The following is a 72,089-nucleotide window of genomic DNA, read 5'->3' on the forward strand; positions in this document are numbered from 1 at the left end:
TACAGATTGAAAGTAAGAGGATGGAAAAAGATATTCCATGCAAATGGAAATCAAAAGAAAGCTGGAGTAGCAATTCTTATATCAGACAAAATAGACTTTAAAATAAAGACAATTAGAAGAGACAAAGAAGGACACTACATAATGATCAAGGGATCAATCCAAGAAGAAGATATAACAATTGTAAATATTTATGCACCCAACATAGGAGCACCTCAATACATAAGGCAAATACTAACAGCCATAAAAGGGGAAATCGACAGTAACACACTCATAGTAGGGGACTTCAACACCCACTTTCACCAATGGACAGATCATCCAAAATGAAAATAAATAAGGAAACACAAGCTTTAAATGATACATTAAACAAGATGGACTTAATTGACATTTATAGGACATTCCATCCAAAAACAACAGAATACACATTTTTCTCAAGTGCTCATGGAACATTTTCCAGGATAGATCATATCTTGGGTAACAAATCAAGCCTTGGTAAATTTAAGAAAATTGAAATTGTATCAAGTATCTTTTCCGACCACAATGCTATGAGACTAGACATCAATTACAGGAAAAGATCTGTAAAAAATACAAACACATGGAGGCTAAACAATACACTACTTAATAACGAAGTGATCACTGAAGAAATCAAAGAGGAAATTTAAAAATACCTAGAAACAAATGACAATGGAGACACGACAACCCAAAACCTATGGGACACAGCAAAAGCAGTTCTAAGGGGGAAGTTTATAGCAATACAATCCCACCTTAAGAAACAGAAAACATCTCGAGTAAACAACCTGACCCTGCACCTAAAGCAATTAGAGAAAGAAGAACAAGAAACCCCCAAAGTTAGCAGAAGGAAAGAAATCATAGAGATCAGATCAGAATAAATGAAAAAGAAATGAAGGAAACGATAGCAAAGATCAATAAAACTAAAAGCTGGTTCTTTGAGAAGATAAACAAAATTGATAAACCATTAGCCAGACTCATCAAGAAAAAAAGGGAGAAGACTCAAATCAATAGAAGTAGCAATGAAAAAGGAGAAGTAACAACTGACACTGCAGAAATACAAAAGATCATGAGAGATTACTACAAGCAACTCTATGCCAATAAAATGGACAACCTGGAAGAAATGGACAACTTCTTAGAAATGCACAACCTGCCAAGACTGAATCAGGAAGAAATAGAAAATATGAATAGACCAATCACAACACTGAAATTGAAACTGTGATAAAAAATCTTCCAACAAACAAAAGCCCAGGACCAGATGGCTTCACAGGCGAATTCTATCAAACATTTAGAGAAGAGCTAACACCTATCCTTCCCCATCTCTTCCAAAATATAGCAGAGAGAGGAACACTCCCAAACTCATTCTACGAGGCCACCATCACCTTGATACCAAAACCATGCAAGGATGTCACAAAGAAAGAAAACTACAGGGCAATATCACTGATGAACATAGATGCAAAAATCCTCAACAAAATACTAGCAAACAGAATCCAACAGCACATTAAAAGGATCATACACCATGACCAAGTGGGGTTTATTTCAGGAATGCAAGGATTCTTCAATATACGCAAATCAATCAAGGTGATACACCATATTAACAAATTGAAGGAGAAAAACCATACGATCATCTCAATAGATGCAGAGAAAGCTTTTGACAAAATTCAACACCCATTTATGATAAAAACCCTGCAGAAAGTAGGCATAGAGGGAACTTTCCTCAACATAATAAAGGCCATATATGACAAACCCACAGCCAACATTGTCCTCAGTGGTGAAAAACTGAAACCATTTCCACTAAGATCAGGAACAAGACAAGGCTGCCCACTCTCACCACTCTTATTCAACCTAGTTTTGGAAGTTTTAGCCACAACAATCAGAGAAGAAAAGGAAATAAAAGGAATCCAAGTTGGAAAAGAAGAAGTAAAGCTGTCACTGTTTGCAGATGACATGATACTATACATAGAGAATCCTAAAGATGCTACTGAAAAACTACTAGAGCTAATCAATGAATTTGGTAAAGTAGCAGGATACAAAATTAATGCACAGAAATCTCTGGCATTCCTGTACACTAATGATGAAAAATCTGAAAATGAAATCAAGAAAACACTCCCATTTACCATTGCAACAAAAAGAATAAAATATCTAGGAATAAACCTACCTAAGGAGACAAAAGACCTGTATGCAGAAAATTATAAGACACTGATGAAAGAAATTAAAGAGGATACAAAGAGATGGAGAGATATACCATGCTCCTGGATTGGAAGAATCAATATTGTGAAAATGACTCTACTACCCAAAGCAATCTACAGATTCAATGCAATCCCTATCAAACTACCACTGGCATTTTTCACAGAAGTAGAACAAAAAATTTCAAAATTTTTTGGAAAAACAAAAGACCCCGAATAGCCAAAGCAATCTTGAGAACGAAAAACGGAGCTGGAGGAATCAGGCTCCCTGACTTCAGACTATACTACAAAGCTACAGTAATCAAGACAGTGTGGTACTGGCAAAAAAAAAGAAAGATAGATCAATGGAACAGGATAGAAAGCCCAGAGATAAACCCACACACATATGGTCAACTTATCTTTGATAAAGGAGGCAGGAATGTACAGTGGAGAAAGGACAGCCTCTTCAATAAGTGGTGCTGGGAAAACTGGACAGGGACATGTAAAAGTATGAGATTAGATCATTCCCTAACACCATACACAAAAATAAGCTCAAAATGGATTAAAGACCTAAATGTAAGGCCAGAAACTATCAAACTCTTAGAGGAAAACATAGGCAGAACACTCTATGACATAAATCACAGCAAGATCCTTTTGGACCCACCTTTTAGAGAAATGGAAATAAAAACAAAAATAAACAAATGGGACCTAATGAAACTTCAAAGCTTTTGCACAGCAAAGGAAACCATAAACGAGAGCAAAAGAGAACCCTCAGAATGGGAGAAAATATTTGCAAATGAAGCAACTGACAAAGGATTAATCTCCAAAATTTATAAGCAGCTCATGCAGCTCAATAGCAAAAAAACAAACAACCCAATCCAAAAATGGGCAGAAGACTTAAATAGGCATTTCTCCAAAGAAGATATACAGACTGCCAACAAACACATGAAAGAATGCTCAACATCATTAATCATTAGAGAAATGCAAATCAAAACTACAATGAGATATCATCTCACACTGGTCAGAACGGCCATCATCAAAAAATCTAGAAACAATAAATGCTGGAGAGGGTGTGGAGAAAAGAGCACAGTCTTGCACTGCTGGTGGGAATGTGAATTGGTACAGCCACTATGGAGAACAGTATGGAGGTTCCTTAAAAAAACACAAATAGAACTACCATATGACCCAGCAATCCCACTACTAGGCATATACCCTGAGAAAAGCATAATTCAAAAAGAGACATGTACCAAAATGTTCATTGCAGCTCTATTCACAATAGCCCAGAGATGGAAACAACCTAAGTGTCCATCATTGGATGAATGGATAAAGAAGATGTGGCACATATATACAATGGAATATTACTCAGCCATAAAAAGAAGCGAAACTGAGCTATTTGTAATGAGGTGGATAGACCTAGAGTCTGTCATACAGAGTGAAGTAAGTCAGAAAGAGAAAGACAAATACTGTATGCTAACACATATATATGGAATTTAAGAAAAAAAAATGTCATGAAGAACCTAGGGGTAAAACAGGAATAAAGACACAGACCTACTTGAGAATGGACTTGAGGATATGGGGAGGGGGAAGGGTAAGCTGTGACAAAGCGAGAGGGAGGCATTGACATATATACAGTACCAAACGTAAGGTAGATAGATAGTGGGAAGCAGCCGCATAGCACAGGGAGATCAGCTCGGTGCTTTGTGACCGCCTGGAGGGGTGGGATAGGGAGGGTGGGAGGGAGGGAGACGCAAGAGGGAAGGGACGTGGGAACAGATGTATAGGTATGACTGATTCACTTTGTTATAAAGCAGAAACTAATAATAAAAAAATAAACTAAGTTCAGAACGTTGTGGGAAATGCAAAATATGGAAATGACCTCTTCCCACTCAAGGAAATTTTCCTAGTGCTACAGGAATCTCTTGCTAATGGCTTCCATGTAATTTACCACTAGCATTGTTTAGGAAATACAATAAGATAAAAAGAATGGATTCTTAAAGTCTACGATACAGTAAGAAAAACCTAGAACAGTCATCCACTACTTATTTAATTTTTTGGTACAAAATAAAAGAGTTCCTCTCCTGAATGATCTGTTTTAAACTTACGCAGCAGTTTCCTCAAGGAAGCTAAATAATTCTGTCATCAGGGTACAGAAGTTAGTGCATAGTCAAATTGTTGTTTATTTCTTCTAGTCTAAAAACTTAAGGACTGAAATGTTTCCTTATAATTTCTATTTATCTTTCCTAAGATTAAACTATAACTCTCCCCTGAATTTTTGTTTTCAATCACAATTTTTAAAGCTCTGAGTAAAATGCTTTTTTGTGCAAAAAAAAAAAAAAAAAAAAAAAAGAATGGATGGAAAAGGATGAAGATGGCTAGAGCTTTAAAACAATGAATCTTGATTCCGGGCTTAGGTCTTCATGCACATTGAATGTGAGTTCATTTTACATGCAGCGGACATTGATATGTGTGGACATCTCATAATTCTTGCTTCATAATTGACACCAAAAATAGTCTGTCAAATGTACAATCGCTAGGATGGACACTCATGGACAAAATATCAAGCCGACTGCATGAAGACTGTGGTTTCCGTTGCAGGACTGCTCCTCCAGAGCAGTGTTTCCCCAAACCATCCATCCAGCATCTCTGAGCTTCACTGCCTTATCTGAAAATGAGAATCATAACGTAAGGTGACCAGACCAGACATTTCCCTCTACCGGGGACCATCCTGGGTTTATCAAGGGAGATCCCTGGGAGACTGGTCAGCCAGGCCAGCCTGGGATGGGGGGGTCACCCTTCTCCAAGAGGTCTGACTGAGAGCAAAGCCAGGGCTGGTGAGCAGGTAGGGGTCCACAAACCCCAGAAAGGTGTTCCTCCAGCTATACCACGGTTACTGTGCGCCAAACCTTCCTGCTCTTCAATGTTTCCTCTCGACCACCTTGAAGGAAGTTACCAAAGAACATCATCTCCTTGCTGTGCTTCTCAAACATTCAATGAACTATAGAAAGAATAGTGCGTTTTTCCAAAGAGAAATGCATTCCATTTTACATGACAATCCTCTGCTGTAAGATTATAACCTTCCTCTTATCAGTGTAAAAGCTCCCTTCTTTTATGAAAAGGTGATGGGCAGTTTCTTTACTGTCTCTTACATGACAAAAGAAGGAGTGGCTACGTTCAGCTCTGAGCCCTGACTTCTTTTGGACATTTGACGGTCCCATGAGAACCAGAGGCTGAAGCCCTGCCCCGGGGACAGTCAGGCAGCTTGGAATTTGCACTGCCCACCTGCCAGCTCCCCGGGGCAGCCCAGCCAGCCCTTCAAAGCCCTAAATGGCTCAGGTTTGCTCCCTGTGGCTCCGGCCTGGGCTTTTGAAATTTCAGGAGGGTGAGGTCAAGTCACTTTCCATAAAAATACTTATTTCTTTGAAATTCTCTTTTCTTATGGGCCTAACAAGGGCGCCTTCGCTGGCATTCATCAGAAGCTTTCAGACCTGACCCTTTGTCTTTTGCCTTTATATTTGTTTTATTGTTGTTGTTGTTGTTGTTTTCAGGTGTGTTAGAAAAGTTTGTTAAGTTAATCAAAAAATATGTTAATTTTCTGCCTTTAAATAACTTTAAGGTTAACCTAAGGTAAGGAGAGCCCAGAATTCCTCGATGATTCTCTTGGGAAGACAAAGTCCTCCCTCTACAGCAACCTTCAAGGAAAGGAGAAAAGAAAAAGAAACCCCCCAAGCCCTTGAGTGCTGACCAGATGCCAGGATGAGCCATACCTTTTACACTGAATCTTTCCCTTGATCTTCAGGTTCAAAGTGCAAGCCAGGCATCTTTACTCTTATTGTCCAGACGGAGGTCAGGAAGTTTCAGTAATGTTCTCAAGGTCACACAGCTAGTAAATGGCTGAGATGAGAAACCAATAAAATAAAGCCCTACTCAAGCATGGGCCTCTCCTGTGACCCGAGACACGGCTTTACCTGATGGGCTTTCCTGTTCCCTGAGCATTTGGGTTTATTTCGGTTATTTGTTCGTCTCTCAAAGCGAATGGGATTGCCAAGCACTCCGAGGTAGCGAGGGATCAGAGAACACCTTTTCCATTTTAAAATGTTCTCTGGATTCTGATGTGTTCAAAATCCCTGGAGAAGGTATTTCACATCCAGCCAGTATTTAGGTAACACTCACCCTAGGCCTAGCATTCCACTGAGTGGAGTGGCATCTATAACAGCAGGGCTTTGAGGAGGTTTGGATAAGTCGTTTTTGTAGACAACATAGCCTGCTAACTCTAGAACACCATCCAAACTGTAGAAAATCTCATGGATTAAAAGCCCACCTGGGCAGGGTCCATCCCCAGTCTATAAAACATATTAGCCCAAACAGACCATAAAGAAGGAATGGAGTCTATGTTCTCTGCTTTTCCTTAACCCTCATGCTACCCCACCCCCTGTTACAATCTGGTTTCTGAGCCTGTCATGTCCCGGAAGCAGCTGTGTGTCACAGGTCACCTCCTGCCGACAAATACCATAGCTGTCATCCTACCAACCCACAGTGACCAGCGTTTGCCAAAGGCCCGCTCCATGCCCCATGCAGAGCGCTTTTCCCACTACCTCAAGAGAGCGCTGACCTGCATCACCCTCACTCTAGCCCTAAGAGGTAGGCACACATATGCAACACAGTTTACAGATCAGAAAACTGAGGCTCAGGAAGGTTTGTTAAAGTGCCCAGAGCTCACCGTGGGAAGTGCAGAGTGGCTTCCTCCCCAAAGCCCACTGCTCCATCCACAATCAGCCTCTGTTCGCCTACGTGGAGACCCTTCTTCCTCAGGTCCTCGGATGGCCACAGTCCTCCGAGTCAACACTTCCATCAGGTGTGAGCCCTGGACAGCCCCTGGGTCTCCTGGGTGCTGATGGGCTTCCCGCATCCCCCTCCTCCGGGCCGGTCCTCCATCCCCAGCTCCGGCCTCTGCACGACTCCCGCGTCTCTTTCCAACTCAAGCCCTCTTCAGGTTTCAGGGCCTCCCCACCCCCAGCGCCCCTGCAGCCTCCTCACCCCCGTTCACAGTGCTACTCTCTCTTGAAGCTTCTTCTTTGCTCCTGCTGCAGTGATGAGACATGGTAGAGAAACAAGGTTAGAGAAAGGGGCCCCAGTAAGAGATGGTTGCATCCCCATCGCAGGTCAGAGAGCAGGACAGGCAGCCTTGCCCGTCTGCACCAGAGAAATTTAAGGGCACTTGTAGGCTGGTTCCTACTGGGGTTGTAGTACAGGGACTGGACAGCAGCGTGGGATCTTGACGCCCTCCGGACCCCTCCCTGTCCTCACATCAGGGCCCTTGGGCCAAGAAGCTCCATCTTAATGAGCAGACCAGGTGAAGCTGGGGGCACAGCACACTTTCTGAAATACTCAGGCCCAGGTGCCCAAGAATCCTGCAAACAGCAAATCAGAATGACTGGACAGATGGACCGGGTACCCAGTGCAGGCGGGTTTTAGGCAGGCTGAGTGCGGGAGGGCTGCTTAGGGGGGAAAAAGTACCAGCAGGCTGTCTCAGGGGCCCGGGGCTGAGAGTCAGGTCCTGGAGCCCGGATTTTCTCATCCGTGCAGCCTATTCCATATCCCCTAAGAAAGTGAGTCATAAACATGAGAGAGCTTTGCAAACCCCCTTGCACCATACCTGCCATAAAGAAAGTCTTTTTAAAACCTTCATCAAAAGAATGAAGAAATATCTAGCACTCCATACATGGTACCCTTGTGAATCAGATTTAAAATGATTAATGAATTTTATCGTTAGTAATCGGAGGTGACATTCAAGTGTGTGTTTGGATTTGAGAAATAAAATAGGAAAGTCTGTTAGAGGAAAGAAAGAAAGCTTTGTGTTATAGTGACGATGAGAGAAACGAAAAAAGCAACATTTTGCCAAAATCTCGCACATGGGAGAAGCTGGGAAAAAGGCACAGATTCCTGTAAAGAATGGGCTTCTCTGGGCGTGTCCGCATACCAAGGGTCTAACTGCGAGAGGAGTTTTGTCCTGTCAGAGAAGAAGGAGAAAAATCCCTCCTCTCGTTTTGACTTGTGCAACCAGGCAGGGTTGGGATTTTGGAAAGAAAGTCTGTATTTATGTACGACCTTAACTTGATTTACTGTCACTGACAAGCCAGCCTGAAGCCAGGAGCTCTGTCTACCCAGGATCCACACCCCTCTCCTCCTGCTTCGCAGGGAATAGAAAGTGTCACCCGTCAGATGGATTCCAAACGCAATCTCAGGGCCTCTCACCCTCCCCTGGAGCAAGTGGGAACCTAGCCTGGTGGCTTCAGAACGTTTCCTGGATGCGGGCAAAAGAATGGGCTCCCGTGTCAGAGGAGGTGACACAAGGTGCAGCCAGATCAACCACAGACACAGGCTGCAGCTTGGGAGCTCGCTTCCGAGAAACTGTGCTTTCCAGGCACAGCCACATGAGTTACCCTCCATCTGGGGAAGATGTGAAACCGGGCAAAGGAACATCTCTGTCCCCTCCCACCCCTTCAGGCTCGCAGTACCAGAACCTGCCCTGGGATCTGTCTCTAAAACAGAGGTGGAATTTCAGATTTTTGCCTCTCCGTTTCCTGTCGTTTCAGCTGCCTTCATGGTCCTCTGGAAAAATGAGTCTTGTATTCACTTATTCATGCGTTTAAGCAGACGTGGGTTTGTTTGCACACACATCCGTTTAAGTCAACTGGGCCGGGTCTGTGCTGGGCGCAGAGAGCACATGGTGGTGAGGAGGAGTGGGTCTGCGTCTCCAGGCTCACCTTTTGCTACGGGCGTGGAGCTGCTGGACGAGCAGTGCACGTCAAGGTGACACGGGAACCCACAAAGGTAAGTGCGGGTGCCACCAAAAGCCAAAACCACAGTGGCCAGGCCAGCACGGGGACAGGACAGCCTGGGGTATTTCTGGACAGATAACATAAGACTTGGAGGACAAGTATGCATTGGGCATTAGCCAGACCGTAGACAAAGAAAAGAGTAAATTCTCATCTTCAACTTTTGCATAACTAAGAAGGTTCATCCTGGTGGGAGCAAGGCTGCCTTATCGACATAAAGCTGGAAAGGAGCCTCACTACCAGGATGCAGACTCATCAGTCTCAGGAGGGAGCTCGGACCCGGGGGAACGGAGGACCTGTGAGGGGTGACCAGCCGGCGAGTGGTCTGATGAGATGTGCATTGGACAGGTCGCTCTGCAGAGCGGGAGGAAAGCAGGGGCAGGATGGAGGGGGGTGGTTACAGTGCTGCAGGGGGCTGGGACCTGAATGAGGATAGGATGATGGTACAGAGAGAAAGAGGAGGAAGGGGGAGGGGAGAGGGAGCGGGGGCCCGGCTGACGGGGCTCTGCCATGTGTGGGAGGAGACAGCGGACGAGGGAGGCTTGCGGATGAAGAGTTTTCAACTGCAATGCGTTTCTTTTCTTTTTTTTTTTTTCCATTGGAGTATAGTTGCTTTACAATGTTGTATGAGTTTCTACTGTACAGCAAAGTGAATCAGCCACACTACATATATCCCCTCTTCTTGGATTTTCTAAGGAGCCTTAGCTAGGCTGATGGAGAGACCAGGAACACAGGTAGCCCCTTAGAGGAGCCCTGCCTGGGACCTGCACGCTGGGCACCACCAGGGAGAGCGTGGCCGGCACGAGCACCAGTGTGGACCCCAAGGCCTGGCAGCTGGGGTGACCGCTAAACACGTTCTGGGCAGAGGATGTTCTTCAAGGGAGACCCAAACAGTAAGCTTCCTTCCAAGGCCATCCTCATGACTCAGGTCCCTACCGTGAACATCGAGGGAAGAAAGGGTGGCATTTGGGAGGTCGGGAACAGTAAAGAAAAGGCAGGTTTTTCAAGGGACAGAGAACTTGGTGATGAGCTCAAAGTTGAGTATGATGGGCTTGGGGATGCCTTTGAGGAATCCAGGAGGAGAGGCCGTTAGAACCTCCCGGAACCCAGAGGACAGAGAAGTCCAGGCTGGGAAAAGATCTGGGGCGTGCTCAGCTCTGTGGGACAAGGGTGGTATCACATTCGGCGAAGGTGCAAAATGAGAAGAGAAGAGAGTCCTGTGGGGTGGGGAGGGCGGGAGGGAGGCTCAAGAGGGAGGGGACGTGGGGACTTCTGTGTGCATACGGCTGATGCGCTTCGCTGTACAACAGAAACTAAGACAGCATTGTGAAGCAGTTATATTCCAATAAAGATCTATTTAAAAAAAAAGTGAGCAGAAAACAGAGAAGCAATAAAGAGGGCTTGAGGAGAAAGTACTAGATAATAAAATATAACCACTAAAAGGCACTATCAAAGGAGGCAAAAGAAAGTCTAAACATTGAGAAATTGGTCCAATGTTCACAGCAGCCAAGAAAAATGAAGGTTTAAAACTCCCTGTTGGGTTTAGATACACAGAGCAACCTCCACCACTTTGGCAAGAACAGAGTCAGTGTGTGGACTGAAGGGAAACCCCGTGAGTAAGGACTGGTGCAGAAGCCAAAGCAGAGTGTAGGACACGGTGTAAGAATGCATCAACAGGGGATGAGAGAGACGGTGGTACCCAGATAGGGAAGGAGGTCGAGGGAGTTTTTGAGGTTTTTTTTTTTTTTTTTCCCCAAGTTTGAAGATGCTTGAGATATTTGTTTAAAAGCAGGAAGGAGCCAGTGTATGGGAAAAGTTGAAGATTTTGGAAAAGGGGCATCAGGTAGAGTAAGGCCACGGAGGCATCTGGAAGGGTAGGATGGAGACCCCAGATGGGAGAAGCCACCCCAGCTAGGAGGAGACAGGAAAGACGGGTACCTGCAGGGATCATACCTTTGCAGTTTTGGGGACAAGAGGTGGACAGATGTTTACTTTATGGTCCCCAAGTTCTGTGAAGTAAGTGAAGTGGTCTCTTGACAGTGTAGGTTACAGGTGGCCAGCTCTGCTAGTAGATGAAATTGGAGACATTTTTGCACAGTTCTGGGGGAGCACAGGAGTGGGGGCCATCCAGGCCAGCCTGGAGGATGGCAGACAGCTGTGGAAACTAGGTGGAAAGCAACCATGCCTCCATCTACACTGCAGGCAGGAACCATGCCTTTGACTGGATCTGGGTTCTGTGAGTGGATGTCTTTTAATACTCATGAAAACTTCAAAAATGCCCAACTCTGCAGGTTATCATAAAACCCAGTATTCAAGGTTGTTACCCTCTTTTCCCCTTAAAAGGAGAATGCCACCATGCCTGTGAACTTGTAGTATGAGTTGGTGTTGAAACTGGCTAAATTACCTCTCAGCTCTTTTAAGGAAATATCAATGAAGTTTTTGAGATCCTTTGATGATACACATTGAAAAGTTCTACCCCTGAATCATCCCAGCTCCCAAAGCACCCACTTGGTTGACTCCCTGTAAGCACCCTGCATGGCAAGTACACCACCACCATTCGTTTTGGTCAATCAGTCAACCTAACTCATGTGCATCACCTATAAGACAAGTCATGGCCTCTGGGCCCCAGAGGAAGGGAGCAGTGCTTAGAGAGGGTAACTTCCATGTGAGGAGGTGCTGTAGATTAAGGGATATTGCTTATAAGGATCAAGCCAAAAATTCTGTCTATTTTGTATTTCCATTTGTGAAGCATTCCATGTGATTTATCATGGATTCTGGACTCTCAGAATTGATTCTTTGTTCTGACTAATATATTCCTGAACACAAATCTTCTCCAAGTTTTTAAAAATGATACAAAGTCTTAATATTTCTCCTTAAATATTGAACCGTAGACTATGTTGGAATGTTACTCAAGAGGCCCTCAGTAGTAGAATTTTTTTCTAATGCAGTAAAAACAACATTCCAAAGGTAGCCAGTGCTCATATTTGGTGTTCTCCATTACAGAAGGAAAGCTGCCTGTTTTAGAAAGTAGTTGAGTCCAGTCTTGTCATTTTTTTAAATGACATTGCAACATTTGCCTTCTTTTCTTGGTCATTTTCTTGTCATCTCCTAAGACATTACAAGTGTGTAATCAGTGCAACGGGTGAGGTGAAGGGCACTTTTGTTTGTTTGTTTTTGTTTTTTCAAGACTCAGGAATTTATCAGAAAGATCAGAGAAAGGAATAGAAAGAAAAGGAAAGAAATATTGATTGATTCATGTAGAATGTTCCACAAAGAGTCAACAGCCACCCTTGGATACGTGCATGTGGTATAAATAGACTCCCGTGTGTCCACTCCCATTCCAGTCTGTGCCACAACTGTGGGAGCTGGGCCGCTCCCCGTTTACAGATGAGGAGACCAAGGTTTACCCAGCTCATAAGTATACAACCCAGATTCTGTCTGACACCACGGACCATGATTTTTCTGGAATATCTTGCTGTCTCCTGCTAGTTTTTTTTTTTTTTTTTTTTTTAGCTCATTTAATCCTCCAAACAGCCTTGCCGATTAGGAATGACTCTCCCCATATTTGCAGAAGTGGCCTGAATGCATTCCTTCTCGATCTTTGATATTCAGTTAAATCACAACCTTCTCTGGAAGCCTTCCTTGATTACCTCTGCCTTTCCAGGTTAGGTGGACTTTATCTTGTATATAATATACCTCTATTATTGCTTTATCCACATGGTGTTGAAATTACTTGGTTTATGTGTTAAGTCTGTTTTCTACTGCAGCCTGGGTGCATACTTAAAGATTGATGAATGAATGTATATATTTATTTTAAACATAAAATACACAAAATTCAGTAAGAGTAAGAATTTGATAAAATTTCTTTACAGATGAATTACTGGAGCCCACCCTGAGAATGGTTTGTCTAATTATGGTTGAAACACACCATGAGAATGACTCTTGGGGTGTCATTCATTCATAAATTCTTCCCCAAGCAAATTCCAAGTACTCTGTCATGTTTAGTAATAAGCCTAGTGCTTCTGATTGCCTTCAGCAGTTTACTTTAGGAGCCTGGCTGCTTTTATAAAGTGAAATTGAGTAAGAAGTGTACCTACTTCTCATCCCCGAATCATGCTGATAATTTTATTCAGATACAGCTTTCTCTTTTTCCTGGAAATCCGTATTATTTTCTGAATGTCAGCTAATTGTGCAATGCAGTCTTATGCTCTGAGAAAACTTGGGTCATCACCTTGAGTAAATCTTAAAAAACCCCAAATACGTCTATAGAAGGCAAAAAAATGACATGCTCGATTTTTAGGACAAAATTCAAAAGATGTCTCATCTTCCATTATCTCTCAAAATTAACCACCAGGACAATAAAATGCCCCATCTACCACATCTGTATTAAATTGATGACGTCACCTCAAGGGAAGGACCTGGTGAATTTTCCTCTGGTCTTGGTTTAGTGCATGTTACAGGCGCCTCATTGCCTCCCAGATCAAGCCATTCCTGAAGGTGCCCTCAGTTCTGGCTCATCTACTTCTCTTCTCCATGCCTCCTTCACTGGCCCTAGTTAAGTGCATGTTACAGGGATACAATATTGAGCCTTTAAAGGTCTGAGGAAAGGACTCTGGATTCTCGTGTGCAAGGTTCACAGGCCCTTGGGCTCTGATTTTTCTGTAGTTTATAATGTACATGTGCGAACACACCATAAAACGCTGTTGGTGTTTACCTACTCCTGGAAACAAATGTCCCTTTTACAGAACACTCTTAGTTTTAATGTCAAGCACCACAGTGATACCTACAAATGAGCAGTAATTGCTAGTCATCCTGACATGATAGCTCTTCAACAAAGATTGAAGGCTGGGGTTCCTCTCTCTCTGTCTCGGTCTGTCTATCTCTCTCTGTCTTTTTTTTTTTTTTTTTTTTTGCGGTACGCGGACCTCTCACTGTTGTGGCCTCTCCCGTTGTGAAGCGCAGGCTCCGGACGCGCAGGCTCAGCAGCCATGGCTCACGGGCCCAGCTGCTCCGCGGCATGTGGGATCTTCCCGGACCGGGGCACGAACCCGTGGCCCCTACATTGGCAGGCGGACTCTCAACCACTGCGCTACCAGGGATGCCCTCTCTCTGTCTTTTTAAACACGATGATGTTTCACAGTTTCCACAAGAAGCCAACAAGAAGCCTCTGTTTTTGCAAAGCAGTCACATTAACATGCACAGAAGAAAGGAAATAAATGGATTCACTTTACACCCCCTAGAAGTTTACCACCGAGATGGACATCAACACAGGTAAGAGAAATGGCTTTGTAAGTAGACTTGTTAAACACACACACACACACACACACACACACACAAGAAATAAAAAGTACTCATGCTCAGAGGTAGGCATTTTAATCTAAAATCTGCAGTAAAACATCACCACTCTGGTTGCCCTGGCAAAGGCTTTGGAGAATCCTGACTAAAATTCCTGAGGCTCAGTCCTGGATTTTCATGGAGAGAGTGGACGGCCTGCTGGGAGCCTCACCACACACAGGAAGACAGCAGTGAGCTTGGTAACAAGACTTTAGCTGCTCCAGTTTCCCAGGACAACAGCCCGAGTCTTCCAGTGGCTGCATCAATTTCCAAAGTATTCACCCCAGTTATGAAATCACTAGGACTCCATGAAAATGCACTGAGTCAAGTCAAACCTCTTATTTTATGATATTCCCCATTCACCAGTAGAGAAGAAATTTTTCAAAAGTGAATAAAAGAAAATAAAAATGACACAAGAAGGTGGATGGTGAACCCACTGCCTAAGACAACACCTCCTAGGTCCCCGGTCTAGGGCAACTGGACATTCCTCCACAGGGTCCCACTTTGTGGGATCACCAGGGAGCTTGGCACGTGTTCCATGGGTAGTGAGCACTCAGTTTCTCCCCCACCCTCTTGGAGCCCCCCTGCTCTCTGGGATTTGTGGTATTAGGGTTGTATTTACAACTGAGTCAAGTGACTACAATGAAGCAAATATAAAATACAGAGCTATTTGCACCTCTGTTAAAAACCAGGGCATCAGCATACATCAGCCTGCCCTTAATGAGGAAGAGCCGCACAGGGCAGCAAAGCCAAATAACCACACAGCAACTCTGAAGACGCCAGCCATAATAACTAGAAGAAGCGTAGACTCACGTCCAGGGTGCAGATTACTGCAAACTTGCTATACAATTGATTCCCAGTGTAACAGGGTCTGGGTCCCTTCCAGCAGACCCTCGGCTAACAGCTAGTCCCAGAGCCTGGGTCCCTGCTGCAGGTGCCAGGCCACACCGACCTTTGTAAAAGCCAGGATGAAGCAGAGCCGTCCCTCCTTCAGGGCTGGCAGGACGTGCAGACCTTGCTAGCCCCCCAAGCCCACAGCAGAGGATTGTGAAGCCCCAGGGGTCTCAGGCTGGGAGTGGGAGTGACAAGGTCAGTGGAAGAATAAGCCCCCTTGGGTCATTACAGAAGCAGTAACGTTCAGTCTTCTCATGAACCTGCCTGTTGTTTAGACTTCATCGCCCCTTCCCGGCCCCTACACCTGCCTCCCAGATCAAGCCATCCCTGAAGGTGCTTCAGTTCTGGCCCACCTTCCGGGCTCATTTGTTTCTCTCCTTCATGCCAGAGCCTCACTGAGCCTAAGACCTCTCACCTTGTCCACCTGCCCTTTCTACCAGCTGGGGGCACGGAGTGCCTTCTGCTGAGAGTTTTCTTTCCCCTTCATCCCCCTGGAAAATGCCCTCTGTTTCTAGATTGGATCCAATGTTCTCTATGTCAGTTTGCTGAGGCTGCAGAGGCAAAGCACCACAGCCTGGGAGGATTCAGCAACAGAAAAGTACCGTCTCATGGTTTTGAAGACTGAACGTTTGAGATCAGGCGTGGGCAGGTGGGTTCCTTCTGAGGCTGGGAAGGAGATTTGTCCCATATCCCTCTTCTGGCTTCTGTTGGTTTCCTGCCCATCTTTGATATCCCTTGACTTGTAGAAGCATCGTCCAAACTCTGCCTTCATCTTCACCTTCTCCCCACGTGTCTGGATCCAAAGTTCCCTCTTTTTATAAGGATGCAGCCATACTGGGTTGAGGCCCACCCTAGTGATCTCATTCTTACTTGATCATCTGTGAAGACCCAGCTTCCAAATAAAATCACAGTCGCAGGCACTGGGGGTGGGAGAGGAATTTAACACGTCTTTTGGGGACACGATCAACCCATAAATCCCCTCTTCACATTGCATGTCCCGCTCCCATCCCAGCCCGGCCCCCCTCGATGTGGCCCACAGACACCCATACGTATACCCCGGCTACACCTAGGCTCCCAGGAGATGGGCTATTTCACTTCCTGATTCCTGCCCCACTGCTCTGAGCTCCTTGAGGGCAGAAGCAGTGAAGACATCTTTAGGCTGGGTCCCGCCCACCATGGCCCCAGAGTAGGGACGGAAAAGAAAAATGGCTGTCAGCTTGACCAGTTGTTCCGAGTCCTCCTAGTCTTCAAATCGATGAGGGCTGTCTCTTCACTGAGACTGTAAATTCCTTTGGGGAGGTCTCCCTGTCGTCCCTTGCACCTTTCCCACAGAGGGTACTGGAGGAAGCCAGAAAGTACTGGATTTGTCCCATCAACATACCCATGAGGATGCTGGATCTCCCTGGGTGCTTGTCATGAGAAGTTTACAGAGGGAACAGGCTTGAGTGTTTCAGGACCACATCTGCATCTTTCACAGGAAGAGACAGAGAGGCCCGATTTCTCCCTAAATGCATCCACCCCTGAGAATAGAATTTTCATTTCTGGAACTTCTCATTAAGTGTTATTTGAGAGCACGCAGTTGGTATTTCTCTAAATATATTTGTGTTGCTAATCTCTTGACCCTTGAAGGGAATCTCTTAGTAAATATTTTTAGCATTCAAATAAAAGTAGCAAGTATCACTAACTAATTTTAGGCCAACCCTCAAGAATAAAACACATGCCTCTTTGGAGAAAAGTTTACTGACTGTCATGAACCAGTTGTTTCTTTTCAGCAACCTCTGGTTTCAAGTTTCAAGGTGTGCTTAAGAGTTCTACAGAGCAAACATCCTGTATTTTATCCTATGGCTGCACCTTCTAATTAACCTAGACATGACACAAAGGAAGCAGTAGCTCTCCTTATCGGCCGAGGGAGATGCAACAAATGTGCACTCCCTGCTGCGGCAGTTAATGTGGGTTAGGCATCTTCCCTCCTGGCCACAGAAGCCTCCGCTTTCCTATCCACTGTGCCTGCATCCTTCGTTGGATTGAACACGCCTGGGAGAAGACAAAACGGGCAGCTGGGGAAAAATGGTGGAGATTTCCTCTATTATGGTTGTTGTTTTTAAATAACAGCTTTACTGAGGTACAATTAACCTACCGTAACATTCTAAAATACACAAGTCAGTGGTTTTCACAGAGTTGTGCAAACACCACCACTGCCTAATTCCAGAACATAATTCATCACCCCCAAAAGAAATCCCATTCCCATTAGCAGTCACCCCCATCCCTGTCCCTGGCAACCACTAATCTACTTTCTGTTTCCCTGGATAAAGAGGAAGATTAGCTTCAGGGATCGGCTTGTATATTTAATGCTTTGCTCAGTAAACAAGGACAAAATACAAAGACTCAACAGTAAAATTCAGTTTAATTTTCTGGGGAACTCATTCTATTTTATTAAAAGAAAAACAGTGACTTTTCATTAGGACTGATGGATTTATTTAGTTCCTGTCCTTGCGGGACAGACGGGAGGGACCGAGGTGTCAGGAAGCTTGGACTCACCTGTCCTAGTCTCTCAGGGTGTGACCTGGCCTCGTGAAGCTGGGAGCTTGTAAACGTTGGGTGAGTCCATGACGGACCAGAAGCGGGCACTCAGGACAGCACGGCGGGGCTCATCCTCAGAGCGCCGTCAAGTTACGACAGACTGTGCAGGTGGGCGGCTCTGGGTCCACAGCCCCTCCATCAAGCCTGAGCCCCGGCTGATTCACAGCTTAGTGATAACAGAGCTTGAGTGGACCAGTCCCCTGAGGGGTGAGCTGGAGGCAAGGCTTGAAATTCTCGTTTCTTTGGGCATCCCTGCCCTGTTCTGGGCTGAACAAAGTTAGTAACTGAATAAATACTTTCTGATGATGGACTTGGCAGGTAAAAATCATAACTCAGAGAGCACAAACACTCACAGATCCATGTGTTTACTCAACAGACATTGACGACTGTCGTGGAAAGCACGCCCACACTGCTCTCTCGAGAACAGAAGACTAGCGTGGATCTGGACAGTGTCCTCAGGAGCTCACAGCCACTTTGGAACATGTGCAAAGGGGGAGAAAGAGAGGGCACACTTACCAACAGCCACGTTAGGAGTGAAAACTGACCAAGTCTAGGAACCAAGGCCGGGAGGAATGACAGGTTTGGAGTAGGAAGAAATTGCTTCTGCCAAGCTGGCGAGCCCTGTGACCATCTACCCCTCACTGTACGTGGGCGTGCAAGCTTACACACACGTGTGCACACACACACACAGACACCCGTAATGAGAAAACTCCCTGATCACTGAGCACTCACTCTTGGTCAGATGCACTGCTCATAGCTTTATGTGCGTAGTCTCCCTTTGCCTTTTAATAAGCCCCAAAGATAGAAATGCAGTTATCCCCTTCTGTCCTCAAGGAAATAGACATTTCAAATATCTTAGAGCTTGGACAACTGGAATCCAGGGCCGTCTGACGTTTAACTTGTGCTCTCATCCAGGAAGCCGAGTTGCCCCTCTGACTATTGAGGGAAAGGACACTGGAGCCAGCTCTCAGTACAGGCGGCAGTTGGACAGGTTACCGTGAGGAGGATGTCCAGCCACGTGGGAGAAACAGAGGGCGTGGAGCCAGGGGCATGGGGTTGGGACGCAGGAAGGGTAAGCAGAGTGTGGCAGGACAGGGACTCTGGCTCAGATCTGTCCACACAAAGGCCTCCAGGCTTACATCCCACAGCGCTTCCGCTAAGCTGTAGAAACTGTGTACAATTCTCATCTGTCAGAGGCCTTTATAGGATTTGGGTACATGAAAGGCTTTGAAAACCCAGCAACCCCCGGGCAAGGGACATGAACAGAGCTTCCCTGTGGTAGCCGGGAGCTAATCCTCCTGTGGAACGAGCGCATCCCAGGCCCACGCCCTGTGCAGCTCCGTGTCCAGGACCGCAGGGTGAAGGGGGAACCACGGGCTGGGCCAGAGACCTGGGGGGAAGGTGGGTCAGCCTGCAGAGCTCAGGTCGGAGGAAAGCGAAATGAGGGTCTTCAAGGAACAAAAGAGCACTTGTTGGGGGATTTCAGCCGGATCATGTAATTTCCAAAGAAGAATAAAAATTGGTAGATTGCAGGGGCTTACCTGGTGGCACAGTGGTTGAGGATCTGCCTGCCAATGCAGGGGACACGGGTTCGAGCCCTGGTCTGGAAGGATCCCACATGCCGCGGAGCAACTAGGCCTGTGAGCCACAACTACTGAGCCTGTGCGTCTGGAACCTGTGCTCCGCAACAAGAGAGGCTGCGATAGTGAGAGGCCCGCGCACCGCGATGAAGAGTGGCCCCCGCTCGCCGCAACTAGAGAAAGCCCTCACACAGAAACGAAGACCCAACACAGCCAAAAATATAAATAAATAAATAAATAAATAAATAAATAAATAAAAATTAAAAAAAGAAAAAATTGGTAGAGTGCAGCACTTTCAAATCACCCAACTTTGTAGCTTCAACCGGTATCCTTAGGTGTGGGCAACTAAAAGCATGTACTCTAGACCCAAAAGGATGGGTTTGAGTTTTCAAGCTGCTGCTCATGAGCTGTGTGACTTTAGAAAAGTTCATGAACTTCTCTGTGCTTCGGTTTTCTCATCTGTACAGCATGGCTAACATGACAGGCTCGTGAGGATTCAAAACCTTACACATGTGAAGTGAGGACAGTGGTCCCGGGGTCATAGAGAGCCCCAGCAGATACTAGTTTTCTTTCCATGGCCATGGTCGCTTCCCAGGGTATCTGGCAAAGCACTGGACACGTGTGCTTTCCCTGGCTGCTCAAATAACCAGGGTTCTTAGAATAGGAGACGATTCTTCAAAGGGAACATGAAAGCTTATCGGTAAACATCAGAAAACTGGGTAGCTTTTAATAGTTGCCAAGTGTGAATGTATGGGATAGTTCAGGAAAAGGAGAGTAGATTCTGGAGGCCCCTTTCTGAAACACTGATTCTCCAGAACCCACTTCAGGTGAGCAGTAGCAAACCTCACCGCTAAAGGGAGAACAGAGGGCAGGGTGAGCGCACCAACGCACAGGTTACTGGGACAAGTACCAGCCCTCTAACTAGTCTGTGTCCCTAGTCATCCACCCACTGATTTTATAAATAATGCTGAAGCCAGTAGTCACCTGTGTCTGGCACTGTGGGTTATAAAAGAAGGAAAATCAGGAAGACTATTTTTTTCAGTCACGTGCAGTCTTATAGGAGAAATTCTACATCACTCTTAACATTAAGAGACTTCACATAATTTCCAAGAGAATGAAATTATCACCTGTGTGTATTCTTCTCCAGAATGTTTAACTTGAATCCATTCAAGCTTTTAGTTACAGGTAGTTAAGCAATGCCCATCCTGACCATCGTCTCTCCCACCAGGCAGTGCATGAGAAAAAGAACTGTTCTATATTCAAGGAGACATGGGGCTTCACTGGTGATCTGGACGGGGTGCGGTTTGCTCACACAGAGACAAACGGGGAAAATGCAGGACCTGGGTACGCAGTTTAGGTCTACTCCCTACAGCTATGTGTGTGCATTTCATGTCAGTAAAAGGGAGACTGAATTTTAAAATGTGACCTGAGCAGTGTGGGTAGTCGGTGCTAAGAGTTTAGAGGAGAGAGCGGTGACTGCAGGTGAAGGGGTCAGGGAGGTGACGGAACACGCAGGACTTCTACCGTTCCTGAGATGGAAGGCAGAATCCAGTGTGTGAGCAGGACTTGCGGGGTGTGGTGGGTCTCGTCTGGATGAGGGTCTGATTTAATTTGAATGCAGCTCAGTGAAGATGTCCTGTGCCCGACACTGATGCGCGGTAGTGTGTGTGGGGGAAACTTTGAGTACAGTGGCCTGCCAGTAAGAGCAATTAAAATATTAATAGTCATTCATGATCAAATCTACTTTTTCCCCTCACCAAAAACACTTCTCCAGAGAGAAATGAAGCCACATAGCCTAGTGGATGAGAGCACATTGTCTGGTTTCAGGATGCCCGGTTTTGAGTCTCTCTTCTGCCACCCACTGCTGAGTAATCTTGGAGGAGTTACTTAACCTCTCTGTGCCTCTGTTTACTTGAGTAAAAATGCAGGTGATAGTAGCCATACTCAAGTCATTAGGTTGCTGTACTACACGACTTCCTCTGGGTAAGGCTTAGAACAGTCCCTGACACATGTAAATTCTAAAGCAATCTGTCAGTGCCTTGGATTTAAAATAATAATAATAATAATAATAATAAATTCACACACAGTCTAACATCAAATTCATTTAAGTACCGAAAGGGGATAAACAATATATTTACAATGGACTGTGGAACTACACGCTACTTTCATTGCTTTTTTTATGATTATTTATGTTTTCTTTCATTTGCCGCAATTAATAAGTGGGATTTTTACAACAGAAGCAAAGCAATGCAAATTATATTAGATCTTTAGCTATGAGGAATAATATAGTCTTTGCTTATATGGTATTTAAAGACAGAAAAAACTTGCATATATTCTTGGATCTGAATCTCATATTATCCTCATTATGACCATGGAAACAGTGAACCAAGGGTCTGAAGGGTTAAATTTCTTTCCAAGGTCTCGGCATTAGAGTTGGCCTTCTGCACTACAGCCGAAGTTTTCCCCTTTGCTTCTTATCTGTAATGAAAAATATAGGAATGCAATTGACAGGCCTCCTTAGTGATATTTCAGAGCCCCTTGTTGGTACCTGCAGTATGCTCTTGGGTCCAGGAGCCCTTGGAATTCCTAAGCCCCTAAACAAGGAGTGTTTTTGAGGAAGCCAGCACAAGTCTGCTGCTTTCTTATGCATGCTTCCGCACTAATTCTGAAAGCCATGACAAAGGGAGCAAGGCGTTGGCAGGCAGGGGTCCTGTGGGCCCATTCAAATGCCTCTGACCCAGTTTTCAATCTGTGAAGGTCAGCAAGGTGTGGAGAAAATGCCCACGCCACGCAGTGGCAAAAGCTGCAAGTTGAACTCTGCCAAATCCCACAGCCAGATCCTGAGAAGTCACTTTTTCTTTCTCTTTCCTGAGACCCCTTCCACTTCCAAAGCTGCTTTATTGTTCTGAGACTGTGTTTCCCTCCCGGCCCGTGGTCCTTAGGAGAGAGGCGAGAAAAGGACTTGTTAATGAATGATTGCTGGCTGATCCATCAGGGGTTCTGACACCCACCTTGGTGAGCCGGAGCCAGGATCTCTGCTGGCGGTGAGGCAACCCAGCACTGCTCAGAGGAGCGTTTACGACACATTGGTCCCCTCGATTCTTGCAAGGTGACCCTGCTGCCCTCCATTTCCCTTGAAGTTTTGCTGATTCGATATTCTTTTTCCCCCTAAATTGTTGCTTTACTTTTCTGCATTCCTTGACTTGATTGTTCCATGTTACTACTGTGGGATTTCTCTGGATGTTTGGGGCAGGGGTGGGGAAGCTATAAAAACATAAAAGGATTGAAGACTCCTGGGGGGAGAAGTGATTTGTAAGACTTAAAACAATATCGTCAACACAAAAGACATCGTTGAAATGGAGAGGGCGGAGGAGTGATGAAGTGTACGCCTCATGTACACATTAGTCCCCAAGGAGTCCTGGGACGCAGCAACAAGAGAAAAACGGAACTTGGGAAAAGTTTATTGCGTCCCAGGCGTGGACTAACTAAACTCTTTGCGTCAGTCATCTTCTTTAACCCCCATTAGAACCTTTAAGATGGGGACTACTATTCCCTTCTCACAGATAAGGAAATTGAGACAGAGGAAAGCTAAGTGACTTGCCCAAGGCCTAAGTAGCACGGCCAGAACTCAAGCCCAGATTCAGTTTCCTCGACATCAGAGCCTTTAGTCCCGACATGACACACAACCGCGTCAGAAGGCAGAGCCCAGAGCAGTTCGGTGCTTAGCCAGGGACCACGCAGCAGGCGAGTGGTTGAATAAGGAGAAGAGCTCAGGCTTCCCAGAATTCCGTAGAACACGTTTCACACATGCACATGCACATGCACACACACGCACTGACCAAATCCACTCTTTCACTGCACTCAGTGGGTAAACACCACCACTTGTTAAAAATGAGTTGGTATCATTTGTTAATAACTTTTTGACTAGAACCTACAGGAGTTCAGACAGATAGACTGACGGGCTAAACAAAGTGGGAGGGACACAGGAATCCCCTGCTGAATGCCAGTCCTCTGAGAGGCCTGATGTGAAGTGAATGACACAGCCATAAACGGAGAGGACACGAACCCGTAATCAATGGGCTCCGTTGTATAAACACACAGGCACCAGTGATAAATGCCGTTTGGAGGGGCAAAGTCCAAGGGTTAACACTCGCTCCAGAGGGCAGGCGGGTTGACCACAGGGGCAGCAGGGAGCCCTCCGGGTGGAGCAGTCACCGCAGGACTCCTGAGGGCTGGGTGGCCTGTCCAGCAGGCCAGGGTGCAGCAGCTGCAGTGCAGGAGCCCAGAGGCATGGACCTCGCCTGGTGCCTGGACACAGTGCACTCAGAACAGGACCGGCGGGGGCTCTGAGGGACCCGAGGCAGTGGCAACTGATGTCACGGCCAAGCTGGGCAGCCTTTAGAGTCAGCACTCACACCAACTATACGTCACACTTCCCCCGTAACAAACAGCACCGAAAGCTGATTTTAAGCGGTTATTCTCAGTGTTGACCTAATTGGATGACCTCATTCATGAATTCTTATTTAAGGCTGAGGTCTAGGTGTTTAATGAACAGCTGTGTTGGCTCAGTGAGAAGGCATAGTGGAGGAATCAAGACCAGAGACGGCTGGCTACAAAGAGTCATTTACTAGCTGAATTTCCTCAAGTTAGCTACTTAACCCTTCTGCTCCTTGGTTTACTTACTTATTTTAGATGGGAATATCTCCATTACACCCACAAAAGAACACCGTGGAGCGGTATGAGATGGTGTCTTATAGAGTGACTAGCCCATAATAGGTATTCAAGATCTATTCTAGGGCTTCCCTGGTGGCGCAGTGCTTGAGAATCTGCCTGCCGATACAGGGGATATGGGTTCGTGCCCCAGTCCAGGAAGATCCCACATGCCGCGGAGCAACTAGGCCCGTGAGCCATGGTCTCTGAGCCTGCGCGTCCGGAGCCTGTGCTCCGTAATGGGAGAGGCCACACCAGTGAGAGGCCCGCGTACCGCAAAACAAAAAAAACAAAGAAAACAAAACAAAAGATCTCTTCTAATATACTAAATTAGGTATATTCTAATAAAAAAGCTAACAAATATATGTATTTAATTATAAATCTAATAAATATATATCTATTTAATAATTATATATTTCTGAAATTTATTAGACTTTAAAAAACAAATAATTTATTTTAAAATGGTAACTGTTTTGCATTTTATCTAATAAAGTCACCTTTAAATTATTTTTTCCCTTTTCGGATCTTCAAATTCCATGTTAATTTCATAAGACATCCCCATTCTAGGAGGGGGAATTAAAGAGGTAATGTTTTGTAAAAGTGATTTGATTCAATATACCCATAAACATAAAATCCCCTTGTCTATTTGGCTTCAAATGTGTGTACCAGTGATTAAAAAATATGTAATAGAAAATTTCCAACATACAGAAAAATAAATACAATGGACCTCATGTTTATATTATCCCTCTTCAATAATCAATACTTCATGGCCATTCTTTTCATTAATAACTCATCTACTAGATTATTTTTTATTTTTTTATTGAATTATAGTTGATTTACAATGTTGTGTTAGTTTCTGGTGTACAGTAAAGTGATTCAGTAATATATATACATATAGATACATATATATGTATATAAACATTCTTTTTCAGATTATCCATTATAGTTTATTACAAGATATTGAATATAGTTCCCTGTGCTACAGAGGAGGACCTTATTGTTATCTACTAGATTATTTTGAAGCAAATCCCAACATAATATCGATCCTGTGATTTTTAAATAGTTCTTTTTACATGTTTATAATGATACAGAAGAACTTAGTAACCAGTGATTTTCTTGAATTAATTTATGTTACATTATATTGTAAAGCACAGATTAGATACGACTTGATTTCCCATCCTTCCACGAGATGGATCACTAGCAGGCCTCCTACCATTAATCATTAATGAATTAGTAGTATATTAATAGCAGTAATAAGGACTATTATTTACTGAGCATCCATTCTACACCAGCGCTGATCCACACCACATATTTTCCGGGAAAATAAAGCCCAGATGGATGAACTATTTTGCCCAATCTTAAGCAACGTGTAAATGTCTGAATGGAGATTTGATCTTAAGCCTTTAGAAATCCAAGAGCTTTCAGTTGTATTATTGGGAAAATTACTACTGAGATTGCACATTTCCTTGGATATGCCCCCATGTGTGTCTTGATAACACTTAAAGATGTTCATCAGTTCAGTGGTACCATGACTTTTGACTTCATCATCGTTTCCATTCAAATGAGATATTAACTTTCACGGTCTTAAGAGGTGAGTTGTTATTAACAGAAACATGAAAAAAGAACGTGAGCAGTGACTCCTGGGCTTCTGGGTGTAAAGCCGAGATTTGTATGAACACTTGCAGAGTTAATGTGCACCTTTGTTGGGAAATCTAAGCCACTCACCTGCTCACGCCCCCAGCTCGCAGCCCTTGGTTGATCCTGGGCTGGACGTGAGCAAGGTGCAAAATTCCTCTGTAACCTCCCAGGAGGTGTGAACCCGAGGAGAAGTGGAGCTGAGCAGAGAGGTTCCCATCACCTCCAGTTCATCAGAGGAAGAGGCCAATGTCTCCTTTCACGTAGCAAGAACAATGTGTGACCCAGAAGCCTGGACCCAGGTGAAGGCTCCTACCTTCCAGTGATTTCCAATGTCACAGGCACTCAGGACCTCCAGCCCAAGAGTGTAATTTACATTTCAGAAAATGCCCACATGGTCAGATGTAGATTACTGAGGGAATCTTATCCCTTTGCCACAGAAGCCAGCCCTTCATTGTAATTTATACAAAACACTGAACTAAATAAACATCTATTTGACTAAATTGACCCTAATTGTCTAATAGTAAGTTTCTGCCTTTGGGCCAAGTAGAGGCTTGATAGGAAAAAATTGTGTTCAGTGACAGAAAACAAAGAAAATGATAATGTTTGCATAAAACAATTGCCCTATATAATCTTACCTGCTTTTTAGTAATACATCATGTAGGCTTTAATCACAACCTTTCACTTTATGAAGTAGCCATTATCTAAGTAACATATTAATCATGAATGTTGTTTCTCAGTCCATATGTGCAGCTTTGGACCTTCTGATCACAGAGATGCACTTCTTGGACCAGAGTGGTTGGGCGGGGCCATGTGACTAGTTTTAGCCAATGACACGTGAGAAGACTTGACATATGGAATTTCTGGGCCAAGCGAATTTGCTGCTGCTGCAGACTTTCTGGAGTGACCAGAGACGTTTCTAGCAGTGGCCTGGGTTCTGGAGTGACGTGTGGAATAGCGGCCCTGGCTGATGTGAATCATGCAATATGGGAGCTAGAAATAAACCTCCTTGTTTTTAGCCACTGAGGATCCAGAGGGCTTTTCTTGTTGGTTGGTTGGTTGCTTTTTGCTTTTTTTTATTTTTTTAAGCACCACACCATAGCTTATCCTGACTAATTCAGGTAAATTTTCCCAGTAGAAGAAATTTAGAAAGCCTCTACCCTTTCCTGAAAAGTCTGTGCTACAAATTTGGAAACAACCAAAAGAAACCGTGGACTACTTCTTTCATTTCATTTCACATAATATTTAAATGTATCCATAAATGTTTTAAATAAACCTCAATAGGACCAGTATGCTTTAAAAATTGCTGCCTTCATTTCCACAAGAAAGAAAAATACCCTCTGGCAATGCTGACTCAGGTAATATGGTAAATACTGCATCATAAGAAGTGGTATTCCTGTTGCCACTTTTTCACTTTGTGAAATGATTTATTTGCGGTACGGACCCTGCTTCTCTTCTGGATGACGTCAGGTTTCTCACAGGCTTCATTTGCGGGGAGGCAGTAACAGGATCCCATTCAGGTCCTGTCTCACTTCCATGCTGTCTCTCATCCCCACAGTGTATACAAATCGCCCCCTTATACAGTAGGGCTGTCCCTGCAGAGGCAGCATCTTTGGGGGATGCTGCACTGAAAGTAGCAGAAAAGGTGGCTTTCTGACTCCTGTTCCAGTTGTCATTCAGCCTCTGTGTCTTAAACCACTTCCCGGGTATGACAAATGTGACAACTTGATATCATTCACACATGACGCATCTCTTCCTAGGAGACTGCTACAACTTTCCCAAGCCCAGGTTCTGTTCACAGGAACATAGTAGCTCTGTGGTGAGCAGTGGGCTCTTGCACCACAGAACCCTGTCATGCGTATCCTGGGTGCTGCTCTCTCCACATGGCTTCATCTCGCCCTAGGTCCTTTTTGGTTTCCCAAACATATGATAAAATCTCCGACCCACCAGTGCGTCTTCCTCCAGTGTTCTTCACATAATTATGGTTGTACTTCCTAGGTACATAGTAACTGTCATTTCTTCAGGATTTGGGAGAAAGGGGAGGTGAGAAGCTGAACACACCGAACCGAAAGCACTCTGTTATTAAAGCAAATGACAGGTAACATGGTAAATATACTGTATTAGTTTGCTTGGGACACCAGAACAAAGTACCAAAAACTAGGCAGCTTAAATAACAGAAAATTCTCATCTCCCAGTTCTGGAGGTCAGAAGACTGAGATCAAGGTGTCAGCACATATGGGTCCTTCTGAGGTTGTGAGGGGGTGTCTGTTCCAGGCTCTCTCCTACCTTCGGGGGCTTTGCTGACAATCTTCGGCATTTCTTGGCTTAGAGATGCTTCATCCCAAGCATCTAGATTTCTGTCTTTATCTTCGCCCGACATTCATTCTGTGCGCGTGTCTGTGTTCAAATTTCCCCTTTTATAAGCACACCAGTCATATTGGATTAGGGGTTCACGCTACTCTGGTATGACCTCACCTTAACTAATGACATCTGCAATGACCCTATTTCACAATAAGGACATATCCTGAGGTACTTCAGGTTAGAATTTCAATGTATGAATTTGGGGGAGGACACAATTCTACCCATAATACATACCAACTTCTTACACCAGAAACTTATTATTTGCGTACTGCTTAGAGGGGTTTTATAAACCTGTATGCCATCGAATTAAGTCAGCTTTGGTGGGAAAATGATAACATTTACTCTTTTCCAATTTTTTTCCTTTCCATCCCCAGATGGAAACTTAACCCAACCTAGGGATGTAGCTTCAAGCCAGTGATTTAAAAAGAAGGAGTTCATGGGCAGATTTCTTGGAAACAGGAAATGATACTAATTAGGAGGGGGAAGGAGCAGCATAGATGTAAGTGGGGCAACAACACTGACAGAAGGAAATCTAGCCAGTAACACACACGTCTTTGCAAACTCGCCAGCAGGAAGCAGGAGAGTGAACTGCATGGACTTCTCTGAGTATCTGAAAAGGAGGGATGCAGATTCTAGCCCTGTTTTGCCTCCCAATTATGTTTTATTTAAAATAAAAAACATACAAGAAAATGCTGCATCAGCCACAGCATGTGACACACTGTGCTCCTCCAACCTCAGGGAAGAGACCAAAACTCTCTGGTTCTGTCTGTTTCACTGAGCACCCATTCAGGTGTTCAGATGGTGAAAATACGTGAATCAACATTTTTGAAATAATCATTAAGGTAGTCTTAGGGATGAGATGTACATGCCTATTGGTTTCTTTGTGCCGATTTTTATTTTCTGCAAGTTTACATCTGAGTGTACATTTATGTCATCCCTCTTATCCGGCATCCCTTTCTCTAGCACACACGTGGATCGAGGTATGCACATGGGTGTATTTCTTCACAGAGGCTGCATCAGTAAGCTTTTCTTGCATAAAGACCACTCTAAAACTTGTTGGCCTCAGCCATCCACCTTGCAGTTCAGGGTGGGCTCAGCTGGATGGTTCTTCTGTCTCCTGTGGACTCCTTCACAGGTCAGCCGTGAATCAGGCCCGATGACTTTAGGTTGGCTTTCCCTTCTATCGGGCACCTCAGCTGGGATCACTGAGCTGGCTAGACTCTGGTTTTGTAGCCTCATGAGCTCCAGGCTCGCTTCCAGGGTGACCAACCAAGGTTCCGAGAGGGCAAGCAGAGACACACACGGCTCCCCCAGGCCAGATGGGATCCGGCACAGCATCATCTCCACTGCATTCTACAGACCAAAGCTAGTTGTGGGACAATCCAGCTCCAGGGGTGAGAAAATGGACTCCATCTCTTGGAGGGAGGAGCTGCTAGGTCAAACACAAAGGGCCTTGATGTAGGGGCAAAGGGGTCACCAACACCCTTAACTTTAAAACTGCCATGTCCTTCTCCTTAGGGAAACAAAGGGGGCGCTGGGTACAGGAACAGAGCCAGGCCACCTAACCCTCGGGGGGATGCAGCCGTGCTCCAAAGGTCGATCTGCTTGTCAAATCTGGAGCTTTGAGAAGAAGCTTCAAGAAACCCATTCTTAGTAGTAGGGCAGAAGCAGACTCATGCTGTTGATTGTTAGAATGCATTTCATCAGTTTGGAGACATTGTCTAGAAAGTATTGCAGTGTTATATACTTATTGGTTTATGTGTATAATTGTATGTATGTATGTACAAATACACCGAGGCTGGCATTGTTAGGAATAAGGATTTCCATGTCAATGAATTTTTCAGCAATTTAAGATTATCCTTTAAGCATTAAGTAGTTTAAATAAAAGTGAAACCATGTTGGGTAGAGAGCCTTCTAAGACACACGCAGCATCTCCCTGTTTCTTTTGTTTTGTTTTGTTTTGTTTTGTTTTTTGCGGTACGCGGGCCTCTCAATGTTGTGGCCTCTCCCGTTGCGGAGCACAGGCTCTGGATGCACAGGCTCAGCGGCCATGGCTCACAGGCCCAACTGCTCTGCGGCATGTGGGATCTTTCCGGATCCGGGCACGAACCTGTGTCCCTGCATCAGCAGGCGGACTCCCAACCACTGCGCCACCAGGGAAGCCCTCTTTTCTTTTTTTAATTTATTTTTTATTGAACTATAGTTGTTTTACAATGTTGTGTTAATTACTGCTGTACAGCAAAGCGACTCAGCCATGCATATGCAAACATTCTTTTTCATATTGTTTTCTATTATGGTTTAATTGCAGTATATTGGATATAGTTCCCCTGTGCTGTACAGTAGGACCTTGTTTTTTATCCATTCTATATAAACCACTTTGCATCTGCTCATCCCAAACTCCTGATCCAACCCTCTCCCACCCCCCTCCCCCTTGGCAACAATCAGTCTATTCTTTATGTCCCTGATTCTGTTTCTGTTTCATAGATGGGTTAATTTGTGTCAAATTTTAGATTCCACATATAGGTGATATCATATAATATTTGTCTTTCTCTTTCTGACTTACTTCACTTAGTATGATCATGTCTAGTTGCATCCATGTTGCTGCAAATGACATTGTTTCATTCTTTTTTGTGGCTGAGAAGTATTCCATTGTATATATGTACCACATCTTCTTTGTCTATTCATCTGTCAGCATCTCCCTGTTTCTTAATCAAGGTACAGAGTTACACCTTTTATCTGTAGCAAGATGGTGAACCCTGGGAGGTGATGACACTAAATTACTCATAATTTTATTCCCAAAGTCTGGCATAGTGTCTCACATGTAGTAAGGGCTGAATAGATGCTTTTGGAATTGAAACACATTGAGTGCTGAAAACAAATAGAAACTCATAATCATAAGTCAGCTTTATCATACAGATAGCAACTATATTGTACTCTGTACAATAAAGTAACCCCTTCAGAGGGACAGGAGGGTCATGGGACAGTTTAGACCAACACTAAGTGGCTCTGAATAGCTATTTTTGCTAGGTTCTGATGTCTGAATTTGACAGTTCTTCTGTCTCCTACCGTAAAGGCTTTTTTTGTTTGTCTCCCTTCCCAGCCACATCCTACCCCCGAATGTGTTATTTCCAGTCTGGAGAGCTGTCCTCGATACCCCTCACATATGCCAAGTGCATTTCCACCTCAGGGCCTTTGCACTCACTATCCCCCCACCTGGCTCTTTCACATCAACTATCTTCATGGCTTGGACCCACTCTCCACTCCATGGTCTCTGCTCCAGTGTCACCTAGACAAAAGGACTTTCTCTGGCCATCCTGTAGCCCTGTGTCTTACATCAAAGCCCCCCTTTTTTTGCACAAACCCGCTCCCTTCTCACACCCCTTTTAAATTTTCTTCACTGATGGATATACGTGTATCTATTTATCTAGTGTTTCCTCCACTAGTTCCATGAGAAGAAGGACTGTTTTGCTCCCTGCTGCTTCCTGAATCCAAGATGGCACTTGTCACAAGAAGGTCCACAATAAACATGTGTTGGCTGAATGAGGCATGTGAGATTGTGAGACATTTCCCAAGATTAGAGTAAATATTAATGTGGGGCTTCCCTGGTGGCGCAGTGGTTGAGAGTCCGCCTGCCGATGCAGGGGACACGGGTTCGTGTCCCGGTCCGGGAAGATCCCACATGCCGCGGAGCGGCTGGGCCCGTGAGCCATGGCCGCTGAGCCCGTGCGTCCGGAGCCTGTGCTCCGCAAGGGGAGAGGCCACAACAGTGAGAGGCCCACGTACCGCAAAATATATATATATATATTAATGTGGACTGAAGAAGCCTTCCAGAAGCCATGGTAATTAATGAGGGACAGGCTTTGCATTATCTGTTTCAACTTGCCAGAGGCTTGGGCAAGTGGAGAGCCGGCACCTAATGGTTCCCTCTGCAGGTCCTGGGTGGCGCTCAGTAGCTGAGGTTAGAGAAATAACTTCCCAGGAAGAGGAGCATAAGTGCTTGTATTTATCAGTATAAACCCACCTTCCAGGCTGATCTTGTTTTGTCCTTTATAAGCACTTCAGTCCTGACAAACGTTGAAAAACACATATTTTTGACTAAAAGGTGTGCAGACAATGGTTTTCTAGGTTTTCTAGGTCTACAAAAGTCAAATTTGTGGTTTCTGATTCTTCACAAGCTCGTATGCCTGGAGGATGGTGTCCCGACCAAGCAGCCTGAAGGGCTTCCGTCCATCGCCACTGTTTGGAGCCAGCCCCCAGCACCCAACGGTCAAGGTCCTCAAACCTAGTAGGCGTTCCTCAAGGTCACTACCGCTGCACACAGTGGCTTTCTCAGCACCTTCTTTTTAAAGAGGAGACAGCAAAGTCTCAGTGATGTTCAGGGTCTTATTGGTGCTACTGGGGCAGAACTGGAATTTGAAACAAATTTGAATAAATGTAGGGTGGATTGCACCCTGGGGGAGCCTTTCCTGGCACCTGGATGGAGTGAAGCTCGGTTACCCCTGTGCGCTCCTCCAGTTTTCTCAACTTAAATGTAGTCCATAAATTATTTTCAGAGCTACATAGTGAATACTGTCTTCCCAGAATAAACTGCACATTTTATTCATCCCTTTTTATTGCTGTACTCCTCCCGATTTTGTTAATGAATTAAATAAATGACTTGATACGTTAAAAAGAATCCATTGGGTCACCTAGAAAAGTCTGAGTGAGCTAAAGGAAGCTTTACTGTCATTGGCAGGCAACACAGTGCCTTCAGGGGCTGGTGGATGCAGACGCCCCTACGATTAGCATCCCTAAACCATTCTGGTAGAATCTCATGGAGGAGAAACATTAAAAAAGACCTCTTTGTCAAAACTATTGGCTAGCAATAGGGGAAATGTTAACTAGCTCAAAGTGTAAACATATTATGTTAACGTTTTGAAATCATTCTTGAAAAAATTAACAATATCAAAAGCCTACTCTACAATATTAGGTGATTAAAAGCAAGGACAAAAGACATCAAAATAAATCTGTTTTACTTCTATTTCTCTTTCAAGCCAACTCAAATAGTAAAGGAGTTTCACGGGAGAATTCTGGTGCTAGTTAAACTCTACCAGACTATACAGAATGAGCGCCCAAGTTCTTTTCACAGATAGAGAATAAACGGATTTAAGAAACCTGACACATGATAGTATAAATCATATATCTGTAATCACCTAAATCTGTGTGCTTGTATATGTGCTGTCAAACACACACACACAAGTGTATATATGTGACATTTGTTTATTTCTCCCAGCATTGAAGTCCTCTTACAATCTTTGGAAAATTTCCTACCTTAAGTATTGCTGCCTCTCGTTGTAGAAGCTGAAAAAGACCAAGACACATTCCCAGCCAACTAGATGCACCTCTTCTGAACTTGGAATTACAAATGTGGGGATATGCCCTGGGTGGCTGCAATGGAACATTTCAGGGGGAGTCATAGCTGCAGGGACAGTGGAAGTGTCCCCTGCGGAGTGCTGACACAGAAACCACTGGATGGCTTTTGGGGCATGGTTTTTTGGGCTTGGTGCTAGCTGCTACCCAGCCTTCCTTGTGTCTCTGTTTCCAAACAGGGCTCTGCAGCCTTCCAGAAGATTCTACCGTTCAGGACGTTTGTCTATTTGTATTCTTGACCAGAGTTGATTTCTACTGCTCGTATCTAAGAGCCTCGGCTCCTTGCTGTATGTGCTACACAGCAGTGCCTTGGGTTCAGTGCCAAATGTGACCTTGAAAAGCACATGAGAAAACAGTTCAGAAAATATTGCAGACATCATATAGGATGCCAGGGTCCTGGCTTAGATGCTAAAGAAATAGAACTTTCCATTTAGGAAGCCTGAGTCCATTAGCTAACTCCACTAATAGGTCATGAAAATTAATAGCTAGTAAATATATTATTAGCGTTTTTTGAATCTTGCTAATGGGAAAATCAACTATTTCAAAAGTAGCAAGAGTCACATTTGTCACCAGGACATTACTCAATGCTTAGTGTCTGCTCCTTCTTCTGACTTCTTGTGAAATAATTAGAGAAGTTCAAATAGAATTATGTGAGCAATCATGCGTGTTTTTATTTTTGTATTGTAAACTATCATTATTTTCTTACCTACATTATGTATTCAATAGTAATTTTCTATCTATGGCATAGTAAATTTATGGCTATGTAACTATGTTAATATTTCTCCATCTAGAAAATGAAATGAATGATTCTTATATGTTTTGTTTGTGAAATATTAACTGCAAAAATTCATTAAGTATAATGATAAGACTCATTACATAGTATCTTTCATCCTGAAGATTATTAGAAGCCTTTACAAACTAAAAGAAAAATAACCAAAAAAAAAAAAAAAAAAAAAAAACCCAAAGCTAATAGAACCACCATCCATCACTGAAATAGAGCTATGCAATTGTTTGCTTAGCCTATTTGAAGTCTTACCTCTCAGTGAAAAATAAATATATATGAAGCTTAAACTACTAAAAAATTACCAAATGTTTTTCCTAATAATTAATATGATTTCCTGATTGTCTTTCAATTAATGTGTTTTACCTAGTTTGGGTATTCAGGAATGGAATTAGTTGGAAGAAGGAGAAAATATTTATGGGTATTAGGATTTGGAAATAGGACCGGGGATCTACATTAGCCAGGACTCTCCAGTAGGATACACAGAGATGTGAAAGAGGAGATCCAATATGGGAATTGACCCCTGTGGTCATGGAGGCTGAGAACGCCTTGATCTGCCATTTGCAAGCTGGAGACCCAGGAAAGTTGGTGATTTAATTCATTCTGAGGCCAAAGACCCGAGAAACAGGGAAGCTGCTGGTGTTAGTCCCCAAGTCCAAAGGCTCAAGAACAAGGGGCTCCGACGTCTGAGGGCAGGAGGAGATGGACGTCCCAGCAGAAAGTCAGGCAGAAAACACTCCCAACCTTCCTGTGTCTTTTTCTTCTATTGGGGTTCTCAAAGAATTGGTGAGGGTGGTTCTTCTTCACTCTGTCAACTGATGCAAATGCTTATTTCTTCCCATAAAACCCTTGCATGCACACCAAAAAATAATGTTTTATCAACTATTTGGGCATTCCTTAGCCCAGTCAAGTATTCATGAAAATTAACCATCCCAGTGTCCGCTCTGGGCACCCCAATATTTTTTCCAAAGGTTTTTGATTGGCCTTTCCTATTAAATAAAGTGCTGTAGTCGATGGTTGTCAGCATAGTGAATAATCACACTCACCCAGGCACACAACCTTCAGCAGTTCGGTAAGTCATTCATCACCCTCTCAGTTATAAACCAAACTCCAACCTCTCTTTTCCCTGGGGATTTAACTCTGTGTAATAAAAGAGAGACATGGTATTCCTCAGCTCATTCATTCATTCCACAAATGCTTGTTAAGAACTTCAGAGTCACAAGGGCAACAAAAAATATAACAGCCATAGAAAGTTTAAAAGAAGTAACACAGTCACAACAGCTAGATTATTGATTAGGGCATGGGGACTGGTGAAGTGCCCTAATGCACAGGCTCTTGACCTGAGAAGTCAGAGAGTTAGATGCTGGTGCTGCCCCCTTGATTACCTGTGCTGCCTGGCTGTTTCTGTGACCGTGGACGAGACAAACATTTAAATTGTTGACTTTTCTTTAAGGAAATTGCTCTCCACAATATGGGTGGGATTCATCTAATTAGGTGAAAGCCTTGAGAGAACAAAAAAACGGGTTACGCCCAAGTGAGAGGAGTTCTGCCCCAGAGGGTCCTCAGGCTTCAGCTGCAGCCTAGCTCTTCTGCTGTCTCCAGCCTGCTGGTCTAACCCTTCAGATGTTTTTGGACTTGCCAAGACCCCACAACGACCTGAACCAATACCTCATGATATATTTCTTTCTTTATACACACACATTCCATTAGTTCTGTTTCTCTGGAGAATCCTGACTAATACACCTTCTAATCCAGCTGCTTGGTAAGAGTAATTCTGTAAGTGAAATTTGATCAGGGGAACAGTGGCCAAAGCAGTACTAAGATGCATCCGCGGCATCCCTGTAATTCTCTGACGTGTCCAGTTTGTTACTCTCCCAGACCACTGTCTGGGCCAGCTGTGCAACTTCCTCTGGCGTAAGTTCCACACAGGAACCACCTCTGGCCAGGCTGAGTCCTGGAAGGGCTCTGACTGTGTCACTCAGTGGGTTTCCTGGGTCTGGTCAATCTCTCAAGTGCTTTCTACTTTTAGAATTCCCACCACCCTTGGACTTTAGCATGAACCATCTGTCCTTTTGTTCTTCTTTAGCCACCTTCCTCCCTGGCTCAGGTCTGGTCTAGCCAATGGGTAGCAGCCTCCCCTTGCAACTAAACTTGGTTTCCATTCTTCTTTCTCTCTGAAGTATACAAACCCCACCTCTCAGCATCGAATTGGCGTGATAAATCATTCAAGTGTACAGTACCATCTCCTCCTGTTCTTCCCGTCTCATTTATGCATCTCCATCAACGTTTCAACTCTGTGAAGTCTTTCATCAACAGTCTCCTGTATCCAGGAGATAATCATTCCCCTTACATTACACAGGGGCTAGCTGTTTGTTTTTTTCTTTTAATTTTTAAATCTGTTCCCTGCAATTATATGGGAAATGTCCTGTTTTTGTTTTATCCTTTGTTATCTCTTGCAGAACACCTCCACCTTCTGTTTTATTTTGTATGTTAAAACACATAACAAACCGTTGGTCCCAACCTGCATTTTTTTCCTTTTCTTCTCTCTCCTTTTGTACCCAGTCCCAAGGCTTTGTATCTTTGGAGGCCAGTTTTAGTGCCAGTTAATTTAAGTCAGCAGGCCTCACAAAGCTTTGCAAATGTTAATGAAGCAAGGGAACACCCTTATGAAGCAAGGATTTTGGTCCTCATTTCACAGGTAAAAATCAAAACCCACAAAGTCTGAGTGACATTGACACCTGCCCACCATTTGAGAACCGCTATCGTTCTCATTGCTGTGCATCACTTTCCAGAAGATAAAACGGACTGAGAGGTTAGGACAGTGTTTGAACTATGTTAAATACTCAGTCTGCTCATTATTTACAGCCCTATAGGGTTTCCCATTTTTCTTTTTTCTTTTCTTTTTTTGTTTTTTTGAGAAGATATTCGCCATGTATTTCTTCTTTAGGTCTTTTTTTTTTTAATTAATTTATTTTTATTTTTATTTTTGGTTGTGTTGGGTCTTCGTTTCTGTGTGAGGGCTTCCTCCACGTGCAGCAAGCGGGACCCACTCTTCATCACGGTGCGTGGCCCTCTCACTATGGCGGCCTCTCTTGTTGTGGAGCACGGGCTCCAGACGCATAGGCTCAGTAGTTGCGGCTCACGGGCTTAGTTGCTCCGTGGCACATGGAATCCTCCCAGACTAGGGCTCAAACCCGTGTCCCCTGCATTGGCAGGCAGATTTTCAACCATTGGACCACCAGGGAAGCCCCAAAAGTACTTTTTGATTTATAAAACACTAGCAAGTGAAAAGGGCTTAGGCAAAAGTGATTCTTCTAGAACATTCTGGTCTGATTTAAAATGATGTTGAGTATAGAAATATTTAAGACAAGATTTCCTACTTCCCAGCTTTATTAAATAGGTCATAAATGAACACAATTTAAACATTTTTTAATGACTCAGTGACACCACAATAAACACTGATTTTTGTAATGTGATACAACAGTGACACACTCAGAATCGCCTGAGTCAACCTGTTTATCCTCACACAAAATGACCCTAGAGTTTTGAGCTATTTGTTTTTTATAGATTCCTTATTAATCTGTCTTCTCCTTCTCCCTCTGCCTCCCCTCCCCTCCCCCTCTCCCCTCCTTCTCCTCCCCCCTCACCGCTGCTTCTTTAGGTCCTGCATTCACTCCTCTAAACTTGTGGCTTTTGATATTCTATGAGTTAGAAAATCAAAAATTTACCTATGAGGGACAAAGTAGGATGAATAGTTTTTGAGGACCTCTTCTTTTTGAGAGGCCATCAACTAAGTCAAATGAACCCTAATGTAATGTGACAGTGAGGAAGATTGTGCCTGAGGGACCAGGCACCTAGAAGAGCTGTTTCATGGCAAATGGGTCACCACACACTTGAGAGATGAAGATGAATGAGGGACATTGTGTCATCCTGAAGCTGAAAGGCTCTACAAATGTGAGGCAGTTCTCAAACACATCTTTGATATAAATGTTTCTTGAAAATGAATCTAAACTTTTGGTGGGTAAATCCAATGTCCTGTGTGACTGTGGAAATGCTTGACATTTCTGTCTTTCCCTCTTTACCATTTTTTAAAACATTTTTTTCACTGTTATGTATTTTACTAAACTCTATCTTCCAATGTTTAACACACTATCCTCACTCTTTGGCTATTTAAGCTGTTTTTAGTTGTTCTCCCTGGGTTAAAAGGAACACAGATCTACTCAAATAATGCCAAGGAAATGGGGGTTCAGTGTGGTTTGGGTTTGGCTACATTTAGGAGAAAATCTGAGGAACAGCCGCTCACTCCAGCATGAGCTGTGGTTGACAATGATTGGCTGCTGGTCAAGGACTCTGGAATTCCTTTCCCCTCTGCTTCAGGCTCACACCTGTGGCTCCAGCCATCACGTCTATATTCCAAATGCAAGGAAGGAGCATTTGCAGAGAGGCACGTGTCCACTCTATGTGCTTCCCTGCAGAGGCATTTTCTTGGAGGTCTGACTAACAGCTTCCTCCTCAGGACCGTGTCACAGGTCACCTCTCTGCAAAGGAAGCCACCTTTCTGGCTGGTCATATTGTGATTCAGGCCAAAGTTAGTTTTTTACTAAAGAAAAATGGCCAAACAACTATTGGGTAGGCTGCCAGTGGCTGCTGATTTACTTGGTAAACCCCACTGAACTGGGGCCAGAAAGCCACCAGGGATCCCCCCTCCATGGACACTGGGATTCCCTCGTTCAGGAGTCCCAGGATACTCCCTCATGATTTCTCTGCTTCCCATTTCTGTTTCTCAGGTTTTCCATTTGTTTTTGACCTCCTTTCAGCCTGTAATGCCTACTCCAGCTCTAAGAGCCCCTCACAACCTCCCCACCCAAATCCTGCAGAGAACTAGACCAATCTGTATGTTTTTCAAGTCCAAATCTGGGAAGGAGGAGTCTGATTATTAGTTCAGCTTAGCTCTTCAGAGAGACCAAATGATTCCGGGTTCGAAGCATGCCTCTTATCCATAAGCTATCCTTTTTTTTGTTGGTTTTGTTTGTTTGTTTGTTTGTTTGTTTTTGGACCACACTGCCATGTGGCTTGTGGGATCTTAGTTCCCTGACCAGGGATCAAACCTGGGCCCTCGGCAGTGGAAGTGCAGAGTCCTAACCATTGGACTGCCAGGGAAGTCCACATGAACTATCCTTTAGTTTGGGGGCCACTAGGCCAAATTAGCCCCAGTCAGGGGCACCGGGCAGAATGCAGTCATTTAGTGCAGCTGAAAAGGGGAGTATGCTAAAACTGGCAGAATGGGCCACACATGATTGGCACCTATGGTATGCAAACTCAAGCTATATACACACTGGTGATTATTTCATAGAAAGAGAAATCGAAAGGGTCAATCTTATCTCTCCTAAATTTTTTCGGATCTACTCAATGTGCTACCTATTATGATGAGATCCATCTTTCTGTCTGATCATAGAAGAAACAATCTGTAGCTCTGCAATTCAGGTCTAGCAGATGACAAAATAGAAAGTGATAGAGAGCTCTCCTGCTACGGTCTTCTTCCACGCCCACTCTTCTCAAAAGATCAAAGTACATCTCATTTTTAATGAAGTCATATGTGCTTTACCCAATGTCAAAATCAGGATTCAGTGATGTCAAAGTCACCAGCTACACATATCATAAAAGTATTTACTTTCAGGTAGAACCAGTCTATCTTCCAACAAGAATATTATCATCCATCCTTTTGTCCAGGTATACTATTTTCACTGCCCTTTATAGATAAGCCAGCACTGGGGTAGGGTATGTCACCTCTTCCTTTCACTCCCAGATTTCCTGGGAGAATAGCAAAGTCAAACTTCACATTTTATGTTTTCTTACCAGTGATATTTTAGCCATAGATGTCTCTTCAATAAATTTAACCACTGAATTAAAAAAAGTGTTTTTCTATTTTTATGAAACCCATATCATTGAAAGGCAAGGAGCATAACAAACAGCACAGGGAGTCCCAATGAGGACTTTGAAACACATTCAGGGTCCTTTAGTGTTAATTGCAAGGAATGTTTTATGCCAGGTATAATTTACACAGGCTCTATTTTTTGTTTCCTTTAAAATATAAATCAAAATAAAATTCTACCCAAGTGAAAGACATCCTAAGATATTCATGAATGAAGCAAAAGCATCGACTATATTATATCAATATAATGATGAGACAGTGTTGCCGTAGATAGCTCTGTTATTTGTCCTTTGGTTCGTAGTGAAAATTCGTACAACTAAAGCCTATGGGTGGTTGTGTTAATTGTGTGCTTGGAGATTTCTTACAACACAAACGTTTCTACAAAAGCACATTTAATATACAACAAACACTCACCATGTAAACACATCGTTTTAAAAATCTGATAATAATTCCAAGGATCACTTACAGGCTTCCATAAAAGTATTTTATATCAAGAATCTCAATACAGAACGATTTCTATGTCAAAATACATTTACACTGTAAATTGTTATAGAAAAAAAAAAAAAAAAAAGACACAGAGAAATGGAGTTTGCTGGTATTGAATTCAACAGCAGCAACTGCCCCTGATATTTTTCCTTCATTTTCTACTTCAAGCATTTCTGACAATACATGTTCATCTACCCTTCTATACTTTGTCTATGCTTTGACTCACTCAGTTAAAACTCTCGAGACATTATTACCATGCTTATTCAAACTGTCAGCAGCTCTCAAACCAGAGCATTTTTAGGGGGCCTATTCCTCTCCAGGCTGACGCCCAGTATTTTCCAAAACCTGTCCATAGTATCAGTATGGAGGGCAACACTTTAGGAACTGGACAGTAGTTATCAAAATGCAAAACTGGAAAAAAGTCACATGAAAACCACAAGTGCAGATCGATCACACAATTTTATTAGAGTCTTTTGAAGAAATGTATTCCTCTGTGAAAAACTCTTGCAAAAGAGACATTGGGGTATACTATTTTCAACCCTGAGCAATAGCACTGCATACCAAGGGGGTGAGGCAAGAAGCTGGTTCCATTGAAACACAAGCACAGCCACTGATATGCTCTATGTGATCAGGTTTTTACAAAAAAATACATAGTTTTCAATAAATAATGCTTAATTTTACAACTTTGATACAGCAATGTCATACACTGTTTTAACACACGAAACTCTGCATGCTAGACAGGGTACAGAAGACGAAACTTTGCCATGCATTTTCTTTTCCCCTTAGTGCTATCAGACACACGTCATCCTCCAGCGCATGGCCTCGGGGAGCGGTCCCCTCTGTTTCACAGCCTTCAGGCATGCGCTGGCATGCAAACTCTAAAAAACGGTCCCCCCACAAACCACTCAGACTTCTAAACAAAAGGGCTTTTCAGGTTTCCTGCTCCCAAACCTGGAGTGGCTCTGAAAATACAGACTTGGACAGTGTCATGCTGGAAACATCAGGTGGCTCTGTCCTGGTGGCCTTCAGGAAGCACCGTGGAATGCCATCACCACTAGGAGTCCCAAACCGGAAAAGCAGGCCTCCCTCCTAAAGCAGTCCATTCAAAAAAAGGTGTCACGGAACAAATGCCAAAGACTCTTAAACCCACCACATATGTACAAGAGTAAAAATAGACAAAACGGGAAATGAAGGGTAATGGCGTAAAATGTTTCGCCCGATGTGATTCAAGGGCATTGTTTCTGAACAGAAACTGGATGAAGAAAAATGTGTTAGAGTGCCCTTTGTCAATATACATTTGATCAAAATTCTTTACGTCGTATATTATCAGTATTTCCAGTTGTTCTTTTTTCTTTTTTTTAAAGAGGGAATGTAATAGGTCTAATAAAATAAGGTAAGCATCAAAATCACTTGAAGGACCCTAGAGTACATTTTTTTTTTTACACATTTTCAAACTTTTCATCATATTGCTTTATTGTGTCATTTTCACAGCAGAGAAAATCCACTTCTATGTGACTACGTAAAAGAAGTTTGATCAAACATTGAGAAGGAAGCCTCCATGGCTGCCCATCTAGGCTGTCTCAATTCATCGATTGCTCACGTCAAAGCACATCTCGGCTCGACCATATTGCTCTTAGTGGTTCGTTTTTTCTCTACAGAGAAGTGATCCGTTTGCAACAGAAGTTCCCAAGTCATGTAAAACAGTCCTATCTGTGCACTGGCAGAGGTATTGAATCTTTTCAGAGTATCTCTACCCAATAAAATTATTACTTTTATACATGGAACACTATGAACTTATGTTTCCCTTTGTAAGCCATTGTATACTTTCTGCACTTTTGTGCTTTTATTGAGTACAAAAATAGGTCTCCTTTAAAATTCTGTTTAAGTTCACTAAAAAACTACTTGTTTGTGAAATTCTCTTAAAAACTCACTGCATCCACATGGAAGAGATAAAACTAATCAGGCAGCTAATTGATATAGGTAGTGTTAAAAAAAAAATAACTACATTGGAAAAAAAAAAAAGAACCTATGTTAGGATTCAAGAAAAAAGCCAGTAGCAAAGTAAAATGGAAGAGAGCTGAGTTTAACAATTGTGTTTAATCTTTATTGTGATTGAAAATGTGGGCTCCACAGAAAGGGGGGGGGGAACGAGTTGTTATCAAAAAGCAGTATTCGCCAGATCATCAAATAAAAGGGGATATGGTAGAATAAATCCAATAAATGAACAGTGAGAAAGAACTAATGATTAAAATAAGCCAGATCTGTGAAAAGCATGTGTAAGAGTCATTACATGGAGACGTTACTTTGGGAGCTTGTGAATTCCCGTGTTGGATATATAAGGCTCAGTCTTGGTATCCTCACAGGCCTAGGCTATACAAAGGGTATTTGAAACTGACATTCCTAATGGAAATTTTACAAAATTTGGCCCTTACAATAACTGAGAAATATCCTGAAAAATCTTCCCTGAAGCTGTAATAAAGAAAGTTTCTTATCTACTGATAAAATCGACAACTCAGTAAACTATTTTTGCTGGTCATCCTACATAAGAAAAAAGCACAAATATATTGGCCTCAGAAATCTGTTAAAAGCAGGGGACCACACAGTAAAAGAGTATAAAGATTCTATAAACGGGAGAGTCCAAGAAAACCTCTCCAAAGTGTTCACAAGGATACATATGCCCATTAGAAGAAAAAGTAAGAATATACACATTATTAATCATATCAGAGAATAAAAAAGTTAAGACTGATATAATATATTCATATTGAATGACTACTTTTAAAGAGAGCAACTTATTCGCTTTATTTCTCAGATTCCTTGGGCAAGTCATTTAAATTCTGAAGAGAAAAACAAATGTAAGTTTCTCGAACTATACCAATATCAAGTGATTCTGGTTTCAACTCCCAGAGATGGGAAAAACAAGTCTTGCTTTTTGAGTCTTTTTCTTTCTCAAAACAAACAAACAAACAACAAAAACCAACTAAATCATCCTGACTGCTATAGGCATGCACATTTAAATCACTTCCCCTCCATTAACATTAAAAAGAAACATCTCTGCCCAAAATGGTTTTAATGACTTTTTTTTTCCAGCTAAAGGATATTCTTTCTACAAATAATTTGCCCTGTGACTGTAGTCATTCATAACATACATAACATTTGCAAAGTACAGTTTAAATACACTGCCTTCATTAGCATTATATTTTTTTTAATAAAAGGGATGCATATCAGAGTGTAAGGACTGGAAGATTATTTCCACAGTTTAAAGAATTAATAAGAGAATGCTGGTTCAAGTTCTTAAAGATGGAAATCTTAGCAAAATGCCATCATAAGTCTGGGAACTACTTAAAAACAGCAGGGTACCCGCTGGCTAGGCTGCAGTGCACTCAGCGCCTCCCCGCCCCCGCCCCATGTTACTATTTAAAAATATTCTGTCAATGCTTAGTTCAAAATAAGACTTACTTAAGAGACCAAAAAAATGCAATTAAACTTTTATTGAAGACTATCCAGTGGCAAGAATATACCTTGTGTATTATATTATGTTTCAGACATTCAATAAAGAATTCATTAAGAATGACTTTCACAATGCATTCATCAAAACAGCCTTAAATATTGTTAAAAGCGCATTCAAGCGCCTTTCCTGAGTTCTAACAGGTTTTTAATTTTAGATCGCCGATCATCTGTTTTTCTCTTCTTTTACTATCAAGAACTTAGGCTACATAGCTTTTTAAAATTTTCATCCAGACTATGTGTTTCCATTCTGAAGCCAAATCATTACATGTTACTAATTTACTTAAAGTTTCTACCTCACCACAGAAAATGTCCGATTCATCTATGATTGAAACATAAAATACATGCAACGTTTTCAGGTTTTCGAAGTACATAGACTCAGTCTTATAAACGGGTTTGTGTTTTCAACAAGTTTTAGAACTGCAGCAGAGGGTCGCCACGTAAAATCCCCAGCACAGAGAAGTGTCAATTGTAAACCGCTGGTTCAATTATTCGTGGCTAAAATGAATGTCCCACCAACGACTACATCAGTCTATCATTTGGGGGGGAAAAAAAGAAAAAAAAAAGGTAAACAATTCCAGAAATCCAGTTCTAATATTGAGAAGCTTGTTAACACCCTCAGCACTTTCTCCTCCCAAGCGGTGTTCTACTGAAATCTGATGGTTCCTAGAAAGGAAAACAGCCACAGAAAAAAAATCTGTCCGTCTACTGCCAAAGCTTGCTGGCTTCGCATCGCAGGGGTGGGGTCTGGGGTGGAGGCTCGAGGCGAAGAGGAGCGAGGCTGCGGGAGGCCGAGCTGGGAGAGCAGGGGCCAAAGAGGCAGGGGAGAGGGGAAGCGAGGCCCGAAGGGCGCCGGGGACCCTCTGGCCTAACAGCTAGCGGTGGTGTGTGGCCGCTTCCCTTTGGTCTCGCCAAACCTCGGCAGAAATGGAGACCAAACCTTGGTAAATCAATTCAGTAGGTTAGGAAGAGAGTCGTGATGATTTTGCACCGAGTTTTTCAATTAGCCACGGCAAGCGCCTGCGCTCGGAGAGGCAGAGCTGGAGGGCTGGCTCTCGGGGCCCTGCGCGGCCTCCCCGCAGCCTCCCTGCCTCCCTCGGCGCGGCCCCCAGGGCAAGAGGGGCGGAAGGCGCGGAAAGGGAGCCGGAGCCAGGGGCGCGCGTGCCGGGCCGCGCCCGCCAGCCGGGGCCCGTCGCGAGGGCTCGGAGATACAGGCCGGGTCTGGGAAAACGAGAGTGGGGGGAGAAGCGGGTGGACTGGCCAGGCAAACGGTTCCCAGCGAGCCCCAAGGCGGCAGCTGCAGGGGGAGAACAACCAAGAAGCCGAGCCCCCTTCCCCGAGGCACCCCCCGCCCCAGGCACGTTCCAGGGCGGCCCTCGAGCCGGCGCGCAGCGAGGGAGCCGGGGGTCCGGGTTGGCTTTCTCGCTCCCGCCCCGCAGCCCGGCGGCTCCCCTCCCCACCCGGCGGCTTCGGGGCACAGGGGCGGCTGTCCCCGCGTGCCTCCAGGCCCCAGGGCGCGGTGCGCCGAGGCGCACGCGGCGGCCGCGCGGGGAGAGCCAGGCGCCCGGGACCCGGGCTCTGTCCCCCGTGTCCCCGGCCGCCACGCAGGCGCCCTCGTCCTCTCTCCCCCGGCCCATTCCGGCGGCTCTGCGCGCACAGACACCCCAGCGGCCGCGGCTCCGGCCGCAGAGGGCCTGGCCGTACCACGTTCCTCCGCCGCCCTGAGCCAACCCTCCGCGCCCTCCTTCCCCAGCCTTGGACCCGCCGCGCCCCGCGCTCCCACCGAGAAGGGGGCGCCGGAAAGAGACGGACACCGACCACCTCTCCCCTGCGCCGGTCACCGCTCGAGGTCAAGAAGGGTAGCGGCGCCTCCCACCAGCGTCTACCTCTGCGCACAGGAGGGGATGCAGCGTCAAAAAAAAAAAAAAAAAAAAAAAAATTCAAAACTGGAAACGGTTGTCCCCACCCTCTAAGGAGGGAGACCGGCAGGGATCCAAGCGTTCTCAGCACTGGCCACCCACGGGCGGCTGTCACCGCGACGCGCAGCGGCGACGCGGCCCCTCGCAGAGAACGCAGACCCCCGCGGGCGCAGGACGCCGACCGCGCGCAGGCACCGCGGTCCTCGCCCAGCCCGCCCCGCCCGGCCCGCTCCCCGCGCCTCCCCGCGCCTCCCGCCCGCGGCCCGGATGGGTAGGGAGAGGAGGGCGGCAGCCGGGGAGGAGGAGGAGGTGAGAAAGGAAATGGGGGGTGGGGAGGAAAGGGCAGGAGGAGAGAAAGCGTCCCCGGATTTTCCTAACCGGCCACCGAGTAAGAGAAAAAAGAAATCGGCCTGCCCATTGACCACTTTCAGCCTAAGCCCCCGAGTGTGGGATCCTCTTCTTCCACCTCCCACCTGAGCACACACCGGCCTTGTCTCTGCGCTGCGACTACAGAACGGCCAGGATGACTTCCATAGAGACTATGGGCGATGCGAGTTTCTATCAGTTCCAGCTGATTTATTAAAATTGTCAAGATACAGACTTCCAGCACCAAAAAAAGAAAAAAAAAAAAAAAGGAAAAAAAAAAAAAAAAAAAAGGCAATGATGTCGACAGTGCATTGAGTCTGCTTTGCCACCATTTGCTACAAAATATGCAGATGGTCTGTACTTTATTTAGATTATATTGCACAAAATGAGAAACTTTTTAAACTATGTGCCTTTTTTTTCTTTTTGCTAAAAATCGAGAATCCAGTTTCAAACCTTCCATCTGGGGCCCCATCCACATATCACAGCGTATGAGATACATAAAATCCTACTATAGTACAGTACATATACAATCTTTAAACTAAGATAACAGCTCTGAGGTCTATATCACCATTTTCAATAAATCTTTACCTACAAATATTGAACAAATCTCTACTATAGCTGTACAAAAAAAAGTTTGCTTTTTTTTAAACCACAAGGCCTTTAGATGCAAGGATTATTTTAAAATTTTAATCCTTTTTAAACCAGGACGTAACGTACCAACATACTTGCATGCTAAAAAAAAAAACAGAGGAAAAAAAGAAATCAAAAGGGAAGAAGTGCCTGAAAGTCTTACTGAAAAAACACAGCAAGAATGTTCCCTTTTCACTGTACAAAAATACGCCTGAAAATATATTAATTTTTAAAAAAGACTGAGGTCTGTTATGTATCAAAAATGTTTCAATACCTTTTGTACTGAGGTCTAGGCTGTCTGGTATTCAATCAAGGAGGTATAGGGAACAAGTTACAAAAAAAAAGTTGGCAAGTAGAAATCACATTTGTAAAACCATAAACAATTTGATCTGAAAAGTAAACTCTGATCTTAAGTCAGTTCACAGTTTTTTTTTTTCTTTTTTTTTTGTAAGCGTTTGTACAGTCTGCATTTTTTCAAGCTCCCTGCAGTTTTGTTAAGAATCGGATGCATAGAAGACATCAGTTTTCTCCCTCCAAAAAAATAAAATAAAATAAAAAAATTTGCCATGGTCCCTTTTTGTTTTTGTGTTTGTTTAAAAAAAATCACCAGTTCTTTAAGATCTCTTAAGGAAAAAAAAAAAAAAAAATTCTCCAACCAACTCCCTAGCGTTAACAGTCGCGCTGCCAAAGGGTCCTCCGCAGGCGTCTTCCAGACTTCAAAGCCCGACCAGCTTCACACAGCGCCTTCCGGAGCGGGTCCTCCCTCCCCTCCCCCGCCCCGCCCCTCCGCCTTTGTTGCAATCGCGAATTTCAGAAAAAAAGAAATAGTAATTACAAAAACACATTTGAGGGGGAAAAAATCACAACTCCAGACTAGGTATGCAACTACCTTGAGACACGATCAAGGAAGGGAGGGGGGACAAAAAAAGGACAGGAAAAATGTTTCAAAACTACTCATTTCACTTTAACTCCACCAAAATTTTCATCATCTTTTCCAATTTCTTTGTGTCACGACATATCAATACCAGCATCTTCTTCTCTCCCCTCCACCCTACCGCCACCACCATCGACACCTCCTCCCCACCCTCCTCCTCACGACCACCACGACCTCCTCCCAAGGAACCCTGCTCTGCACCCGCCGAGAGAAAGAGCGAGAAGCGGGGCGCCCCTCTCAATACGTGAACACCAGGTCGGAGAAGTTCGCCTCCAGCCAGTCCCCCGCGATCATCTCGCTCAGCTCGGGCGTGCAGTAATCGGGGAACTCGAAGTGGGAGCCCAGGCTGCCCTCGCTGAACGAATCCAAATCCTTATCCACCAGAGACAGGGACAGGTTCCCGGCCGCCGCGCCGCCCCCCAGCTGCTGCTCGCTGGCGCTGTGCGCGCTCTGGGAGAAATTCAAGCTCAGGTCGAACATCAGGTCGTCGGCGTCCTCGCCGCCGCTGCTGCTGCTGCTGCTTCCGCTGCTGCTGCTGGACGAGGAGGACGAGGAGGAGGAGGAGGTGGAGACGGAGCGCGAGGACGCGGGCGACAGCGCGGGCTGCGCCAGCGGCGGCGGGTGCTGCTTGGTGATGTTCTTGAAGCTGTAGTAGAGGCGGCTGCCGCCCCCGGCGCCCGCGGTCGCGCCGGCCCGCACCTCGTCGTAGAGGCTCGCGCCCTCGGGGGACTCGGCCGCGCTGCTCAGCGTGGGGCTGGCGGGCACTTTGGCGACGTTGTAGCGTCTCAGCAGCTGCGGCGGCTGCTGCCCGGGCGGCTGCAGGAGCTGCGGGTGCGGCGGCTCCTCGTCCTCGTCGTCCGCCTCCTGCTTGATCCGCAGCTGCAGCTCGTCGTCGTCCTCGTCGTCCTCGTCGTCCTCGTCCAGGAACACGCACTTGACCGTCTTGCCCGCGCCGCCGCCGCCGCCGCCCGCGCCGCTCCCGCGCAGGCTGCCGAGCACGTAGTCGTCGCCCGCGCCGCCGTAGTCCCCGGGCTGGGCCGCCTTGCCCGCGCCGGCCTTGGCGCCGCCGGCCGCGGGGGCCGTAGGGGCCTTGGGCTTGCCGCATTTCTTGCTCGAGCCCTTGGAGGTCTTGGCGCCGCCCGCGCCGCCGCCCGCGCCGCCGCCGCCGCCCGCCGCGCTCTTCTCGGGGCTCTGGCTGGCGCTGGGCTTGGCCGAGGGGTCCATTTTGGGCTTTTTCCGGGGCCGGTACTTGTAGTCGGGGTAGTCGGCCATGTGCTTGAGCCGCAGCCGCTCCGCCTCCCGGATGAACGGGATCTTCTCGCTGTCCTTCAGCATTTTCCACCGCTTCCCCAGTCTCTTGGAGATCTCGGCGTTATGCATGTCCGGAGACTGCTCCATGATCTTCCTGCGCTCGATCTTGGACCACACCATGAACGCGTTCATCGGCCTCTTGATGTGGCCCGACGCCGTCTTGCACCAGTCCGGGTCGCTCTCGTCCAGGGCCACCGGGCTGCAAGCCATGAATTCGCCCTCCTCCGTGTCCAGCGCCTCCCGGGGCAGGTTGCTCTCCGCTTCCAAGCTCTCGGCCTGCTGCACCATGATCCGCTGCGGGGCTGGGCGCTCCAACCCGGGCCGCTCGGTCTCGTGCGGAGCTCCCCCTCCCCCTCTCGCCCCTCCACCTTCCCGGGCAAGTTGCAAAGTCCTCGGCACCCCGCGTCCGCGGCTCCCCCCCTCCCCCCCGCCCCCCCTTCCAGGCTGCACACAGCGGCTGCGGCGGCTTCGGCGGCGACGGCCGCCCGCTCGCGGGGAGCTGCGGCCGCGACGGGAGAGGCGGCGGCGGCGGCGGCGGCGGCGGCGGCGGCGGCGGTCGAAGCAGCCCGGGACCCCTCTCTCCGGCTCGTGGCTCCCGCCGCGAGCGCCGGACCCCGAGCACTTCCAGGCGCGCGCGCTCCTTCTGCAAAAAGTTGAGGGCTCTCTCCCAACTAGTTATCAGGGTGTCATATGGGTGACATCACTCCCCGGGCCAGCCAATGGCTGGGGGCCGGCTCCGCCCATCTGCCTTTATTAACTCCGCAGCCCCTCCCCCTCCCCCGCCCTCGGGGCTGCTTTGCAAAGATGGGGGGTGGGGGAGGAGGAGGCCTGTCTGGAAATATGTTATTTTTAAAAAAATCCGCGTGTGTTCACAGATGCGCCTCTCCCCAGGATGCTCGGGAGCCGCGCACGGCCCCGCGGCGGGCCGGCGCTCCCGGGGCGAACCGGGCTAGTCCCGGCGTCGGAGCGAACCTAGGACCAGGTCCCCGGAGAGGCCCGGCGCCCTTTTGTGCCGGGTCCGGGGGAGGCCGGTCGGAGTGAGCAGACGAGGCGCGCGCGCGCTCGCCGCGGGCGCACGCTCGGGCACGCGCACAGCCCGAGACGGCGGGTGCGGCCCGGCCCGCCCGGTGGGCGCAGCTGCTCCCCGGCGCGCCCCCGGGGGCTCGGCCGCTCCCCGGCGCTGCGCGCCGCCCGAATCCGCCCGCGGCGCCCGCCGCACCCCGGCCGACGGAAGGTGGCGCTTTAACACAACAACCTTCCCGGGGCACGTGGACTCTCTCCTCCTTTTCCCTTTCTCCTTTTCTCTAAGGCAGAGACATCCGTTTAAAGCCCGAGAGGCTGGATTCCCCCTCCTCCGTTTGCGTTTTCCGTTTTGTCCTTTTTCCCCGTCTGTTCTTCCTCCTCCGCGGTGTTTGGAGACGCCGCGGTGCGGGTTTGGCGGCGCCGGGCCCCCGCGCGCCCCGCCCCGGGCGGAGGCCGGAGTAACGGTCCGTGGGGCTCAGCGGGGGCCGGGTCCTCGCCTTCGATCCAGCCACTCCCCGGGCTGGTGCTGAACCGGGTCCGGGACGCTAGAGCTTCGGCACAGCCCCGCCCCTGCGTCGCTCGTCCTCCCTCCCCTCTCCCGCCCCTCTCCCGTCCCCTCCCCCCGACCCCCTCCCCCTCCTTCCCAGTCCTCCCCTTCCTCTTTGTCCCCTCCCCCTGTCTCGGTCACCAGCGCCCTCCAGAGCAGCCTCGTCCTGAAATCTCGCCCCGAGCTAGCACGCCTTATGGGTCACTCGCTATTGTAGCTGAACAACCCAGACCAAAGAGAAAACCAGGAGCACCCCAAGTTTCCAGTCGAAATATTCCCTAAATCTGTGGCAAGGTGGGACCGACTGCCCGTAGAACAGAGACGCGGTGAGCAGGCTAGCTGATGTCAAGCCCGTGCCCCGTCCGTCTCACTCTGATATTTCCAAACGCGTTTTTCTTTGTGTGTCCCTGTTACCCGTCTCTGGATATTCTGGGGGCAATTTAGAGAAAACCGCCGCTTCCTATGCATTCTTCTGTTGTTATCATCACCGTCTTCACACCCTCCGGCGCTGGGGAGCTGGCAACTTTGAGTAGTTCCTAAGATGCTGCCCTGAGAATTTCACAAGAAATGTCAGCTGCTCAGGACTAGTGAAATTAGCCAAACCTGCTTCCTCTCAGGTGCTCTCTCTGTGAAAAAAAAAATACTGCATTACCTAAGCATTGCAGTTTTTCTGACGTCTTTAATGACACAAAATGGTACCATGTTTTCACAGATCCATATTATGATTATTTTAATCTTCATGGCCATACCCTCCCCCACCTACGTTCATCCTAAAGAAAAAACACTGCATCAAATACTTGTAGTACTCAGGCCAATAAGGCTGGTGGTTTGTTTTTTTAAGGGCCAGAGGAACCGTAAGAATTGACAGTCGTTCTTAGGGGGTAACCTGAAATCTGGAGATGTATGAAACCCAAGGCAGTGTGTGGAAATTCATCTTCTCCCCGCAAGGCCAGCCCTGCATCTTGTTCTTCTCCTGCCTCACAGGCTTCCCAGCTCTTCCAGCCGTTGGGAACACCACAGGAGGGTAGGGGTGGCCTGGGTAGTGACCCTACCCGTGCTGCACCCCACACTCCGGCTAGAGGGCTTGAAAGAATTTAGCTCGGTTGCAATATTTTCACGCAAACTACGAGGGCGCCTGGCATTTTAGACTCTGAAAGAGGACGGATTTGAAAATCTTTGGCGAATTCAGTATTTATGCGCCTTCACTCGACAGCAAAAATCAGGTCTAACTTCTTACTTATTTAATATTTTATGCAAACACATTTAGATCTTTTAGTTTTCCTTTTCTCTTGACCTTTGTTGCTGAGAGTCCAAAAATATAGACTTTGGAATACATAAGTAAGCCACATTCCTATTTTTCTTAAATCATTTATTTTTTTTTTCAACTTTGTTTTTAGAAATTAGGTTTAACCTTAGAATGAGAATTATGTGGGGGCTGAAAATAATGGGCTTTATTCTTAACAGTACTGGGATCTTCTTAGAGGAAGTATAAGGGAAAATTTACTCTTTCAAATAAGAAGTGTAAGTTCTGTTCAAAGAAAGATGGCCATTTGTTGGGGAAGTTAAAGGTGGAGGAAGGAGGTTGTTTATTAGTCAGAGAGGACCGGAAATGATGAGAAGAGGTGAGTGGGTGAGGGTAAACCCTGTGATGTGACGAGGCGGCTTTCAATAAACAGAGATTGGAGGGGGGAAAGCAGGCATTGCCGGTGTGCCCAGGAATGTGGTAGAGCGGATTTCTCCCTCTGTGCCCTGGGCAAAAGGCAAAACACAATTTTCAGGAGGGATTAACCGGATTGCTATTGTGTATCATGTATCCACCCCACAAATTTAATGTTAGCTCATTTAGTGAGGGGAGTGAGGAAAGAAAAAGAAAACTAAATAACTCCTCTGTATACTTTTTTTTTTTTTTTTTTTGGTTTCCTAAGGAAAAATGTTTTAAGTAAGTATAACATTAAAAAAAAAAAAAAAAGAAGTGGGCACGTGTTTGAGACCTGCACGTTTCTCACAGGAAGAGTATTTACGCGTGGGAAACACATGTTTTCAACACCAGCAGTAACCAACTATTTAAAGGAATTTTAGGTTAACAAAAAATGCGGCCTTCTCTAATGATACACCTCTTGGAAGTCTAATTTGGTAAAACGGAAATGTATCTGCTATTTTTTAAACCCCTGAATGTACCTCAGGATTAGACACATCTTCCGTCTTTTAATAGTGAATATACACGTCCTATTTGTGTGTATATCCACCTAGGTACTTGTTTAGAAGCAAGATATACAATCTTCTTACTAACAATAAACATTGTTGGATATATAATTAATGTTCAGAGTCTTAAGATTTACTTTTGATTATCAGAGCTACAAATGACTATTTTTATGGTTATTATTATCTTTTTTACAATTGCATCTTTAGTAAAAAGAAATTATAAGGACTGTTATATAAGAGGGTAAGATATTCTACAAAATCTCTCAAAATTACAAAAACGCAATTAGAACAAATATGAAATGTCCCTTTTTCCTTTGAAGAAGAAACATTTTGCTAAGTAAATAATACACTAAAAATCTCACTGGGTGAATATCTGACTCACTGAATGGAACATGCCATTTTTAGAAGTATTCTGACTCCATGTGTGTCCCCATTGCTGAAAGGATGCCGTGCAAGGCGGCTCTTCCTTTTTCTTCTCCTTGGACCTACTCTCCCAAGGTGAGTTCTCAGCTCTTCTGCATTCAGCTATATCAGACCTCAATCCTGAGTTTGGACCTGAATATCTTCCATCTACGGGACCTCCCCCTTTCATGTCCCTCCAACAGGGTAGTAGGTATAAACTGAACTCTACCTATTATCCAGACACACATGCATACACACACACACACATGCACACACCCACCCCCCTACACACACACACACATACTACCCTTCACTTCATATATTTCCTACCTTGGTGAAACTTACCAAAGCATACATGTTCACTAAAATAGAATGTGGACACCATCTCAGAGTCATTACCCCAGACACATATACTTAAACTCTGAAGTTTTCATAAGGTGAATATTTCTGTCGCAAAGAATTCCACAAGGTCAGCATGATCTGACACCCGCCTAACTCTCCAAATCCCAGCTTGCCCCAGTCTTCTCATGATGCACTGCCTTTTGCATTTATTCTACCCACTTGGAACTTTCCTTTCACCGGATCTTTGCATTTAGAGCCCATTCACTGCATTCAGACCTCAGGTGCAATGCCCCTCTCCCAACAAAACAGGCTGCCAAGGACTGTCAATACCCTGCTTGGTCCATCACATGTCCAAAGCTAAAATAATCTTCTTGTAATCTCACTTGTTTACTCTCTGAATCACCCAGCCAGAGAGTATGCTCCATTAAAGCACGAGCAGTAGGGCAGTATGGCACAGGGCAGGAACTCTGAAACTTATAAAACACAATTTTACATCACGGCCAGTACACACCCTACAGAAACCAAAGTGTCACAAATTAATATCTCTCCTTATTAAGTAAAATTGTTGGCTAAAACCCACTGAATTCACCTGTTAAGGAAGTGCTATTGGAGTTTGATAAACACTGACTTAGGGTTTGAGAGCTAAAACTCAGAATATTCTGCCTTGGATTGAAAATTCTGGTTCTGGTGTCTTTTTTTTTTTTTTTAAATTCGGGACCTTACGTACTCTTTGAATTTTATTTAATAATAACAAAAGCATTACACAAACTGCCTCTGAAATTAATGTCTTGTCTTTTTTTATTAATAATATGAGCTGTGTATTCTTTTTTAAATAAATAGACATTTTTTTTTTAGGAGTAGTTTTAAGTTCACAGCAAAATTGAGTGGGAAGTACAGAGAAATCCCATGTGTCCCCTGTCCTCACACGTGCACAGCATCCCCTCTGTGGGCGTCCCCCCGCCCCCGGAGTGGTCCATTTCTTAAAAGTGATGAACCTGTATTGACACATCATAATCACCCGAAGTCCATAGTGTGTTTACATTAGGGTTCACTCTTGCTGGTGTACATTCTCTAGGTTTTGACAAAAGCATAATGACATGTATCCATCATCATAGCATCATATAGAATAATTTCATTGCCCTAAATATACCCTTTGTGCTCCCCTGCAAAAATCATCCCTCCCTCCTCCCTCCAACCCCTGGCAACTGCTGCCTTTTTTATTATCTCCATAGTTTTTGATTTTTCCAGAGTGTCTTATAGATGGAGTCATATAATATATAGCCTTTTCCTACTGGCTTCTTTCACTTCGTAATATGCATAGAAAGTTCCTCTATGTCTTTCCTTGGCTTGATAGCTTCTTCTTTTTCAGCAGTGAATAATATTCCACTGCATGGATATACCTCAGTGTAATTTATCCATTCATCTACTCAAGGACACCTTGGTTGCTTCCAAGTTTGGGCAATTAGGAATAAAGCTGATATAAACATTCATGGCGGGGGGGGTTGTGTTGGCATAAGTTTTTTATTCTTTTGGGTAAATGCTGAGGATCATGGCTGGATCATATGGTAAGAATATGTTTAATTCTGGATGACATTGCCAAACTATCTTCCAAAGTGACTGCACCATTTTGCATTCCCATGAGCAATGAGTGAGAGTTCCTGTTGCTCCACAACCTCACCAGCATTTGGTGTTGTCAGTGTTTTGGATTTTAGTCATTCTAATGGATGTGTGGTGGTATCTCGCCACTGTTTTAATTGCATTTCCCTGGTGACATATGATATGGAGCATATTTTCATATGCTTCGTTGCCTTCAGTATGTCTTCTTTGATGAGATGTCTGTTCGGGTCTTGTGCCCATTTTTGAATCAGGTTGTCCATTTTCTTACTGTGGAGTTTTAAGAATTCATTGTATATTTTGGACAACAGTCCTTTATCAGATGTGTCTTTTGCAGATATTTTCACCCAGTTTGTGGCTCGTCTTCTCATTCACTTGAGAGCGTTTTTTTAAGTAAGTTACTTAACCCCTCTGGTACTTCAGTTTTCTCATTTATAAAATGGGATTATAGTAACTACCTTACAGAATTGTTGTGATGATTAAACACAGGTGTCTAGAATAGTGCCTGTACTTTGTGAGATGACCACTAGTGTCACTATTGTTGCTATTGTTCTAATCTTTTATTCTCCAATGTCTAAAATAGTTCTTGGCACACTGTAGCTATTCTGAAAATGTCCTCTGACTGAATGAATTTTCATACTTGTTCACACAGCCCAGTAAGCTCAGTTTTTCCCCCTAAATCACTCCTGAATCAGTTCTCTTCTGCTTATTTCTACCATCACTGTGTGCATGTAGGCTGTCCTCAATACTCTAGTGGAATTTTATCACAGACACGAAACCCCTGGCCTCCCTGTTCCCACACCACCACCAGACTCTTCCTTCCGGCATGAAACTTGGACACAGGGCTCTCCAAATTCATGTTCAATGAAGCCCTTCACCCTTGAACAAAACCCACTCCCCTTTGCAATTTGAGTAAGGCATGTGTGTTTTCTCTTTCTGCCTCTCCAGCTTCATCTGTTTCACAATTAACAAAATCACAGAGGAGCGCTAGGGCAGCCAGCACAGGGCAGTGGCTTCCAAACATATATCTGGATGGTGACCTGCCATACGAAATACATTTAACACCACAACCTGGCACACGCACCCTCTGCGCAAATACAAGTGAAGCTAACTATGGGGTGAATGTTTGTGGTTCCAGATAAAACATTTTCACATATTCACACTGGTCCTAGTAACCAGCCATTTGCTAGAACTTGATTTCTTTTGCAATTTAAACAAACTTTACTTTCATTAAAAATATATTACTCCAACTGTTTTTTTTCTTTCTTTCTTTCTTTTTTTTTTTTTTTTTTTTTGAGAACCTTCTCTGGAAAAGACATTCAACTGGGCACCCCAGGGATTTTATATATATATATATATATATATAGATAGATAGATAGATAGATAGATAGATAAAGAAGGTGAATAACTGTTTCCTCAAAGCATGTGTTTTTAGTGTCAACAAAGCTGCCCTCTTACATTGCCGGCTCCTAGGGGCTGTCCTTCTCCAGCAGCCGGCATGTTGCTCCGGGAAAGGAAGGACAGGGATGGGGGCAGGGAGGATGGCTGCTACACAAGATGCTAATCCTTTACCATCTGAACAAAAGAGAGACACAAGCACTGCAAACATGCCTGAGTGCGCTGCCTAGAGTTGCCGTCTGTAAGGGAAGGAGAGAAGACAATTGTCTGCCCTCCCCAGGATGGAGAAGCCTATTCTCCTAGACTGACTTCACTCCCTTTTGTATCAACATCATTGTCTTACATACCAAAGAAGACAATGTTTATGGTTGTGTGTGTGTGTGCGTTTATAGGAGTGTAAAATAAAAAGGAATGGATAGACAATTTTGAAAGTACAATTTTAAAATCCACCAAATCTGATTTCTTCACACATGGCTACTATCCTGGTTGTTGTGTCGTAATCTCATCTTAGAGAAAACATCCATGTCCAGAGCTATGACCGTGTCATTATTTTTGGTGATGTGTCCCAAGGGGGGCATGAGAGAACTAGTGACTGTCTTACAGGTGAGCATCCTGTCTATTTCTGGGATGCAGTTGGCATAGCTGCGGGAGGGAGATGCCTACAGAGGGGCCTGACCAGGAAGGTGAGATTATCAGTTATGTCAGATGCAACACCTCTGTTCTCCCCCCTGGATGTGATAAGGTAAAGTCCTAGCAATGACTTTTTCTGAATAAGCAACTTATCCGAGGCCTGTGCTGCATCCCTCCTCTCCCCATGAGTCCTGTAATCAACTAAATCTTTCCTTAATTGACTCCTGAACTCAGGTGTCTACTGCTGTTTTCTTTTCTGGCCCTTGCTGAATCAATCACTCTCTCTGTCTCACCGTCTCTCCAGGAGCTGGTTCTCTTTCTCTCTCTCTCTCTCTATCTCTCTCATCTTTTTTTCTTTGGTATAGCTGAGATTCTTTTTTTTTTTTTTTTTTTTGCCTTGAATTTTTGTATTATTTGTGGTATCCCCATGCTATAGGCCGAGCTGCGTGCAGTACAAATAATTATTAAATTCTAAGTAATCATAGCACGAACAAGAAATGGAGTGAGATAAAGCAAACCTGTCGAGAGGATGGCTTTTGTCACTCTCCTTGAAGAGGGCATTCACGAACCTACCTACTTGTGGTCCCCATCAGAGTAGCAGTTAGCTGTTGTGCAAAAGTAGAATAAAGGGCGTCTCCTGCCAGAGGTGGTAAAGCATGGGCAGCAAGAGGCCTCTTGTGTACACCTGTGTGGACAGCAGAGCGAGAAGGCTGCATCCCGGTTCGGGAGGACCTGCATCTCCGTGGCTAACAGTAATGAGCTGTGTAACCTCTGGGCCGATGGGTAACCACTTTGGGTGTTTTTTTCTTCACGTCCAAGACAAATTCAGACCAGATGGCTTCCAAGGTCCTGTCTGCTTCTTACCACTTTATAATTTTTACATGACTAAACTCATCATTCTTACAGAAATCATAAACTGAGGGATATCATTTTGGTTTCATTCTCTTAAGTCATACATCTGGCATCTACAGATTCATTATATTTTAAATATGTTCACTTCATAGTGACTCCAGTACTTTATGGTAGTTATTGTTTTTTCTTTTTCATTTAAAGGTAGCATATACAGGCACACCTCGTTCTATTGTGCTTCACAGATATTGCGTTTTTTACAAATTGAAGTTTCCTGGCAACCCTGCATGGAGCAAGTCTATCAGTGCCATTTTCCCAATGGCAGTATTTTAAAATTAAGGTACGCACATTATTTTTTTAGATATAATGCTATTGCACACTTAATAGACTACAATATAGTGTAAGCATAAGTTTTTTATCAATTATTACTTGCTTTATTTTTCTTTAATATGGGATATACTTATACTGGAGATACTATCCAGCCAATAAAGATAATGTAGGTATACATTTATTGACATGGAAAAGTGTCAGTGTAAATAAATACAGTCCTGTATACATATATACTTGCACATATGTACACATATAAAGGGGAAAAATCTCTAGCAATGAAAAACAGTGTAATATATTATTTTTTAATTTTTAATTTAATTTTTATATTATACTGGAGTGTAGTTAATTTACATTGTTGTGTTAGTGTCAGGTGTACAGCAAAGTGATTCAGTTATCCATGTACATATATCCATTCTTTTTTGCATTCTCTTCCCATATATGTTACCAAAGGGGAAAGATGGGGGGATAAATGACAGGTTTGGGATTAGCATCTGCACACTACTATGTACAAAATGGTTAATTAACCAGGACCTACTGTATAGCAGAGGGAACTCTACTCCATATTCTGCAATAACCTGTAAACATGACTTTTATATGCACTGGGAAACCAAAGAGTTGTGTGATTCTCTTTTTTGCAATATTTGCTTTATTCTGATGGTCTGGAAACAAACACACAATATCTTCGCGGTGTGCCTGTATTCACTGCAGAAATGTGGAATCAAAGAAAAGCAAGTAAAGAAATCAGAGTTACCTGCATATACGCAGGGCTAACATTTTGGTGCCTCTCCTTCCGTCTCTATAATGTTCTCTCTACTTCCTTTAGCTTCTGTTCCTGAGGACTCTGCAGAGACCGCATCCTCTTCCTCTGCAGCCTGGCACCCTTCTCTGTTGTAGGGATGCCCTGTCCTGACCCTGGGGCTCCTTCCCAGCTGCTGCTCTCTGCTGAGAAAACTCCATCACTCTCAAGAGTGAGCACAGCCCTCTATGACTGGGTCCTTCTGGGGCAGCCCCCATCCAGCCTCCTTCCTCCACGGCCCCTTGATTCATAGAAGCATCTATAGCACTTGCCCGACCAGATACTGGGAGACCACCAGTTCCGACACACCTCAGTCTCCCCTGAGCTCCCTCCCAGGATGGGGACTTCACGGGGTGGTGCTGGCCCACCTTTGCTCCCAGACATGGTCCCCATAGGTTGGCAAAGGGAAGAGGAAGGCCCTGTCTAGTTGGGCTAAGGACAGAGAATCTGGGCAAAGAGGATTCTTCTCAAACCTTAAAAATGAATGGAATCGTCCCTGCTGGGCTTTCAACTTGGTTGGAGCCCACAACCTCTATTTTCCTTCTGGTTTCTCCCACCTGGAATGGAGATGTCTATTCTATGCCGGTCCCATCACTATATTTTGGAAGCAGATAACTTGTCTGGTGTCACAGGTTCACAGCTGGAAAGGAATTTGCCTCAGGATGAATCATACCTCCAGTGTCAACCATACCTGATTTACATGGTATTTAGACGAGATTTGGAGCTTAGAGTTCATGCAGGAATCGGCTAAGATTTGGGGGGTGTTGAGATGGAGTGAATGTATTTTGCACGTGAAAGGACATGAATTTTTAGCAGCCAGAGAATTGACGGTTAGGAGTTCAGTCTTGTTCCCCCAAAATTCATGTGTTGAGGTCCTAATCTTCAGGACCTCAGAATGTGACTATATTTAGAGATAGGGTGATCACAGGTGATCAAGTTAAAATGAGGCCATTAGGGTGGGCCCTAACCCAGTAGGACTGGTGCTCATAGAAAAAGGGGAAACTTAGACACAGAGACACACACAGAGGGAAGAAGATGTGAAGACACAGGAAGAAGACCATCATTTACAAGCCAGGGAAAGAGGCTGGAACAGACCACCCTCCAGTCCTCAGAAGGACCCAACCCTGCCCACACCTTGATCTTGGACCTTCCAGCCTCCAGAACTGGGAGTCCATACATGTCCATGGCTTTCAGCCACCCTGTGTATGTGGTGCTTTCTTAGGGCAACCCCAGGAAACTAAGACAGAGAGAGAGAGAGAGAGAGAGAGAGAGAGAGAGAGAGAACAGAAAATCACAGAGCTCACTTCTTTTACATGTTCCATTGAAAGAATTTTCCCCTTTAGTGAATCTCTAGTAATTAACTTAAGTTAGTTTGGGACTGTAAACTGTGCTGTAGAGGTGATGGCTCCCATTCTCTCCTCTGAGTACCGCAGGAAGGAAATACCGGTGAGGTATAGGGCACTGGGGAAGCCAGACACAGCACGTTTTTAATCACACTTCCTGCCCATGCCTCAGCATGGCATGACCTCTGCCCTCAGCAGGATGGTTCCTTCATCATTGCCGGCCCTGTAGCACCTTGTGAACACTTTTATTACAGGATTTATCACATTTACACCCCAATCTTCCCCGTGACAATGGGTTCTGTAAGGGCAGAGACAAATCTATTCACTTGGCCACCAGGCTGCCTGTAGAGGACATGTGAGGGACCGACCGAGGTCTACCATAAAGGAAATCCTTCAGGGTTATTTATAAAAACCTGTTTCAGTGCTGAGATGCAGCTATACAATGAAGTTCCTCTATCCAGTTTCCCGGGTATATTTTGGAGACAGGAACAGCTGACAAATACAAGAATAGTAATGAGCATTTCAGTTTAGAAATCTCACCATCACGGTGGGTGTTACAGGTAGAATAATACAAACAATACCAAGGCTCAAAGAGAAGGCTTTCCTATCTGACCATAAGTTCCCTTAAAAGTGAGCCCATTTATTTCCCCCTGCATGTTCCCTGAGGTTAACAAGTTGCCTGCTGCAGAGTGAGGGTCCTCCCTTAAATGAACAAACAAGTAAAAGAGGAAGGAAACACAGAGGTCACGGTGGCTTTGAGAGGGTGGCAAGGGAAAGAAAAAGAAAAACCAAGAACAAGAAAGGGGACACACGATCCCCCTTCTGTAGATCATTGTCCTGTTTCTGCCTCACAGGGTGACCCTGCTCACGGCCACTGCACCTGGCATTCATTCCAATGATATTCTTCATGTTGAACTTGTCTCTTATCTTCCCATCCATGCAGTTTGGTGCTGTCAATATCTTACCAGCACATTAGTGAATTTGCTCTCTCAGTCTTTGTTGTTGTTGTTGTTTTCCCCTCTTGCATGAATCTACAGGGGTGACCTAGAGGAAAATCCAGGGTCGCCCAAAGTGCACTGTGTTTAGACACATTTCTCGTGCATTTTCCAACAAAGTTTTCATGCAGAAACTTCAGCTCTTTGACTCTCTTTCCCAGAAGATGACTTTTCCAGGCAGATTTCTCCCTCTTTCATGAAACAAGATTCCTGGGGAAACTTGCAAGTTGTAAAGATCCATACAATCCATTTACGGATTACATGTCATTATAGAATTTATGTATTACATGTCATTATAGAATTTTCAAGTTCATTCTTGAACTTGAAAAGTGGGCCATTCGGGGACATCTCACAGAAGTGGGTGGACGTGCCCAGGATGAATCTGAAATAAGTCCAGCAAAGTAGGAAGTCCTAATGCCCACCCATCCTCTCCCTCACTGTGCTCCATCGAGCCAGGGGACACAGAGACCACTGATCTGATTCAGGCTGGAATTATTAACTTACAGACGTAACAGCGATAATTCCACAGTGTCTTGTCCTTCATCCCGCTCACTCCATTTCTTGGAGCATCGACATAGTTTATCCTGCGTCTTTGGTATTTTTCTCAGGACTTAGTTCTGTTATGTCGACACTGATGCCAGGCCTCTGTCTACCCTCTTATAAGCACAGAGCAAGGGGATAGTTAATAGTATTCCAGGCGAATACATGGCAGCATGAGTGAGATACTGCTGTGCGTATTTTTGGTTCTGGCAGTGAAGAATAGGATCTGAGGCATAAAAGGAAAGATATTTATAGTATTTCCTGGTCGTGCATTTACTTGCCCAGCTACCTCAGCTGTAGCTTGTTTATTGTGTTAATGCTAATTACAGCCATGTGACAAAATCCTATTACGCCCTGTACAAAAATGGTTAGCTGTTCTATATGACATATTCAAGACCAAATGCATGATTGACATAAAAAGCCCTATTCCACACACATAAATCAAGTCTAAGCTTGGCCATATTTTCCATGAAATATGAGAATCATGCAAGCTGCCCCCCTTCCCATACACACACAGAAGTGATCTGCCTTAAATCCAAAGACAATGTATGGTATCCAGGTTGCCTATTTAAGAAAGAAGCAGACTACATACATATTCCCTTTACAACAATATTCTTTATTAACTGGTCGGAACTACTGCTTGCATATTTCAGTGCTGCATGTTCTGCAGTGTCTAGAGGGTCACTGTGTCTCTGGGTGTGATATCAATAGCATTACAGGCACATATCCATGCACACCACACGCTGAGTATGTAACACACACAATTTTGAATCACAAGTTCTGACTTTATGGCTTAGAATCTCCATTTACTAAATTATTCCACTTACCCTATCTGAACCTCAGTTTCCTCCTGGAGAAAATGGCTCAGTACCTCTGACCTATCCCTAAGGTTATTGAGAGGTTGAGAGGTACTTTCTGAAGCTCCTGTATGATTATAAAGCATTTTTACAAAAATGAGCCAAGACACTTGGGAAACTGAGATAGCATCTGGGAAAGAAGGCAACCACATCTTCTGGAGATGTGGTTATTCTGTGTTCGTCATGTAGGCACTGTTTGTCAGAATATTCTCTGGATAGAAGGGATGGAAAGCAAAGAGAGCAACATTTAAATCCACCTCATTAGCATCAGTTAGACAAAGTTTTCTCGCTAGGTTAGGGGTTAGGGGTCTAGTTGAAATTAAGATGTGGAATTTCAAGAGCATGGAATCTGGTAGTCATCACTGCAAAGCTGCAGGGTCCTTGTCAAGCTGGGCAGAGCAGGGGTAGATGCAACGTTGGCAGGGAACAACAGGACAGGGCTGAAGTTCAACTGTAATGGTGCACTTAAGCCAGGCCAACTTGGTTCTTCCTGTTGTTCATGCTATTTATGAAGTTCTGCAATTTCAACTGTATTAGGAGTTGACAGAATATAGGAGATCATCAATAAGTGGTAGAGTAAATTATAACATACCTTGATGCTGATTAATTTTGTCTCCAGGGTCTCAGAGTCAGAAGAGAAGCAGCATGATGCCAAGCTACACAGTGACCATCTCAATCTCAGAAAATACGAGTCTCTCTTTTTCACCCACATATAAACTGAGAGAATCCTACTGCAAAAAACATTTTCCAGGCAGCACAGTCAGGATACTTGATTTGTTATGTTTTTTTTCTGCCCATAAAGCATGTAACCATGTGAAGACCAAACTAAAGCTCAGGACTTTCCATCATTTGCTCAATCTCACCTTGGATTAACTGTTGTTAAAGTTCATGTCAATTAACTGTTGCCACCATGATGAAATTACAGCTTCTGCTTAAAGGACACAGTCCCCACCGATTTGTACAATTCCATCAAGAGCCAGTCATGTTTGGAATGACTCAATACTCGCTGAAGTCACTGATCAAAGCCAGTGGTATTTGTTCAAGATTCTGGGTTATTTTGGCTATGGAAAGCATATTGCACATTTAAAGAGCAAAGAGGCCAACTTATCTGTCTGATCTATTACAAAAAAGATCATTTCTGATCACGTGATGTCTCAAGATTTTCTGTTAAGTACCACTATCCTTTGATTATTCATACACATATTTATATATTTAATAACTATTTATGAAGCATCAGTTCAGTCCCAGCCACCATGTTCAGATTATTAATAAAGAAGACACGTTTTTACTTCAGCTGAACATGTATTTAATGAGTGCGTGTAACGTTCCAGACACTGGTTCGAGTGCTGGAGATGTAAAGGGAAACCCCTAGTCCTGTGAGGGAAACACATACACACTCAGGATTTTAGTGCCATTCGTTAAACAAGGAGATACCTGTTAGAAATAAATACTAGGTAGACGTTTTTGGATCACAACTTTCTTCTAAGAATCACTTTAGGATATTTTCCACTGTGGTGAGGTAAAGAGATTTACTCATTTTGAAAGGGAATGTGCTTGATACTCTTTCCTTTATGGAAATACAGTTGTTAAGGAGAGTGGGCAGTTTGTTTGACAGAACACAAGCCTTGAAGTCCGGGAAACATGGTGCAACTCCAGGAGCTGTTTGTCCTTAACGGTCTGTCCTGGAAGTCTGAGTCCAAGAATCACAAAGGAGTCACAAGTGTACTGGAAGTAGCCTTCTTACCTGTCATTACCTCTTGCTGAAGGCATGACCTTGGGAAGGTCATATCATTGCCTTGAGACTCCTTATCCACAGGATGGAAGTGATGAAATCTTCCTTGTCTATCTTCAGATTTGTTTACAAACCAAGGTGACAACTGCTTGTAACAGGATCATAAAGTATAACGTGACATAGAAAATGGAAAGTATTTTCTTCTTCTTCTTTCATTGTCAAACGACCTTTATCTATGCCAAGCTATATAATCACCACGCACGTGTCTGTATGTTTCCAAATGGGCCCCAAGAGAGTTAAGACCTATGATGAGAGGCCTGTGTGTGTGTATATGTAGGTTCTATCTTTATTCAAAAAAAAAATTTTTTTTAAAATTGAAGTAGAGTTGATTTACAATGTTGTGTTGGTTTCTGGTGTACAGCAAAGTGACTCTGTTATATATATATTTATATAATGTATATTCTTTCTCAGATTTTTTCCATTATAATTTATTATAAGGTATTTATTTATTATAAGATTTATTGTAAGATAATAAGACATTTATATAAGATATAAGATATTTATTATAAGATAACATAATTCTTTGTGCTATACAGTAGGACTTCGTTGTCTACTTTATATATAGTAGTTTGTATCTGCTAATCCCAAACTCCTAATTTATACCCCCTTCCCCTTTGGTAATGATAAGCTTGTTCTCTATGTCTGTGAGTATGATAATGTTTTGTAAATAAGTCCATTTGTATCATTTTTTTTTTTTAGATTTCACATATAAGTGACATCGTATGGTATTTGTCTTTCTCTGTCTGACTTACTTCACTCAGTATGATAATCTCTAGGTCCATCCATGTTGCTGCAAATGACATTATTTTATTCTTTTTTATGGCTGAGTCATATTCCATTGTGTATATGTACCACATCTTCTTTATCCATTCATCTGTGGATGGACTTTTAGGTTGCTTCCATGTCTTGGCTGCTGTAAATAGTACTGTTATATTCAGGTGATTTTTAAAAAGTTGGACTAATTTCTCAATGCATCTGAGTGCATCAACAACAAGCAACGTTAAAAAGAAAAAGTGTTAACATACCGATAATTTGCAAGTGTGTTTCTTCCTTTGGTACACGTGCCCCCAGCCTGTTGAGGCCTTTTGCTCTCTCCTGAAGCTTTTAACAGAAGCATCAGAGAAGACCCAGCAGAGTTGTCCCAGATTCCCTGAGGTGGGGCAGTGGAGGTGGGCTGAGTGGGGCTCAGGTCAGCGACATGAGTGCTCCTCTGTCACATAAGTCACTGGACATACACTGTGTCCAGCTCTGTCAGATTCACCTTTCAACTTTGCTCCTCTTTTGCAGGGTCACCAATCTGGCTTCTTCCCACTACTATGCACTGCATACTCTTCTGGGTTAATCCTGAAATTCATCCTTCATTCATCTCAATGTTTTGACTGACTTTCTAACCTAAATAAATAACGCAAAACCTCTTTTTCTGATATTTGAGAAATTTCTTCTTTAAATAAGAACATGGTTTTAAAGAATCAATAACATGAACATATTGGTGTCAATGTGCTATTAAGTCTCAGATGTTTCTCTCCCAGGACTAATGCAGGTCCTCCAACCAGGGGCAGCCTGACCTGATGGCTTGTAGGAAAAGACAGGAAGTAGCCATGAGATTAAATCTCAAGTGAAATCTCCATGAGGTTTGTAGCAAATATTTAATGTTTGAACAACGTTGGACCAAAAATATATACAGATTTTTTTTAATGTCAGAAAATAGTGCTGAATAAGAAGATAATTAATTGTACCTGATTAAACTTGGAGCATATGCCCATGCAGGTATGTAAATTACCTACCACTGTGCCTTAACACTTGTGTATAGATTTTTTTTTTTTTTTTTTTTTTTTTGCGGTACGCGGGCCTCTCACTGCTGTGGCCTCTCCCGCTGCGGAGCACAGGCTCCGGACGCGCAGGCTCAGCAGCCATGGCTCATGGGCCCAGCTGCTCCATGGCATGTGGGATCTTCCCGGACCGGGGCACGAACCCGTGTCCCCTGCATCGGCAGGCGGACTCTCAACCACTGTGCCACCAGGGAAGCCCTTGTGTATAGATTTTATGTGAATAATCCCACACGGCATTCAGGATGACTCATTCTGGAGTGAATGGCTTTAAAAATCACAAAAAAATTCGGTGGCTTAAATGAATACAGGGGAAAAAAAAGCATCTAAGTAAGACTTTCATTGAAATGAGAAAAACTTGGCTTTTTAGCAGCTCTTAAAACATAAACAAACAAACAAACCCTAAAATACAATCCTTTTCTCTATCTGCTGTAAAGAAGAACCAAGTCTATTTCAGTTTAACTGTTAGGGTGCTTGCTTTAGATGAAGGTCAGGGTGCCTTTTTGGAGACGTTCATTCCAGGAAGCTTTCTTTGCAAGCCTGGCCGCCCTTCTGCTCAGCGTCGGCCTCCAGGCTGGGCGGTGAGGACCGCCTGCCCGCCTTGGCTGCCCCTTCAGACGGCGCCTCCCTCTTCTCCGAAAGGACTCCCGGCTCCCCAGGCACCTGCCTGAACCACATCTCTCAGGAGGTCCCCCTTTATAAAAACCACTGCCCCCACCGTAGGCTTTTCCTTCTGCCAGCTGCCTCGTCCCCAGACTCCCCGAGCAACGATTCCCTCTGCAGCATCCCAGGGCCACCGTGGTGCCACCTCCCGCCCAGAGCCTGAGTCTCCAGCTGGGCAGGTGTTCAGCTGCAGGACCTGCGGATGCAGGCGGAGAGGGGCCAGGGGCTTCGCGAGCATCGGTGCCTCGAGCTGCAGGAGGAGCCGGTGGGGGGACACTGGACGACAGAGCTGGCCGCCCACCAGGACTCCCGGGGGCCCTGGGCACAGACCCCCGGCCCGGCCACCGTGGGCCGTTTACCAAGGACACCCAGTGTCCTGAGTGCTCCATTTCCCTCCACCACCCTGCTCTCCCACTCCCACAATTTACCGCTTCTGTCTGGTCTCATCCTCACCAGGCTAAGCCCTTGCTATTAAAACCTGGTCTCCAACCAGCAAGGTTGACATCATCTGGAAGCTTCTTAGGAATGCAGGCTTTGGGCTCACCTCATCCCTGAATCAGAAGTTGCCTTTTCATGAGTTCCCCCGGTGAAAGCTGGAGTGCACCAGGAGGTCAGTGGACCTCACCAGCCACCTTCCCCAGACGAGGACCTGGAATTGCTGACCTGTCATTTCCTCGCTCAAAACCTTTCCAAGATTCCCATAGTTCTTTGAAATGCGGACAGAATCCTCTGTCCAACACAGGCATCCTAAGGAAGGCCTAGCCGTTCCTTTTCCTGCCAGCCCTTTACTGCTCCCTAACTAAACCCTGATCTCCAGGTGGACATGCCACCAACAGTGGTGCTGGAGCAAAAGACATGTGGATGTCTAAATTTTTTTTCAAAATGGAGTTCAGGCAATTTACAAAAATGTGTATAAAACAATAGAGCAAAACCAAATATGAGAATTCTAGACAAAGGAAAATCAAGGTTAGAAAAAGCCAGTGAAACAGTGGTTAAGCTTGATGCCTCCAATGCATCCCACAGGGATCAGGATTCCTGGGGGCTAAATATTCAGCTTCAATAGAGCAAGTAACCAAAATGAAAAGGGAAACAGGATCCATCACCTGATTCCTGGGGTCCTTTATGTAAAGACAAACCAGATACTTTTTCAGAATACATTATTCTTAGCACTGAAACATGGACAAATTGTCTTCCCGTGACCTCTCACTGTGAGAGGCCATTTTTGTGAAGAGCAGCTTCCGTGATAATTTTACAAACTAAATCCAACACTGAGATCCTCTTTTACTTCCACTGCCCTTGAGTGTGTGGTGTGAGCCTGGGACAATCCTCACACCCAAGAGTTCAACCAAAACCCAAGAGGTCAACCAGTAGGATTGACAGGGCAGCCCCCAGGGATGGAGCAATGGAGCCACGGGCCGAGCTCTGCAGGTGTCCCATCTCCCAGGATGCTCACATCATCAGAGGATTTCGGCTGAACTCTCTAGAAAGGGCCAGGACTGCAGAGATTGAAAATTGGTGATTAAGGGCAGATCTCATCAATTGGTACAAACATGGCTCAATTTTCAAACTACGCTTTCCAGCCCAATCTTCTTTTCTTGTTAAAATTAGGACGATTCACATATTTGGGTAGATCATTTTCTCTATGGAGAAGTCAAATATTCTAGAGGGAGCCCTCACGGGCCCCGAAAAGCAATTCTGTATTATTGTCCACTATGCCAACAATCATGGTCAGGAATCACAGGAGCCATGGAGCCAGTAACTCCTTAAAATGGGCCAACACATTTATCCTGTGGTGACTTAAAGCTCTTTCTAACCTTCCTGTTTTTAGAGAAGAAGAATTGTTTCCAGTAAGAAATCAAAACGCCGTCCCTTCAAAAGATTGATGCTTTGGTTTCTTTATGAGGTCAATTGACATTTAGACCTTCCTGAACTGTACGATACTGGAATGACAGTAAAGAAAAAGGAAATTAGCTAAGATACAGAAACAACCTAAGTGTCCTTCAATGGATAAGGAAGATGAAAAAATATATATCATGGAATATTATTCAGCCACAAGAAAGAAGGGAATTGTGTCATTTACAACAACAGCATGGATGGACCTCAAGGGTGTTATAACAAGTGAAATAAACCAGACAAGGAAAGACAAATACTGCATGGTATCACTTATATTTGGAAACAAATAAACAAGCAAACAAACAAATAAATAAATACATTTAATTAAAGAATAATAATAATAATAAAAAAAAGCTCACAGAAAGAGAGAGTAGAAATGTGGTTACCAGGGCTGGGGGTTGGGAAAATAGAGAGAGGTTGGTGAAAGTGTACAAATTTTCAGGTATAAGATAAATAAGATCTGAGGATCTAATATAAAACGTGGTGACTGTACTTAATAACATTGCATTGTACAGTTGAAATTTGCTAAGAGATTGGAACCTAAATGTTCCCCCCCCCAAAAAAAATCAAGATACATATGTGAGGTGTTGGATGTGCTAATTAACTAAATGGGGGAATCCTTTCCCAATGTATATGCATAGCAAAATTCCAAGACATGCACTTTAGATATCACGCAATTTTATATGAGAATTAAGACCTCAATAAAGCTGAAGTTTAAAAAGTGAAATAAAAAGGAGGAAGTTTAGATTTACTATATATTGGGCTCTTTTCATTTACCTCAGTAAATGCTCAGGTCACCTAATAAAGTAAGGATTAGAAATTCTATTTTAAAGATAAAGAAGCTTAGTCTCAGAGAGGGTAAGTCACTTTACCCTTGTCACAGAGTTAGCAAATAATAGAGCCTGATTCTAATTCAGATTTGCCTGATGCAGAGACCATTTCAAAATCCACTTCAACAGAAGTTTATTGAAAGTCTATGAAGTGCCTGGCCCCTTCTCATACACTAGAGAACCATACCTTTTCTAAAAAGCTTGGTTTCTATCCTCAAAGCTTTTATGATCTAGAGGAAAAGTCAGGGGTGCAAACAACTAAGCAAAACATGCTGTGAAGCAGAGAAACAACGTTGTGTGGGAAGACCAGACCAAGAGGGGCGTGATCCAGAAAAGCCTCAAAAAGCAAATGACATTTGATCAATGCCTTGAAGAATGAGTAGGATTTCATCAGATAGAGAAGGAGGGAAGAGTCCTGTTTTCAATTTACAGGGGCCCCTGGGCACTGTTTATTCAGAAGTAGGGAAGGAACATCTGAGTTCATTATATCATGTTGTCAAATATCGGTGAAAATTTACATTGAAGCCTTTGTCTAGAAGGAATTCTTGGAGGCCAGGAGCTCTGGCCTGTTTTTCTTGTATCAACAATGACTGGTGGGGGCAGGCTCTCTCTCTTCTCTGGATCATCTTACGTTTCTGGAATGCAGTTCAGCTACTGCCACAGTGAGTGAGTGTAAATTCCAATAGACCTAAAAGTTGGCGACACCTGAGCAATCTTTCTATTACATACATTTTAGAGGTGGAGTGGTCCGTGTGTTTTCTGCTTAATAATTGTAGTGTAGTGAACATAAGTACACGTTATGTTTGTTCTCAGTGATTGAGTGCAGGTCAGTGTCCTAAGGGTGCAGAGTTCTGTTTCAACTGCACATCCAGAATTTTAGTGTTGAAGGCAGTTGTACTGCTGCCCTCAGAGGAACTTCAGGTGAGCTTTGGTGGTGTTCTTTTCTATCTTTATTTTCTAAAATTTTTAAAGTTTTAAAAATTGAAGTAGAGTTGATTTACAATGTTGTGTTAGTTTCAGGTGTACGGCAAAGTGATTCAGCTATACACACACACACACACACATATTATTTTTCCAATTATTTTCCATTATAGGTTATTATAAGGTATTGAGTTTAGCTCCCTGTGTTACACATGGGTCCTTGTTGTTTATTTTATATATAGTAGTGTACATATGTTAATCCCAAACTCCTAATTTATTCCTCCCCCCACTTTTCCCCTTTGGTAACCATAAGTTTGTTTTCTGTGTCTGTGAGTCTATTTCTATTTTGTAGATCAGTTCATTTGTATCATTTTTTAAGATTCCACATGTAAGAGACAGCATATCTTTCTTTCTCTGTCTGACTTACTTCACTTAGTATGATCATTTCCAGGTCCATCCATGTTGCTGCAGTGGTGTTCTTTTTTAAAATCGGTTATTTCCTTTCCTTACTATGCCCTAATGTGTGTTTGTTTGTCGTCCTTCTCCTGTTCTATCACTTAAAGGGCAGCATTTGCAGCCTTTTTCTCCTTATAAACTGAAGGTCATAGTAACAAGTGTCTTCATTAATTGAGATTATGGAATAGCAAACTGTGGAGAGGGGCTATGTTCCCACTCATATGTTAGGGGATTCAGATGTGTGGTATTCTTTAGCACTTTCGTCTTTGAATGTGAATGGTCAGAGTTTTGCTTACATAAAATTGCAGTGGCTTGTGGACTCAGGAGCTCATGCCCTGTGACCCTGCAGATGGAGTTTCACGCTAGACTTATAACTGAAGGGAACCCATTCCCATGTAAATATCCACATGGTTAAACCGTGAGGTCTACTCTTCAGGTGTGTACAGGACCCTTATGGGGAGTCGAAT

At 44.4% G+C, this 72,089-nt stretch overlaps 1 protein-coding gene across 1 annotated transcript; it reads right to left on the reverse strand.

Annotated features, from left to right (window-relative positions):
* Positions 1-48,299: 48,299 nt before the first annotated feature.
* Positions 48,300-49,661, reverse strand: SOX11 (SRY-box transcription factor 11; the record flags this gene model as incomplete). The annotated part of the gene is made up of 1 exon (XM_079720938.1): positions 48,300-49,661. The coding sequence occupies one exon, from the start codon at positions 49,659-49,661 to the stop codon at positions 48,300-48,302; it is 1,362 nt and encodes a 453-aa protein (XP_079577064.1).
* Between the last annotated feature and the right edge of the window lie 22,428 nt (positions 49,662-72,089).

Source organism: Hyperoodon ampullatus, assembly GCF_949752795.1.
Source record: "Hyperoodon ampullatus genome assembly, chromosome: 15".
Classification (NCBI taxonomy): Eukaryota; Metazoa; Chordata; class Mammalia; order Artiodactyla; family Ziphiidae; genus Hyperoodon; species Hyperoodon ampullatus.